The sequence below is a fragment of the Drosophila mauritiana genome, chromosome 3R, assembly GCF_004382145.1.
Source record: "Drosophila mauritiana strain mau12 chromosome 3R, ASM438214v1, whole genome shotgun sequence".
Taxonomy (NCBI): Eukaryota; Metazoa; Arthropoda; class Insecta; order Diptera; family Drosophilidae; genus Drosophila; species Drosophila mauritiana.
Window position 1 is genome coordinate 8,968,666 of NC_046670.1, and position 72,089 is coordinate 9,040,754.

Consider the following 72,089-nt stretch of genomic DNA (forward strand, 5'->3'; position numbering starts at 1 on the left):
TGCACACTCACACACTTATGCGTACTTCCATTGCTTTTGTTGCATACTTTTGGGCTTTGTGGGCCACACTTAGGCGCTAAAAATTAATTTCGAAAATATTTGTTTCGTACTTTAGCATCTATCGATTTTTGTTTCGTTATTTATGCTTATTTGTAGTTGTAAATATTTTTGTTTTCCATCGTCGGGCTTTTTGTTTTTCTTAATTGTTTTTGAAAGGCGCAATTTTATGATATGCATTAGTATATTATGTATAATTAAACATTTTTCCTTGCTTACACGCTAAAACTTTAACTAATTTACTTGTCTTTGTGGTGAGCGTGTGCGTGTGTGTGTGTGTGTTAGGATTACAGACTTATAAGTAGACCTCTGTTCTTAACTCCGAATGATGATGCCTCTCAAACCAACGCGATGCTGGCGAAGAGATGATATTTTTGGGCAAGAGGAAAGCACGAAATGTAATTGGACGGAATATGCATTTTACATTCGACTAAGGTTAGACGGGAAATAATTTAATTAAATATTTAAAGAAAAATTGTATGGAAAATAGGGCTAAAACAGTACCAATTAGTAAATGTTTCTCTTTTTGTTTCAGATTTCCTTTTAACAATTGTGGTTTTTGTTTCAAATATGCCTTTGGTATGTCTAGTCACGTTTACCCTAAACTAAGCTTTAAAAACGTTTAAAATTAGTTGATTTACTCGTGGGTTTCTTCTGTTTTTGTTCAACAAATTGTGTGTGAATTGGTTAACATAACTTGTTTAATTAGTAAGGACAACTTTGGTAAAAATTTAAGATTTTATCCGTATATATATATACTTATATTGGTTTAAAAACAAGGCTGAACGAACTCTTTCGAAAACCATTCGAAAATTATGATGTAAAAAGCTTGCTTACAATTTGTTTTCGTATTTAACTATATATAGTTGTTAGCCTTTAAGCTTTACATTGTTTTTATTAATTAATTATAGTTGGTTTCTGCTGTTCTGCTGCTCTTGCATTTAGTTACAATAGAATTTGTCTTTGTCGCTTTCTTATGCTTTGTTACGTAAGATGATATGCCATTGATTTTATTTACTCGTCCTTGTTTGCTGTTACCTCTTAAACACTCTCCCCACCCTCGCACGGTATCCGATATTCGATCCCTACGCATCCGATCTCGTCCTGCGCCCTCCCCCCACTAAATCGATCGTTGGTTTAGCAAGAAATGTGATTTGATTGTTCTAGCATTTCGAAAGTTGGTTAGGAATAGTTTCTCACTATGTAAATGGAGTCCTGCAGATTTGGGGGCCTCTAGTAAAGTTCAAGTCTTTGTAGGGGAAACGCAGAAAAGTCTCAACCAAAAGTGGCAGAAAGAAAACATAGAGTTCTGGGCGGAAAGTTTGGAGTGTCCTGTGCCAGCAGTTTCAGCATTTCTGGTTTCTTGTTTCTTAAAAATCGTTTTTTTCGAGTCTTTGCTTCACTACAGCGCACGTGCAACGTTCATCCCATGTCGTCGATAGGTCTTATCGGGTAAATTTGAAATTCACATTTAAATTTTGTTATGCTTACGTTTGTAACAAATAAATTTCGAAACCAGCTTTCAGTATTCCTCAATATAAATTTAAATTTATACGATGACGTCTACTACTCGTTGTGGTTTGTTTTGTAGAATTTTCTTGTTGAGTAACATTTTGAAAATTTACCTTACTAGTTATACAATTATTACATTAATGCATACATTTAAATTGTTTTCTTTTGGTTTTTTTTTGTTTCATATTACTTTTCATAATTCTAGAAAGAGAGCTATTTAAAGGGCACATTCGGTTAAGCTATAATTATATACTTTTCTTCCTCCCTACACTTTGTTCATAATTTATTCCCTTACGCTGTTTGATATATCGAAAAATTTGAAATTATGAGATTAATACGAATTTCATGTCTCAATTCCTTGTGTGAAAAGTCGGTTAGGTTTCGGGTGTTTTGAATGAAGGGGAAGAAGTAACAATAAATGAACGCAAACATTTCACAAACAAAAACTTCAAACAAAATCAATTCATCAAGCTACAAAAGAACATTAAATGGATATTGAATAACAAACAAATTCTCGATCAGCTTGCTATATATATGTTTGTATATATAGGTTTATGTATATATGTGTGTATTCGTTTATAGGGGGCATATCGGCTGTATTTGCAACTAACTTAGTTAAGTAGTTCGCTCAGCTTTCGATCTATGGTAAATTGTATATTTTACTACAAGTTTATCCCGTTTTTGGTTTTCACTACAAATCTTTTGTTGCCTGTCGAAAAATTTCACTAAACTGGGGTTATACACGGGTCTGCTGCGACTGCTGCTTCCTCTCCGTCACATATAAATTAATTTCTTTTTGCATTTTTGTTTTTAGTTTTTTTTTTTTGGATTTTTCAACATTTTTTTTCTTTGTATGCCTAGAACTAAAGGTTCTTACTTCTCGCATGAATCCGTTGCATGCGGAGCTTCTTTGCCTCGATTTTCTCAAACTCAAATGTGGCCACTTCAGGCTGCTATGTGACTGACTGCCGGCAGCACGTACGAGTAGATGTGGTGCGGCTGCATCTGCTGCTGCTGTTGGTGGTGCGGCTGGTGGAGCTGATGTGGGTGGTGGTGCGGCGGCGTCGTCGTCGTCGTCGCATAAGGTCAGGTTGCTGTCGGCGTCATCAAGAACTGCTGCTGATGGTGATGATGATGGTGGTGGTGGTGGCTCAGGTGCTGCTGCTGTGCCTGCTGTTGCTGCTGCTGCTGTTGCTGCTGCTGGTGGTGCTGCTGCTGCTGTTGCTGGTGGTGCGCTGTCTGGTGGCTGTGGTGGTAGTGCTGCGCTGCTGTGTGGTGGTGCTGCTGCTGTTGCTGCTGCTGCGTCTGGTGGTGCACTTGCGTCTGCTGTTGCTGCATCTCGCGCTCTAGCTTTTTAGCGAGCAAATCATGCCGTGATTCCATACCCGCTCCTCTGGAAATAATTTGCAAAGTGAGAGGCCCAATTAGTTTTTGTCAGTTTAAGTGGTCCAACTACGGGTTTCGGTGGTGCTGGCTATTTAGGTGGTTATTTGGGAACTACTCGTGCTCAGTATTCTAAATTACTTTTTATGGCTTCTAACTTTCTATTTATTTTAATTAGTTAGGGTAAATAAAAAATAAAAAAATATATAAATTTTATTTAGATATAGACTTTAAAATACCTGAAAAGTTACAATAAAACCTAGTCAAACATTTTAATCTATATATAATATAGTAAAATTTAGGCAGGAAAACCTTCTTTTTAAAGTTTTCTTACTTAAAACTTAAATTTCCATTAGTTAGTGATAAAATTTATGGCAGCTCGTGCATGCTCACCCCTCGATATGCAAATTGATTTTCAAACAACCTACAATAAAGTAAAGTACCGACCATGCCTTGAACAAAAGTGGTTTAAAGCCCGAACGTTTAACGTGGTTGGGTTAAGTTGGTGGGGCAGTCAAGTGGGTTATGTGTATGGCAATATAGGTGTGGCATGCTGCGTTTAATTTTGCATTTTTTATAAAGCTGCTGCCACTGCTGCCGTGGCTTTTTCTTGCAGCAAATTGAAAAACATATTTATGTGGCCGTTTGGCATTTGAAGTACGTGAGTCAAAGCCCGCGCTATGTGGAGATAGAGTGGTTGGCGGGGCAGTCTCCCAGCGGAAGCTGCCATTTAGGAAACGGATGTCTATGAGGAAGTCCCAGCAGCACCTCCTCTGGACTCGCTCCCTTCCCCCACCTCGTTATGGCTGCCAACTTTTTGTGTGCTACAATTTGTGTTTAAATGCGGCTCCAATTGTTATGGCTAAGTGTGTGTGTGTGTGCGAGTGCGCTCCGGAGTTCGGGCCAAACTCATATGGTTTTGGCCATCCCTTAGGTAGGTTCTTACTTGTTGTTGCTGATTGCTGCTGGATTGTTGCTTGCTGCTGATGCTGCTGCTGTTGCTGTTGCTGTTGTTGTGTTGGTGGTGGAGGTAGCATGCAAAGTAAACGGGCAAGCTTAACAATAACAATTTGCAAAATTTTATAAATAGTTAATGGGTTTCCCCTTTTATATTTTGGATTTGGGTTTCAGGTTCTGTGTTTTGGTTGAGGGTCATGCATTCGAGGGACTTTTGGGCCTGTGAAAACCTTTTTGCGGATTGAAAGGCTTATTCTAATATTAATGGGCCAAGGGCTAAGCGTGTGTGCAGTTTAGTGGAGCAACTTAATGATAATGATGGGGGTTAGATTACGCTACACAGACATACATAGAAGAAACTTGGTTCATTTGGTTCACCCAGAATAATACATACGTCTCTAAAGAGATGATTTTGGTGGTGCTGATTTGGATGATGAAGTTGGTGGTGCTGTAGTGAGTTAACAACAACGCTAGTGGTGCTGCTGTGGGTGGTGGTGCTTGCTGCGGTGCATGGTGCTGCCACGGTCAGTTGGAGTTGCTGCTGCTGCTGATGTTGCTGCTGCAGGTGCATCTGCTGCTGCAGTTGCTGCATCTGGAGTTGCTGCTGCTGCTGCTGCTGTGCCGACGGCGGTGGTGCTGGGACCAGCAGGTGCTCGACCCCCCCACCGCCGTTCAGGATGTACATGGGTGCTGGTGGTGGCGGTGGTGCAGCAGTAGCAGCAACAGCAGTGGGTGGTGGTGGTGGCGGTGCCTTGGTGTTCATTATGGTCACCTCGTTGATCATTTTGCTGCGCGCAAACTCGATGCGGATGGAACCGCGATCCGAGCTGAGCAGATATTTACCCTGCAGCTGCTGCATGGCCTGAGACGCGGTCGGTGGGTCCTTGAACTCGATGAATGCCACCGGATGTTGCTGCACCGCAGCGTTGTTGTGGTTGCTGTTGCTGCTGCCACTGCCGTTACTGGTGGAGCAGCTTGAGCCAGTTGCTGTTGCCATGGCTGGTGGTTCAGGAGCAGTCACAGTTGCAGACGCAGTCGCAGATGTGGTTGTTGTGGAGTAGGAAGTTGAAGTTGGTTTGGTTGAGGTCAGAGTTGAAGACAAAGTAATAGGCATAGAATTTGTGATTGGGTGCGTACCTTTTGTGTGCATTCGTAGGCGACAAAAGCCAGGCATACTGTGCATATTATTTATCATAGTTGGGTATATATAATTTGTTGTTAGATATATATGTCGGTTATCATGTATCATACAAGAAGAGTGATCGGGTGGGATGGTGGGCAACAAACGAACCAAGGAAGAGAACGCAAAAGTTTTCGGTTAGTACTCGGTTAAGAAAGTTCACAAAGTGCCATCAAGAGTGGTGGTTGTTATAGTGGTTATGTGTGATCGTGATCGTGATCGGGTGGTTTATACTGTGGTGATGGTTTCCAGTGATCCCAGTGCAGTTTTCATTGTGTCTCAAAAAGATTACAAAGTACGTTTGGCATTATTCGTGTGCAATTTACCTAGAGAACACCTCCTTCAGCTCGTGCTCGGACACGAATTGCCCCAGATTGGCCACAAACAGCGTGGAGCAGGGCGCATTGGCCGCGATCTGTGGATTGCCCGGATGACTGGCGTTGTTCGTGGAGCCAGCCGGGCTGGCCAGCGCCGGACTCGACAGATAGTGATGATGTGAGGCAGCAGCCGCTGCAGCGGCACTTGCAGCAGCCGTCGCAGCAGCACTCTGCGGTGCAGCAGCAGCGGTGGCCGCTCCCCCGCCTCCGCCGGCTGCTGCAGCTGCCGCAGCCATGTGAGCCATCGCAGCTCCGGGATGAATAGCAGTTGTCTGATGATGTGGCGGCATGGTCATTTGAGTCTGCAAAGTGGGTTAAGAAGAATATTAATAATCTTTCTTTGTCAAATGTTTATATTTCTATTGCAAATTTTGACTGATTTATGTGCATTCCACTTACTTGATGCATCGGCTGCTCCATTACTTTGTCTGTATTTAGTCAGAGATAGGAGCGCACTGGCACCTGCGGATGCAGGGCCGGATGCACTAGCGTTGCATGCTGCAGTGCAGCAGCTCCTGGCAATTCGGCGGCGGCGGCTGCCGAATAGGCTAGCGGATGATGCCATAGCTCCGGTCCGCCCGGAAAGAAGGGACCGCCCAGATCTGCGAGTCGAGAAGAGAAATAGTGGGGTAAATCAGATGGCAGCTCACCTAAGTGGGGTACTAATTGAGTATTAAACACTGGTTTTAGTTGACAAAAATCTAAATGGTAAAAACAAGAACGGTTTCCAAACGAAAAAAAAAATATATTAAGAAATGATTTTTATGCTTAAAGTTCGTTGCCTCAGTCTTTTGTTAAAACAGCTTATTTGTCAATGACTCTAAATTTAATCTCTGTAAGTTAATTAATTGTTTTAAACATTTCTTAGGTTGAAGCTATAGAAGCCTATTTATTCAGTACTAACTTTTAGCTCTTTGGCTTATTCTTTTCTTCTATTTTTTGTAGGCGTGTATGGTCTTTTCGTGTGTGAGTTGCACAAAGTGTGGCAAGTGATCAAAGTGCAGTACATTATATATAGATGTTGTAGTTATCGTGGCTGTAACCTAGTTGGGAATATAAACATAACGCAATAGCGACTCGAAGTATGCAGAGATAACAACTTGATATGGTAGATATAGCATACAAAAGTATTTACGATATATATTTGCTGTTATATATATGTATGTATATATATTTAAAGTTGTGTGCACTTGAAGCTAGTTTGGTTTTGTTTTGTTCGTTTCCATATATAACATTTTCAACTGCTCAATTGTTGGATAGATCGGTGTAAGAGTGTGCGAGTGTTCGGTGTGTTCGGTGTGTTTGTGTGTGGTTTTGTCAATAGTTAGGAGGAGGTGCTTGAGTACGCCTTCGGTTCGGATTTCTTGTACCCTTAAACATAGTATCGGTATTTCATAGATATCAACTACATACTCAATAGGAAAACAAAACAAACTCAAAGAAATTAGCAGCTGCCGAGTTCTTTTGCTTTTGATAATTTCTCGTTACTGTTTTTATATTTGTTTTATTTTTTGTTCATTTTTTTTTTTTTACTTACGTCCAGTGAGTGGGTGCATCAATGCAGGATGTGAGGCTGTTGTCGCTGTATTGGGCTGTGGTTTGGGTTTGCTCACTTTCGTGTTACTCTTGGCGAATTCCAAGCGAATTGTTTGGGGCATATCGGGATCGAAGCGTACACCCTGCTGTAAATGATCAGATCAAAATACAGCGGTTTGTATTTTCCATTGTTTTCTTTTTTATTTTGTTCAAGTAATTTATTCTTTCGGCAAAGTTCAAAGGTAACGTGGGAGACTTTTCAAGTAGTTCTTTTGCAACAATTCGCCAAAAATAATTTTGAATGTCGCGTGAAAGTAACGTTAACAACAAAAAACAAAAAAAACTGTGTTCAAACTTGTGTTTCTCATTTTTTGACTTGGAGAGCTATTGCTTGGGGTTTTTTTCGGGGGACGGGAGACATTCAACGCGTAGCATTTGTATTACGTGGTGCCTGCTCGTTAATCTGAGTTTTGGTTTTGGGGGTCGTGACAGCTGGTTTTGGCTAAGTGTTGCTATGGATTGGGGTCTTTTGGGGGAAAATCACTTGAATCGGTAAAAGTCCTAGCCATTTTTCAATATTTTTCAATCACAGTTTTGATAATACTACGAAAATTCTAATACTTTCCTTATGAAAATTAGATTTTAAAACCAGAATTATTTTTCTAAACAATTAAGCAATCCAAACAATTTTTTTTGTTCCTTTAGAAAAATTTTAAAATATTTATATTTAGGTTCATTTCTGAAAAATGTATCTTTGAACTAAATATTCTTTGCTGCTCTTAGTTTTATTTCAAGGCGAACTATTAAATGACTCAAAAATGCTTTTAGCTGAAAGCCAGGACATCAGGATCTCCAAGGATAATTATAAGTTGTTTCGAGGAACTTGAGGGTGCTCTTCCAGGGGCGGTTGGTTTTTGGGGGGGCGTGGCTGGGGGACATGCACCACAGGCTTGAGACGTTGCTTTTCGTTTGTTGGTGCTTTTTGCTTTGCCATTTTGCATATTTTTTGCCAGAGATGGAGGTGTGTGTGTGTGGGTGTGATGAGTGTACCAGTTTACGTGTGTATTTGTGTTCTCTGCGTGTCAAAGAGTTTTCGTAGAATGAGCAAATAATAGGGGGGGATGCAGATACCAAAAACAATAAGACAACTCAATGGCAAGTTAGAGAGAGATATATAGAACGACAGAGAGAGAGAGAAAGAGAGATATAGAGATACATAGAGAGAGAGAGAGCGGGACAGCAAAGGCTAGACAGAGAGGGAAACACTTAATGCGATTTGGTGAATTTTAAGATTCTTTCTTTCAAATGCAAGCACGTGTTCGTGTGGATCGTTGTTTGTTTGTTTGTTCGTATTTTGTTTGCTATCATTTGTTTTTTTGTTTGGTGATTTTTGATTTTTGGGTGATGCAAAAGGAGCTTGCAGCTCGATTTTTGAGCAGCGGCAACGGGGGCCTAAAGGTATTTAAGCCAGGCAATACGAGTATACAAGTATTTTGGTTATTTTCGTAGTTTCAGTACTTTTTCATTGGGTGCTTTACAGTTCTTAAGTTATGTGTGTAGGTTTCATTTGCTCTTGTCGCTGAGAAAATATTTCTGGGATTTTCTGTTTTTGTCGCATTGCTCATACAAATTTGCTAAATAATTTTGGTGTTTCTTCGATTATAAAAGGTACAGCGATATGGGTGTATCTGTTGTGCATATTTACCTGCAGATCCTGTTTAGCTGCCTCAGCTCCAGCTCTTGTATGGAATGTCACAAAGCCAACGGGCTGTAAGTATTTTTGGAAATTATTAAAAGATTGAAAGGTAGTTTAAAAAATTAAAGAAAATTCCAGGATTCAAAAATAAAAAAAATAATGAAGAAAACGTTTACTTACCGATGCAGTTTTGCCATTTTTGCTAGTTACTTTCAAAAGAGATCCTTCATAGCCCTGTTCGTGTGTACATTTTGCATTAATAAATGGTTTTACTTAGTTTATATACAAGAAAAACCCACCTCATAGGCTCTGAATAACAAATAGAGCTCGCGCGGCTTGGCGTCCATGGGCAAACCACTGACGAAAAGTGTGCGAACCTGCAATGATGACAAGATAGATAGAGAATCGTTAGGTGATTGCTAGTTCGCAAAACCAATTTCCCATGATTACATAATTAAGTTGAAACTGTCACGTTGTCGCTGCGAAAACACAAATACAACCTTCAGCCTCAATTTTCAACTTCAAATGTTTGTAATGCGCTTTGTGCGCCACCAAACCCGCTGTGCCCCTCATTTGGCCAAAAAGTTCATGACACCAAACGCACACGACATTGCAAAGGGGTGGGGTGGTGGCAAATGGGTGCGGGTGGGGTTCACATTTACCCACTGATAATGAAACCAAATGGAATAAGCGCCATAAACGCTGAATTCATTATGACAACGCCAGAGACGTGACTCTTGTTCGTCGGACGCAAGGGTGGATGGTTGGGGCAGATAGGCGGGTGTTGGGGGTGTGGCAAGTAGGGGCCAGGGGAATACGTATTACAGGTGAGTCAGGTAAAACCAACACACACACACACATGTGCCGTGCTGCAGGGACTAAATGAGTCCCCAGTTCTGACAGCTTTTTATTTTTAACACCTAGGCGAAAATGTTTGAGTCGAGGTGGCGAGCGTTACTTTTGAGCGATGTGACTGCGAATGTGTGCAACTGGGTTACATTTCCACTCGCTCTGCTTAATTTCGTCCTTTTTTCGGGCTGGCATTTTGTGCTGAGCGGGTGAATTTACTTTGTTGCTGGTCTTTAAAGCTGTAGCGTCATTAGCTTAAAGGTAAAATGTATAATGGCTTCAGTCTAATCAAGAAAAACATGTAGTCTTGCACTCAGCTGGTGTCTTCAGCTAATTTAATAAAATAATAATTGTGCAGCTAATTCAAACATTTTCTTCAAAAATTACTTATTTGAGAACAAACTAGCTTACCTTCTATAAATTTCATGAGGCTTTCTATCTTTCTATTCAAGTTCATTTCTGATTCCGATCATGGTCACGACTGCCTTTTTAAAATGTACAGCTTCCATGACAATGAAGTTTACATTTTTCCAACCAACTGATTTTTCCCAGTTTTTTATCCCCTTGCGGCGCACATGTTGTGTTCAAAATTAAAACGTGTTCTATCATTGCCATCTACCCACTTCTTTTTGTTTTCCCTGCTGTAATCTACTGCAAACTCTGTCCTTGTGTGTTTTAAATTTGTTTTTATAGAAATAGCGATACAGGTTGGCAACATGTCACGCATACTATCTATTAGGAAAATTCGAAGTAGCTGTATGCAGGGGAAAATCCCCCATCGCAGATGAAAATTCAAGTGCAGCCAAAACGGATAAGAAACGCCGACAAGAGCAGCTTGTATTTGTCCACTGTCTAACCGCAGAAATGCTCATAAATTAATTAGGAAAAGTCCTGCCTCAAACTTCAGCGGAAAAACAAAAACCGAATTCTGCTGGGCGGGGAAAAGAAGAAAAGCCTAGCTGGTTTAGGAAAACGCCGAGCATGGTCAGTTAAATAGCAATTTAAATTAATTTTTATGCACTAAGCGGTCGGCTAATTGAAGGCAATAATGAGGCAGCGGGTGCAAAAGGGCAGTCAGCCAAGTTAGCAGGCTAATTAGAAAAGGGCTGCTTGGAATTGGTGGCGCGGCTAAAAGGCTTTCCAGCTAATGGCAATTGAAATGCAATTATCAAAATGCTCCAGAAAGTGTTAATCAACTTGGGGCAAGTGCCGGAAAATATGTTGAAGTTTTTATTCATTCTTATTCGAGTTAAGACTATGAATTTTACGCTTTTACCCCCTCTCAACCCTGTCTATATATGGGTTTATCTTTGCGACTCTGTCTGGGAACGTGGATTTGGATTGTGTGCGCTTGTGGGCATTGCGGATAGACATTTAGTATTTTGGCAACTTCAACTGCAATTGCAGCTCCAACTCCGTCGGCCAACTCTCAACTTTAAATGCAAACTTTGGCTTACACATGCAAGCTGCAGCATATCAAAGCACTGAGAAAAATTGTAAATGCTGTCTAAATTGGTAAATGTTACTACTAACTTACATAGTACAAATATGGAAAATAAATAAACAATATTTAAGGAGGAGAATTATAATATAGTTATTGCTAACTAATACATTATATTTTGTTTTTTATCATAAATTTTAAAGAGCCAACCCTTCTAATTAAACTTCTCAGTGATTCTGTGGCTGATTTCGATGCTGTGGGTGTTTTGTTTTTGGATCCGTATCTGTATCTGCAACTGTTGTTGTTGCACTTTGCGGGTTTGCCCAACTCCAGTTGCCAAAATCCATTTAAATACAGCAAAACTGTTGTTGCTGTTGTCTTTTGGTCAACCTTGCAACTTGGCTCTGATTTTGGCTTGCAAAACATGCACTCCACTCCCCGCATTTGTCTGACTCTCTTACTCTGTGTATGTTTATTTTTGCTATTTGCGGTTTGCTGTTTGTTGCCAAGAAGTTAAAATACCCAGCTTCCCCCACTCCCTTCCCCAGTCTTTTCCGTTTGCCGCAATGCCTGCCACGCCCACCCCCTTTTTGTCAGTCTATATTCCTTGGCCAAACTTTGTTTATAATTATGCTCGATTCCATTTGTTGTTTTGCCCACAATTAATGTTCTAACTCTTGTGATTTAGCTGAATATTCTATACGTTGCGTATACGCAGTGTTGGCCACTGGAAATTTGCGCTTGAACGGTGGAAGGCGACCTTGTCTTTCGACATTGTTGTTGCCAGCATAAACAGTGAAAATAACAACGTTTATAAATCACTCGGTAGTCAAGTGTTGACTTACAATAATTAAGCATGACACACACACTAACACAGGCACATCTACCGGTTCAGGCCGCCACTCACTAACGCCCATGCAGCCCTGACGTGGGCGTGGCAATGGCATATAAATGCAAACAATTTGGCCGGCCAAAGTAGCCACCAATTACTTGAACGTGTTGCAGTCGACGCTAAAACTATTTAGCCTCAACAATTTTGCATACACAGTATTCCCATGTGACGCGGCTTAATGAGCGAGGCTTTTGAGCCACTTTTAAGCTGATTTGTTGCTGATTTTTATCGTGCGGCGGCGTTTTTACAAAGCAAACAGCATGGCTTTCAATAGCTTTTATTTTCTCTATATGTATAGCTGGTAATTAAATTGCAATTGATGCAGGCTACAAATTTATGGCAAATGTCGATTGGAGAAAAATGGGCGCACGAAATGGTGAAATATTCGCATTTGATTGATGTTAATTTATTTGCAAATACATTTGGTTATATAATTGAGCTCATTTAATCAGAAAAATATACCGCCATTTTGGGCGTATTTATTTGAATTCGAATAACATTAGCTTACTGTGTGATTATGTTTACTTATAAATTATTCAGCTTATGCGAATCAAAACGATTTTAATTGTGTAAATATTATTCAACACTTGAAATGGCTGCTAGTATTTGCATAACAGTTTTCATAATTCCTATTGGTTGACTTTAATTAACAAATTGTGCTCAAGTTGTGTTTTCTGTTCTTTTTTTATATACCGTTTTGTTAGTTTTCGATCAATATTTGCACTTGCGACACTTTTTTTTCATATGCATTCAAGTGCCACTCTTTATTATAATTACATTTTTTATTCGCATTGTTTACACGGTATGTACTTTTTATGAATTTCCTTGTTGGTGTGTTTTTTTTTTTAGTAAAATTCTTTCGTAATTTAAGGTGGTTTTTTAACCTGATTTGTTATATTTTCATGTCAAATCGGGTCAGGCCAAAGTCTTTTCAATAGTCTGTATCTAGTTTTCAATGCCTCTGATTTTTCCTTTTGTACTGCATTCTGTTCTACCCTCGACTGTTAGCCAATTAAGTCGAGCATTTAGTCAACTTAAATGCCAGCGGCTAAAAGTTTATGTTACAATTTGTTATTGTTGTGCTGTTGCTGCTGCTGTTGTTGTTGTTATTGTTGCCAGCTACTTGTGTTTGTTTAGCCTTTCTTTGCTTTCTTCGCTCCTTTCTCATTTCTTTGCTAACGGCAGCGGAACAACAATAATAACAATAAGATTGCTTTGGTGGCAACAAAAGCAGCATCCGTGGAAAATCTTCAAGTGTGCTGCAACAGCGAATGTTGCCAGTAAGCCGGAAAAAGTAGTGTTAATAAAGTATGTTTTATGTCATAAGTGTTGTAACTTATCATTTAAATGTTGCATAAATTAAATTTACTATCTATAACTACACAAACTTTATATCAGCGATTTTCGTGATAAATTAAATTTGAATTAAGTGAAATTAAATAATTTCGCACAGTGTAATCTGCAATTGTCGTTGGCAAGTGGAAAATGCTGCAATGGTAGAAAAGAACTGCAACTAAATGAGTAAACCAAATGAATGAATGCATGTGGCTTGACTTTGGTAGTCCGCATTGTTGTTGCCTTCCATTGTAGTTTTACCCTTTTCCCCACCATTCATGTTGTTGTAGTTGCTTTGGCGCATTTTGCATACAAAATGTGAACTGAAGTCGCTCTCGGTGAAAGGGATAAATAAGAATACCAAATGGCAGCGATTGCCTGTCTCTTTCTGCATCTCTATTGCCGTCCCTGTCAATGGGCGCATTTCTTTGCGTTGCACTGCACTGCTGCTGCATCACAATGCCGCAAACGTTTTGTATTTTCCTCGATTTTCCATCCTTTCGGCGTTTGGCATTTAGCTCACGCGTCTGGCAAACATCGCGTATACGCGATGTGGATTGCTACCCCCCTAACCATTCGCCGCTCCTCCTTCGCTCAATTAAGCCTGGTCGCGGTTTTAATCTCTTCACAATCTTAGTTGTTGCTTTAGCCTTGGTTTGTTTTGTTTTTGTTTTGCTTTTGGCTTTGGCTCAGCTTCCAGCCATTGTTTAAGCTTGTTTCCCAGCCATGTCTTCTCCTTTCTTCTCATTTCTTTTCCCTTCAGTTGTTCTCACTTGTTCCCATTCTTAGTCTTTTCATCCTGGCTTATTTATTTTCTTCTGGCGCATTTCTTTTCTTAAGCAAGTGAATCGCGGCGAGTTGCGCATAATTAGCGCCTGTCGCATTTACGCATTTACCTAATTAAAGTTTATTTGGGTTGGCCAAATCTTAGCATAAGTCGCTTTTAAAACTAATATTTTAATTGTGATCCGCGACGAAGTATGCACAGAATAAATGTTTTGCTTGTGCTGCAGCTTATTTTATAAATTAGCCTACAATCTGGATGGGAAAATTTGGAAACTCCTGGCTGTGTGAGATACAGATAGTGGGTGAGATAAACAGCTGGAGGCAAAGCCACGCCCCGCACACTCACACAAACACACTCACTCACTGGGAATTTTCGTAGCCGGCAACTTTTGATTGCAAATTATTTGCAACACACACTCACACAAACGCCGAATTTTATACACTGGCTGACAAAAGTTAGTTGCCAGCAGCGCAGTGTGCTTGTAGTTGCTGCTTGTGTTGCTTGGCAGTTTGAAAACAACAAAAATTTATAACAAGATAAACCCACGAACACCAGTTTGCGACTGGGAATTGCTGCAGTTAAGCAAAAGTCGCAAAGTGGGCGGCGGTGCCTGTGTATAACCCATGAAATATATAATATCTATAAATAAAGCCCAGCTGTCCTTAAAATTGCAACAGCAGCCGTCGTGGCAGTAACTTCAAAATTTTAATAATTAAAACTCATTAACACTTTCGCCTGCCAGCGGACGGTGGGCGTTAAGGGTTAAGCAGGACAACAGCAGCAGCAGCAGCAGCCGCCCCTTGGCCGAAAAAGGATTACATAACAAATGAGCGATGACTTTTGCAGGGCCATATTCGTTGCATACTTTTTGGAGCAAAGTCAAGTGGAGAGCTTAAGTTAAGTTGTGTCAGCCACGCTGGCTTATTAATTATGAACTGAGCTGGAGCGAAATCTTCCCCAACAGCAGCAGATGCTTCTAATTTATGGGATATCCTGTAATTGCAATGAATAAACTACAAAATTTATCAGGCTGAGTACGTAGGTGAGTAATATCCTAGCTACTCGAAAAACCAGGACAAGGCCTTCGGCTCGGCGGTCTAAGCAAACAATTCAGCGTTTAGGCCAAGGTAAGTAAAACAAAACGAATTGTTTCCGCCAGCGGAGCAGAAAGAAATGAAAGAGCGAGGGAAAAACTCAAACAAAAAATGAAAGCCAACAGCGACAAATGACAAAACAATAGAGAAGTCGGAAGAAAAGGATTGCTGTGCCACAAATAAATTGCCAGACAATTTGACAGGAAGCATTATTCAAAGTAAATGATTTTTATGTGCGAGCGGATTAGGATAAATGACACAGGCTAAAGCAAAAGTTTGCAGCAACATAATAATCATTAAGACAGTAATTAACTGGCTGCTCTCTAATTAAATTGATATAACATTTTGACCAAAAGTTATCTTCATTTATATAAAACAAACTTCGGTCATTAATTACTACTACATTATTTGATATTTTGATAATATCTTATATATAGATAGATTCTGCTAGTTGCTAATTGCAATTTAAGTGCCATCTAATAAAATGCATATGCGGCGTATACGTGATATGTGGCCACATATACAGGACACATCTACCATGGCCGTAACGCTGGATAACTGTAAACTGCGTCGACATCAGTTAATTAAGATTGAAGTTGCCGCAGTGCCAAAAGGAAGGGCGGTGGCAAAAGCAGTAGCTTCAGCAACCCGAGCAGCTAATTTATTATGCCAAAAGTATGTTGTGGCAGGCCACAGGGGCAAAGAGGGAGATAGAGATAGAGTGTGCGAGGGAGAGAGTGAAGCATAGGGGAAATGGGAAAATTGTGTAGGTACCATGTGTATGTGTGTAAGGTGTTGAAATGCAGGTGTTAAATGGCAGGTTTAGGGCTGATTCTAGCTAGTGATCAACAGCGTTTGGCTTCTGCAGCTAATTATGGCCAAACTTTTACACTAAGTCAATTGAGAGTAATCAAATCAGAAAAGGCAGCTCCAAAAACCTTGTAAACTGAACAAACTAATGTGATTCGATGTGCAATTTTCCCATCTATTGTTCGTCCTGCAAAATGTTGCTCATTGAATTTTTTGGAAGGCCAATTGAAAAGTTCGCCCCGAGCCATATTTTTGTTTTCAATTTGATGGGGAGTCGAGCAAAAAAAAAAGAGAAGAAAAACTGGTTTAAGCAGGAGTGGATGCGCAAAACAGAGTGAAAAATCAAAACGAATCATCGCATTTTTGGGTCAATCACTGAGACAGCAAAGTGAGGAGCCTGGAAGGAGCGCAAAGGAGGACATGGATTACGTGCCTAGGATATGTCCTCTTCCCACCTTCACCCCTGGCCATCTACTCGTGCCAGATTTGAGCCATCTTTTTGGTTAGCCCCGGGCTAACGAGCGCCCATCCTGCGCCACTACTTTCGTTACTTTTCCATGTCCTGGCATGTCCTGTTCAGTTCTGCTCCGATTGACCAAACAACAGGCTACGCATATTAAACACGCCCCTCTTAAATAAATAATGTTGACCTAAGCAGCGCTGCGGCTTTTCAATCAAAGCCGGTCTGAAAAGGCCTTGCTTCAAGTGCAGCAAAGAAAAAAAAAGAGAAAATTAAAAATAAAAAATCGGGAAAAATATACAACTTGGGCATTCGCTTTTCAGGACTTTCATTCAATGCGGCTGTTTAATGATTCGCTGCAAAGCTGTTCATTGTGCCAGAATTTGCATTCCCTTTTGCAAAATGACTTAGTTCTTGGTAATTAGTTTTGTCGCTCGGAAACAACATTTTTATGGCACAAACAATTAAGTTTTGATCAATTTTTCAGTGAGTCACAGAGGACCCAAAACGATATGAACATTTTGTATCCTTGTAGGAGTTCATTTGCCATTTACCGCAAAACAACAATGAAATACCAACTGAATTATTTAAAACCTGACAATTATCCAAAGCTCATCTGCGAATGTGGTAGTGAGTGAGTGTGTTTGTGTGTGTCACAGTGACAATTAAACATTGGCCATGTGAGTTGTTGTCAAGTTGTTTGGCAAAATGTTGCTCCACAAATATGTAATTAAATATTTATAATTGTTATTTACACATTCGGTCAGGTTAAGTGCATTGGGCTCGGGCTGGGATTTAATGTGGTGCTGACTTTGTGGCCATATCTATCCATAACTATTTGAATTGCTGATTTGCCATTACACAATATAAATATCAAAAATAAACACAATTTTATTCGGCAAACAACGAAAGAAAGAAGTCTTCAGTGGTCCAAGACAAAGAAGTTATCTTTGCATTTGCATAATTCAGTGGCTGAGCCAAAGGAAAATTGAATAATTTTGGGAAGTATGTATATTTGTCATTATTGATTTGGTCAAAAGTTGACTTATTGTTTTCCTAATTGCTATTTGCATATTATATTGTATTATTTCCTCTCTCTAACTATTATTCAGTTATTTGCAATTTAAATCGTACTTTATATTCTATGTTGCTTTCGTTATTTCTATCTTTAGTGTTTTAATTTAAATATTTTGTAAAGTCTTTACTTAAATTTCTTTCCTTCTTAAATTTTCTGTGCTCGCTGCCGAGCTGCTTTTCCTATTTTTTCTTATTTTCTCGCCACCAAATTTCAGCTGCTTTTCGTGGCACTTGCTTTTATTGCCGCAAATTAGGCAAAACTTTTCTTCCGACCAGTTTTTCCGAATTGCTGTCCCTCTTTTTTTGGGTTCTTCTTTTTTTTTTTAGACCATTGTGGAGGAAGTTTATTAGCTACTTGGCAGGTGGCCAGTCGGAAACAGAAGGAATCTTAAACTTGCAGTTGGGTAAATGTTCGTTGCAGCCTAGTTTTCTTTTCATTTTTGGTGCGGCTTAAATGTGTGTCTCTGTTGCAAGGCTCGTTTTCCGGGCGCTTATTTATAGACAGAGAGAGGGACACCAATGTGAGGCCCTCGAAATGCTGGGGGTGCAGCAATTTTCACACTCACTTGAGCTGCCATCGATGTGCACACGCATCTGAAATCCTGTGTCTCTCACTGGTCCGCTTGTCAGTCACAATTAGCCGCTTGGCTAAAAATAAGGATGTGCGATGCCAGGATGTAAGGATGTGAGATGGGATGGTATCGTATGCTGCTGTGCTTCAAACTGACTTGGGGCTAAAACGGGTTTGACAGCGTGTGACAATACAGAGAACACACACACACTGGCAAACACTTCAGCTGGCACTTGTTGGAAGAGCACAGCGATAGCCAGCGCTTAGCTTATATTTTCCTCTTTTTTTTTTGAAGCTGAAGAGAGGGACAGACACACTTGGACACAAGGATTCAAGTGTCCTTCAGTCTATTTGGATACTTTGCATTTTCTAACGCTTTTTTTTCCATTTTTCCGCTGCTGTTGTTGGCTAAATGTGCTCTACTTTTGAGCCAGAGAGTGGGATGGCTAACACACACACAGACAATGCCACTTTGGCTAATGAAATGCAAACGCCAAGGCAAAGCCGTGTATCTGTTTCTCAGTGTGTGTGTGAGTTTTTGTGTGGGAGTATGAATATTTATATAAACAAGAGTGTGCGAGTGTGGGTTGCAAATAGCTGGAAAACATGGCTTACACTAACTAGAGAATCTTCAGCTGCCACATTAATATTTATGCTCTGCAGCCGTTTTGTAGCTGAAACACATAACCGATTCATAACCGCTAGCTAAGCGATGCCTTCTTGAAAACTTAAAATCCCAGAATATATTCCATTAATAAATCGGAAGAGTTTTCACATTAAAGTCTTAATTAAAGCAGGCACTAAAATTCCCGGTAAAATTCCATTCAAAGGATTACCGATGTGATTATATGTCGATGATACAATATATTCATAAGCGGATTGCAAATATTTTCTGAAATAATGGTTAAACTCTTAACCGATTCTAAACCGATTGAAATTGCAAACTGAAGGACAGGAAATTGGTCAGTGCCTTTAAGCAATGGAGAACTTTAATTTCTGCACACAAAAATGGGGTGTTCGAAAAACTTGTCGTCAAAGTTGAAAGGTGAAATTTTCCGCCCCTTGGCCAACTGGCAATTTGATTTGCAAATTGAAAACGGAAATCTGGTTTGGAAATCAGTGGGGGTAAGAAGTCAGGACCCCCAGATTCTGAGATCTCAACTTTCGGATGGGGAGTCATGATTTTAATTAGCGGTTTGCTTGAGGAGCGGGAAACGGGTGGGGGTGGGCAAGTCGACAAGTGATTTATGCGCTGATTTATTCATAAACTGCAACTTGAGGCAAATATACGCAGAGTCTGGGGAATATACTTGATTGAGTGCAAATAAAAATGTTGCAATTGCATTTGAAACGCTGCGAGTATTTATTTATTTTACTTGCTTTTTCTGCTTGGCCATGCAAATTAATTGAAATTAATTACTTCATTTGTTACGGCATTTCTGATATGGCCAACAGCAATGGCATGTGTTTTTATGTAATTTTTCATTCCGCTCCGCGCTGGCTGGCAATTGAATTAAATTAAAATCGTTACCCCAAACTACAATTTTCGCACAATTTAATTTGCATTATTTCGGTTATTTGTTGTAATTAACGAATGTGGTCAACCGTTCAAGTGAAAGCTGTCAGCGCCAGAGTTTGTTAAGATTACTTAAACTTTTGGTTGCAAATACCGTGTGCTGGAATTTAAAAGAACTGGCGCAGTGGATTCAAAGCCAAATGGTCATCCAATTGAGTTCTTATAGCGCAAATATCGACACAAACAAGCGCGTAATTGAGTCTGCACTGCAGTCCTTGCCCTTTTGCCGGATTTTTGAAAAGTTCAAATGGCATGAAAATGCAGCAGAATAAACAAGAATTAAGCCGGAAAAAAAGGGAAATAGTGTTTTTGGCTTGCCATAACAAAACTATCTAAATATAATAAAACTCGTCAGGGCAATAAAAGCATAAATTTAGACTTGCTGAAATATTCAGCAGTTTTATTCTAAGTTTCAAGCCTTTCAGCGCAGCATTAAATTTACATGGAATTTAATACGAACAAAAATTGTACTTTGTTATGATTCTGTTTTCAAGCGATAGATATGTATCCCATGGATTGGTTTTACAATTAGATAGTTTAGATACTGCACTAGTCATTGACTTTAGTTTATAAATTGAAGCCGACCTCTTCATTTGGTGAGTGTATGAAGTAGCTTTTTTTACTGGCTGGTCGACAATCGCGATGACAGCTAGTATCCTCTGCACATCCTGTTCCTACCTCCCCTACCCATCATATCGCTCTGTCAATAGACATCAAAAATGAAAATTGTAATGCGAATAGTTCGGCAAACGCAGTCCGGAGTCCTCGAACCCGGAATCTGTCCGGTTCGCCAGGCAGTGTGGATATAACATGGTGGTGGCAATGGGCATCCCGCTTGGAGCAGGAGCAGGAGGACTCTCTGGTCCCGCCCGTTTGTTGTTTTTATGCAGTCCTGCTACTACTGCTCCTGCGTCCTTCTGCCATTTCTCTCCTTTGGTAGTTGGCCATATTGACAGCGGCAAATTCATTAATGTCGGAGCAAAGTGGTGGGTGAGGGAGCCGGGACGAGCAGGTATTGCTGCAGTTTCGACGAGGTCCTGCGACAAGGACCTCCCACTCGCTCATCCACCGCCTTCGGTAATCCAAGTTTATACTTCTGGACGCCATTGTTAAATGGTTTGCATGCACAGCAGGCGAGCGGGTGTGGGTGGGTGAGGTAAATTCCCCCAAAAAAGGATAGTGGGTGCGATACATATAGAGTGAGTTATTGAAGCACCACACAGAATGCCGGTTGCAGGACGCAGTACAATGCGCGTAATGAAGTGACAGCTTTATTGACAAATAAATTCTGTTTGACAACACTCAACGTGGAGCGGTAAAAGTCCAGAAAAATGCCGAAAAAAGCGTTGAAAACACTAGAGAATGCACTCAAACCGACTGCTGGTGGCCAATTGTGCAATTTGCTTTGATCTTTGGCTCTAAAATAAATTGCGTAAATATAACAAATGGCCAAAGGGAATCCAGTGCGAGGCGAGGAAAGTTTCATTTAAAATTCAAATCATCACAGAAATGATGGGCCATGGAGTTTTGTGGAGCCACGAGGCCATAGTGGGGATAGTGCCACAAACATTGCATCATGAACACAAAAACAAACTACAATTGCTGCAGTTTCAGTTGCAATTTCTGTTTCAGTTTGCGACGTGGCGCCATGAATTATGCAACAAATGTGCAGATTAAACACAAAATGCCAGAGCACTTAAAATGCCCCGAATAACTAATGCTGCCGCCAGGCTGGGTACTGGGTGGTAGGAAAAATCCTATCCCGGATTGCCATTCAACATTCGACTCAATGACAATGAAATGCCAGCAGGGTTAGCCGAAAACTCCCCACCGGAATTTCCATCTGTCTATTGTCATTAGCCGGCTCGAAGCGTCGAAAGACGATGCATTCACACAGACCATTATAATTGTTTGAATTATTTAGCCAAATAATAAAATGCAAACGAAAGAGGAATGTGAGAGTGAGCAGGATGCATTGAGGTAAATCCCCGACTATAAAACCCCGAAGTGAACATGAATGCCAGAACGACAAGAGCTCAAGAACGAGGAGAAATCCTCCAGAGTAAGCTGATGACTTAGAGATACAATCAGCCGAGTATCGCTTCTAATCGCATAAGTTACATTTTAATCAAGTTTTCATTAGACGGCAGACAGGAAGTCACAATAATGCAATGAACTTAATGGGCTCGCTGGCTTATAAATAAATGGGAACAATGTGACTGCTTTGGTATTTAAAACAGCAGTTTAATGCGCTGTGAAGCGAAGTTTGCTACAGGTCTTAATTAATTTCAACGTGTGATTTAGTATTGATAAGGAAAACATAACATAACTGAAAGTTCCTCTGAAGCTTATTCTCTTGATTCTAAAACGAGTTTAAACTCAAATATATCTATTTCGAAAACTAATAGGAATGCTTACCAATATGGAAACTTATATAATATAAAAGTGGATATTTTAGAGTTTTAGGCTCTTTAGGAGATTATTCAATTGGTCACAACTGATGTGTATTAGTTTAGTTAATCCCTATCCATATTTATCTTATCAAACGTACTTTTTCACAGATCTTGAGCTGAGTTTCGCTTTCTTTTTCCACCGAAGCATTCCTACAAGCCCCACAACTTTGTGGGTTACTATCAAGTGAAAATCCTCTTGAAGCCAAGCAACTAAAACCAAGATTTCTTTCCGACAATTGCAAAACTCAATCTCGAACCCTGAGATGAAGACATTTTTCATCCATGTGGTTGTGCGTGTGTGTTTGTGTAGCGGAGTGTTTAGCACTGCATGTGTGTGCGTTTGGCCCCAAGGATAAGGATTCTTGTCGCCCGGCGTGTTTGCGTTTGTTTGTTTGTTTGTTTGACTCAATGTCTGTCTGCCTGCCTGTCGCATTTTATCTTTTGCCTTTTTATGGGCAGCCATTTTTTTTATCGCCTAACGTGGCTGAGTTGATAGACCACCAGCCGTACCGCCCTATCCATCTACTGGCTTATCTTCCCAGCGACGTTTTGTAACCATTTTTATTGTTTTTGTGCCGCCATCGCCTGGAGTTTGTGGCTTTTGAGCAGATTTATCTTGGCAGTGGCAAGAGTAACTGAAAACTGGTAAACGGGCTTAGTGCAGCTGCGATAAGAGTGCCAAAGAGCTTCGGGCTGGCCAAAACGTTGAACGATTTATTTTCTATTTGTTGCCTGTGAAATGAACTCAAAATTAAATCAAGCGCACTGGCTGGGGAAAGAGTTCCAGATCGATTCGATTCGTTTGATTTTCGGGCAAGCAAAATACGACCCATATTTTCAGGCTCAGCACGTTCGCTTAAAGTAGGCACAACTACACACTCATTGTCCTGGCAAACATCCTGCAGCGCAGCATGAAATCCCCGGGAGCCCTGGCAGCTGCAACAGCAGCTCCTGATTTTATGCGATTTCTGGCTTATTTCACAAATTTACCGCGCGCGGCAAGGAGCAGAAAAAAAAGGAAAAAAAATGTCAACGGGGAAATCGGCGGAATCAGGTTGAGCACCCAGTCACGTTTTCCAAACTCAAACCGCCTCATCAATATTATGGCTTTCCATGACTTGTCCTCTCAGTGGGGGGATATGGAATTATGATGCAGTAAATTTAATGCCAGCGTAGGAGGGGGTCAAAATCACATACATACATATGATATGTATGGTGTTTACATATAATGCAAAATCAAATGGCAACTGGCGACATTGAGTGACAATGAAAATGCAACCAGCAGTGTCTGCCAGTTGCATGTCAAAATGAAACTGAGCCAGAGGAACAAAAACGGGAAAGTGCCAGTGGATTTTCTCGACATCTGACAGCAGGCGACAAAAGGCAAATGAAGCAAACTCTTGAAAGCCACGATAAACAGGAAAAAAGTGCCACTCCCCCAAGTGCAGTCACAAAAAATTATGTACAACCAACATTTATCACACTTTCTTCCCTTTTTTTCCTGGTGTTGGTGGAAAATGTTTTCTTGGCTAGAAAAGCCAAAGTGTGCGACATGTGCAAACTTCTGGAGTTTTTCCTGGATCCAAACTTTATTGGTTTTCAGCAGGAAAAGTGGCAAAAGAAATTTCGAAACGTAATCTGCCAACTTAACATTACTTCACGCTTGAAGTTCCCATCTAAGTGGAATATATATATATATCTCATAACGTATCTGAAGCGTTCACACTCTCGCGTAATCATTCGAAATCAATCAAAGGACATAACTATGCTCAGGTAGCTAATAGCAACGAAATAAATGAGCGATGTGCGTGTTCCACTTGGAATCACCTCCATAGACGAGGTGGGCGAAATTTAATCAAGTTTCCATGCTACGCGATTGATGTGCATATATAAATCAGCCTATATTAAGGCTTGAAAAGTGGCAGTCATAAGCGTCAAGCAGCGTGTCAAACGTGGCGTATGCGTGATATCAAGGAGACTCTCCAATGGAGAATAAGGACATTTTTGCTTAACTGCTTGATAAGCTTATCTTTATACATTTCTTGGAATGTATATATAATAATTTTCTTTAAAGAAAACTGTACTGTAAAGTGATTTGAAGGCCCGCAACTTTGTGGATTTCCTGTAGCTAATTTCCCCACATTACGTATACGCAGTGGGTTCACAGGAGCCGCAAAATTGGCATTGCCTGCCCGTCGACTAGTCTGCCCTGCCGATCTGATGGCATTTCCCAATCAACGCCAATCAAATCAATGCCGTCTAATGGCATTAACCCATCAACTTCAGTGTCAGACTCCAGCGGCCGTGTTCTCATATTCGTATTTACCCATATGCATCCCCGATTTCCAATCGATTCCCGCCGCCCGTCTGTCGTACTGAAGCTTTCCACTTTTGCGTTTTCGCCTCGATTCGCGCAACTCTTTTGCAAACTTTGCTTTGATTCGATCAGAAAATGTTTTTCGTTGTGCTTCTCTACCTTTTCTTTTTTTATTCAAAACCCCCGACTTTTTGCCGCATGCTCGTCCATGGAGTTCTGTAATTTCACCAGTGACCAGTGGGCGTGGCGGCCAGGAATTGAAAATGGTATTTGCCCAAAACGTCAGCGACATCGGCGGCCAACGACATTTGCAATATTCAAAGGTACAGCGGCTTGCTCGTTTTGAAATTTTGTCAGCTTAAAATTGAACTTGATTTTAAAGGCATATTTCGGCTTTTGCTTTTGTCCAATTGTATTTATCATCCTCGAAAGGATAAAAGCACTGATGGAACGTGTCGAAATGCCAAATCACGCAACACCTCATTGAGCTCATTAAATGGCCACGCTGGGGTTAATCTCAGTTTACTTTCGCCATACCGAACTTAAAATTTTTCACAAATATTAAAGCGGCTCGAAGTCGTAAAAGCTTAACGACTGCCGTTTTCTTAACCCACCAAAAAGGCGTCGATCGGGAATTGTGAAACATTAAACAGAAAACAAGTTGAGGGGTATGGGCTGTTTGGTTGTTTGGTTGTTTGTCCGTCATATTATTGATGAAATGTTGTCAGGCGAATTTTTCTTGCTCGCCTTTATTGTATTTGGTATCATGATGAGCGGCAAACTATGGCAACGGCAAACAAAAGGCAGAGGCGTCAGGCGCCAAAGAACACATCAAATTTTAAGGAGGGGCAAATGGTTGGGGATGGTTGGTTGCCTAGCAATTCGGCAGACACGAAAATTTAATAGCCTCCGCAACAACAGCAAACTTGATGGGCCAAAAAAGTTGGCAGGGGCGGCGGGCGTGTGGCAAGGCTGGCTGCCCCTTAATACCAAGGAGGGCAGCGAGCGGAGGGACACTGTGCAACAAAATTTTCAACACTTGCCGGAACATGTCATGAATGCGAACATGAGGGGCGACGTGGCCAAAAAAGACGAGGGCGTTCGGAAAAGGGTGGCCATTTTTGGGGGGGTGTTGTTGGATTTACCCCCAAATGGGCACAAAGTAGAGCAGCCAGACACGTGACAGGAACCAGCTTTGTGGGCTCCAAGTAGTTTGTCATGAGTCAAGTCAAAAATATCGCTGGAAGCCCAGAGAGAAAGAGGTTCCAAGGGCGTTAAGCAGAGGGAATATTAAAATTACATAATATCGCAAACATATTGTTTTACAACATTTCTGGCCGTCAGTCAAACGTTCGAGCCGAGAGTTCAACGAACTCTAAGTACTCTGAAATAAAGCATGATATTTTGGCAGCCCCTTGCCACAAGTTGTATTTCTGTCCAACTTGACTTTTTGTTGGCAAACGCGAAGAATGCAAATTTAATGCCAAATGCTGTGTGCAATTTTAGCATCAAATTGCAATTAATCAGCGACCTAGTCAAATCTCCTTTCGAACTTGTTTCCCTCGATTTTTTGTGTGGCTTTTGTGCCACTTGCCTTGCCTCGCATATGTGCAACACTTGCACTTGTCGACGTGGCAAGCTGCTGAACTGCTGACAGCGATAAATGTCCTCGCATTTATAATAATTTGCGACTAATTTATTGCCCCAACACATTCCCTTTTCGCAGAGTTCGTTTCGGCTGATCGGCGGCGAATTATGTGCTTATATGCTCAAAATCCATGATGTATTTCGGCGGACTTACAGATGGTCGAAATAATCGAGATTTATGCTGTACATACCTGCAACGAGAATCGGAGAAAAGTGTATAATTAGCATTTTGTTTCGATTTTATGTGGCAAGAGATCTAACGCTAAGTAGGTTAATTGATTGCAAATTTAGTGGAAAATGTGATATACAGTAAGTGAAATAATTATTTGGTTGCAGTTTACATTCATATTTATTCATCTTCTTTCAATCATCATGAATTTTAAGAGTTTTATGCAGCTTGAATTGCTGCTAAACTTAAAGGCGTTTAAATTCCTCGGATCAAGTTTCCCCTGAGTTCTTAGTATTTATGCACATTGTCGCATAAATCTTTTGCATATGCATTGAAATGCGTCTAATGGGAGTTAAAGTTGCCATAAATAAGAGGGGTTCTGGCTTAAAGGGTGGCACGCTGTGGCAGGATGCGCCAGGATGTGGGAGCAGAGCCGAGTAACAAGGACTTGTTGTGGCACGCACGTTCTCTCCTGGACACATGTACAACAACCGCTGGGTAATAACTGTCCTCGCACGAGGACGATGCTGTTGCTTGTTGTCCTGTTCGAGAGGATATCCTACCCAGTCCTTAGCAACACCCCGCACCCACCGCTACTCAGTTTCAGTTCGCAACTTGGGTCCTGTCCGTCGTCTGGCTGGCAAAACATATTTCGTATTTTATGCAATGCGGCGCATAAAACTTTGCGCTTAAGCCTTCCTGGCGAAAACACACACACACACACTGCCAAAGGGAAGAACTGGGAAAAATTCTATCAAAAACATACAAAGTTAGCTGTTAATCTTTGCTTGAGTAAGGCTTAATAGTTTTAGCCAACAATTATCGTCAGTTTGAAATGGTGCTAATCAAAGGGGATTGCAAATTTCTATTAGAGTATGTGCATACCACTTAGAAGCTATTTATTTTTTTTTATAATTAAAGCAACAGTCCTAATTAATATTCTTGCATTTCTTGATTTTAAATACAACATATATTGTATATATTCAAATTTTAATTGTTTTATATATTTAAAGAGTAAAATAAACGTTTTGTTTATCAATATATTTTATCAAAAATGAACTCAATGATTTGGCTGTCAGTTGTTATTTCTAGAAGTCATGTGGTTTTTTGTCCAGTGCAGTGGCGCCGTAACTGACCAACGTCCCCGCATCCTGGCGCGTATTATCCTGGACCCACCCTCTTGTTGGTGGGGAGGCAGTTCGTCAGGCGAGTCTCTCAACACATTTGGCACGGTTCGTTGGGGGCGCGTGACATGTATATGAGAAATTATTCCGTCGACTGCCCCCTTGGAGTTGCCAGCTCCAAGGATGGATGTGCATGGGGCGCGCGCTGCTGTTTTCATGCTCGACTGCCAGTTTCGTCCGCATTTTATTCGATTTTCCTTCGCCGGCTACGTTTTTGCACCTTTTTCGGCTGGGGAATAATTTATTATTGCCATAGCCATTGGATGGCCGAATGGCCACTCCTTTCTCCGCTTTCGCTGCTCTTTTTTCCTCGGCGAATGCATAATTCTTTTTTTTTTTTTTGCTTGGCCACAGGATTTACTCCACACTCCTTTGACCTTTGGGCTCTTCATTCCGGATGGACATGTCATTGTAATGAAATTATTTGTCAGCTTAAATGATTTTTTCAGCTCTTTAAGTAGCACTTTCAGCTATTTTGCTTTTTTTGTACTCCACATATGACTTTGCCTTGTGAATATTTTATTATTTTTGTGCCAGTTGCTGGAATTTCAGTGAAATATTTGACTGGCGTTTGGGAAATCTCTGTGGAAAATCCCACCTAGCCACTCTCACTCGCAATCACTTTAGGCATTAAAATATTAATAACAATTTTGTGATGCATATTTTCAGGCTGATGGGCAGCGAGTCAATATCGAAAAAAACCGAGTGCAAAATAAATTGACAAAATGCAAATCAGCAGAGTAAAATGTTTTTCTATACCCAAACTTTCTTTGGGGCATTTGTGCGCAATGAAAGGCTTTGACATCGAATCAATGTGATTTCAGTTTTCAGATTCAGTGAAATTAAAGCCAGCTATTTTTCGAATTCCAAACATAATCTTTAATCTAAGATTATAAACTAAGACCATGGTAATTAGTTGGTTTTGTCATCAAATATTTAATACTTCTTTAAAAATAACTATAATTTTATTTAATGAAACTACAGTGCCTTTCCTATTCGGCGATTGAAATTATTTATAGTTTTCGCTTCATTGATGTTCATATTTGTATGTGACTTTTGAGCCGCATCGATTTAAATTTTTTCCAATGTATTTGGAAATGAGTTTTGCGTTTGGATGTTTAACATAAATGACTTTATGGCAAGCCAATTGAGTCCCCAGAGCGAATGTTCTCAGAGGAGGAGGAGGCGCTCGATTAATTGCCACCGATAGCAAATGGTAATGAGGCACGCCCCTTCCTTTCCCGATTCCAACCGCCGCACTGCCCCCCTCGTCTGGCATGCATTGTGAGCAGCTAATCACTGTGAAATCTGCCCAGGCAATGATCATTGGACCAAAACGTGACATAATTTGGCCTCCAAAATGGGTGGGGATATCTAATTGATGTTGCAACTGCTGCTGCTTCTGCTGCAGCTGCACCCTTTGTAATTAAAGCCTGCACCCATTTCCGCGATGAGAACGCATTTAGGCCATTAAACAGTGCGCTTTTTTACCCCCTTCACAAAATTCTATTTCGATTAATCCACATTTAGTTGCCACGGCGACGAAATTTATTGCAAATCCAATTAGATGATAATACTTTTGTTGCATCACACGTATTTGCTCTGCCATCAATTAGTATTTGCTTTTAGTGCAAGCTTTCATTTCGCATGGAAAGTTACATAAATGGGAATTGTGACACAATTTAGTTGCGTTAAATAACTGGCAGCAGCTTATGGTGTCAGAAAGTTGAAGGCAAAAGCAGCAGCTCAATTCACTTTTAACTTTACTTTGGCGAGCTTCTTCAGCATTCATTAGCCTTTGAACTGAAGAGCCTTATTGCATTCAGGACATCGTTTGCTGCACTTCCTGTTGGACTCGACGTTGTTTTGTCCCTGCCTGCACGATAAGCATTTGATTGGTTTCCCAGGAAACTGGGCCAAAAGGATGCCTTTATTAAAAATTCCATTACTTCGCCACAGAATGCGACCCAAACTGACAAATCAAAATTAAAGTGAACTGTTGTAACTAGCGACAATGTTAATTGCAATTGTAATTGCACTCGCACACACACACAGACACTCTCTTGCAGCAGTGAAAATCACGGCAAGGAAATCAGCTTTTTGCTTTTTGCCTTTCGCCATTTGCCATTTGCTCTTCGGCCTCCCTTGCCCTCTCTTTGCAGGTGAAATATGCGCTAATTAGTGTGCGCTCCGCAAAAGGGTGCAAAATGGGTTTTCGGGCAATACGGTGGGTGGATGAGGGGTGAGCTGGCGAAAAACTGGCGCAGCAAGGAATGCCATTCACTTGCGAAATACGCGAAAGCAAGAGGCAACAAATGTCTAACAGAGACGACAACTGTAGCAGCAGCAGCAGCAATATCAGGCTACCATTGCAGCAGCAACAATAGAACAACTGCAGCAACACGAGCAACAGCAGCAGCAGCAACATGCAGCAACTACATGCAGCAGCAGCAGCAACAACTATCATCAGCTCGAGCAGCAAAACAAAAACCAATTACAATTATATCTGCGCTTGGTTAATCATGTGAGTCCGCCGGAGAAGCGGGTATTAACTGCTGCTGCTGCAGTTGATGTTGCTGCTGTTGCTGCTGCTAATGTTGCTGCTGTTGCTGCTGCCGCACTTTGCACGTTGTTGCTTGTGTTCCGCTTGGTGGCCATTGTTATCTGGAAATCCAGACTGGGCGTAGGCCAGTTTGCGGCAGAATCGTTCTTAAAAGGGCGACTCCCAATCGAGCTGTGTTGCTGTTGCAGCTGTAGTTGCAACAACTGCTTCTTTTTTGCAGCTCACTTCCGCTCAATTGTGAGCTGATGATTTGGCTTGTTTGTCTTTCACTTCCTGTTGGCACTTGGAAACTTTCAGCAAGTACTCGCCATTATGCTGCCAAATTTAATACGCTACTTCTGTATCCAACTAAAATAATAACTATCATTTTCATTGAATAAGAATATATATTTATTAAAATGACTTTGGTTCTTTCTAGCCTATGCATATATATATTCCTTTTAATTTCAAATCCTTTCTTTTCTTTTAATAACTAGTTCTAGGAATAACATTAGCTGCATTGCATTGGAAACTGAAAGTAATTACATTAAAGTATCGTTTTCTTGCGTGTCATTTAAATTTAGATTTTTATTTAAAAATTTATAGTTTGAATTTAATATAGCTCTAAAGCTTTATCCCAACACATGTCTTTTCTTGTATACTCCTTCTTTTTTACGATTTTCCCATATTTTTATTCTGAGTCAACATCAACAATGACCACGCAACTGTGGCAGCGTAAATCCCGCCTTTTTTTTCGTCCCGTTTCCGTGCAGCATTTGCTGCACATAGCGGCTGTGGCACGTAAGATAAGCGATAATCGGCATGGCAACATTTTGGGCAAATATGACGCGGTTGGAAAAAGCTTCTGTTGCAGAACCAATTTGCATTCATTTCGGACCGCCATTGATAGGGTGGCAAATTCCGCACATTACGCATACGCAACGTGTTGCGTCTGCTCGTGGAGAGCGGGCGCCACATCAGAAACACCGATCACGTTGGCTAATCAGGTTGCCAAATCATTTAATGATGCGTCATACTGAGTCGTTGAGTATTTCAGTTGGTGAGTTCATGTGTGTGTGTGTGTGTAGTTTCGTCCTCGGCCAGGACATTTTAAATATTCGTCCATGACTGGGGCAAAAACTGTTTGCAGGCCTCCGACTGAATGTCATGTGGGGGTGCCCGGGTAAATAGCGTGTTAAGGTTTGGAGGGCGGGAGGTCAACCTTGTCTGGCCGCTTGGCCGTTCCATTGGCAAATTGACGTTGACAGGCGGACGCTAGAGTGAAAACAGGATGAGGCGCATCGATCCAGCAGCAGCTGACAACACATGTTCCATTGATTTGTGAGTAGGTTTTGCTGTTGTCGGTTTGAGCTAAATTAGTTTATGGCCCCAAAATGTCAGATGTCCAAATTGGCGTACCGTTTTACTGCTGCGATTTTTGCAAACAATAACAAGCACGTATTTTTTTTGAAAATGATCTCTGGCTTTATGTTTTCTGAAATTGATTTCATTTCAATTTGCATTCGGTTTGACTTTAAGGGCCATGCTTTTTTAACCAACATAAATAATGTGCACACTTTTTCAATGCCACTAGATATAGACTTTAATGTTTTATGCTTTGTTCCTATTTCATTTGAATTTAATGAGCTTTTATTGGTAAATATTAATGACCAGCAGGTTGGCCTTTTTGGTTTCAACTTTAACCATTTGTTATCCTTAAAGCCCACACGTGTATTTATTTATGGCCATTAGCCGTTCTTTCCGCTCTAAACTGAATCTGCGGTCTAACCACAATCCACGATGCAACAACAACAAAACTGGCGCCCACGGCAACCAGATTTTTGCAATTAATTTAATTAGCTTTAGGACACCGACACGCAAAAAAACTGCATTTAAAAATGCTCCAAATGCATGGCAGCAAAATGGAAACATTTTAATAATTAAACCGCAAAAAATGCTTACATTTCTGTTTTTATTTGTACTTATTTGCGTATTTTCCTCTTGGCAAGAAAAAACACAAAACAGCAAATGAGCAATGCAAAAAATGCGAAAAATGCCGGCAAATAAAATATTTTCAAGCGCGTAATTTGTCAGCCTGGCAGGTAAAAAAAAAACAGAAGGCGGTTTGAGCCAGAAGTGGGCACAACAAAAGCCCGTGGCAGGTCAGCCAGGCATTCTGGGCTTCCAAGGGATCAGCTCCTGCCATAATTAGCATCCCAGTGTAGCGAAGTGCAGAGAGTAGTTCTGCAGCAGCAGAAATATCTGGCGAAAACGTCCAAAAAGCTCATTAACATAATGTGCGGTTACCTGGCCCGAAAACCTCCATTTCCCTAACCTTTTAGCCCGACTTCTCTGGCAATTGCAGCAGCTCGGAGATTTTTATTTGCCTGCTTAGACACGGACTTTATGAGCAAATCTGCGGTCCACTTAATGGGCCACAAAAAACCAGCATAAATAGTTTTTAGCTTGGCTGCGGCTGCTGGCTACTTTTCACTGAATATTTAAGTGGTAAACGCTGGTATATTGTTTTTACAATAAATTTGCAGCTTAGTTAGGCGCATTTGAAATTAATTACGCTTTCAATGAAGTTTAGGCGATTCATGCTGGCAAAGAATATATAGAAAATATATAAGAGAAATCATTTTAGACTTCTTGACTATCTTAAATGGCTTAAGCCATTAACAAGGTGCTACTTATATATCTTCTTCGCCGTAAATAGCACTTCTTTATGTGGCTGGTTTTAATGCAAGACATCCTCTTTTTACACATTTAACTTTTGCATATTATTGAACCCGGCTTAGTCCTGGAACAACGTGCCTGGCATGCTGAGCACTTCCTCCGCCATGCAAAAATTCCCTCGACACCCGCATATCGCACTGCTGTATATCGCACATTTCACTTTGGTTTATGAAAAATTCATAACAAAACATTTTTCCCTGTCACGGGCCACGACACAACAAATTTGAAATGGAATTCGCTGCCACTCCATCATACACACACGTTTCTATTTAAATGTTAATGCAATTGAAGTACGTACTATATATATGCATCACATGCCCTTTCTTAGTGGAGAATCCTTGAAGTGTTTTCCCCCCGGGTTTGTGCCACCACTTTAATAAGCCACATAGTTACATCGGTGGCAAGAATCAAATGGCTGTAATTAAATGAAATGACGTCGACAAGTCTGCGGGCGGAGCTAAGAAGTCCAAGCCAAGAAGAACGCATTAAAGTAACTTATTTCAATCTCAAAAACATTCAACTCTGAGCTGCTTACTGCTTCTATTTCCTTTCTATTCCCTTTCTTTTTTTTTATTTTTGCTCCTGGCAATTGGCGCATTTGTATTGCTGAACCAACAGCAATTCACAACGCCAAGCTGGCTTAAACGATTCTACATAAATATGACAAGTTGTCGCCGGCGAAGGGGGAAAGCCGAAGCCAAGGATGATTCCCACTTTTCCGCAGTTTTCCGCAGCCCTGAGACATCTCAGGAAAAGCGACTCCTGCAGCGCGGGGGGAAATTCAGCTCAAGTGTCGGGCGACGCTTATGAAAAGTCATGTGATGTATTTGCGGCCATTAAAGTGGCAAAATGGCTGCCACACACACACACACAAATACAGTTAAGCAGTTTGAGGAGTGCGTGTGGCAAAATGAATATTTATGTTGGCCATGTGGCATACACATAATATTTTCATGGCATTTATTAGTTTGTTTGCGCAACGGATGAGGGGAAATGGCGGCCAGATAAGCATGGGAAAACCTTTTAGTTAAATGTCAAGAGCTGCGGACAGTTTTCATCTCCGCAAATCATTAATCAATTTGCCGCAAATGTCATCGCCACCTGGTCAGAAAAGATGCAAAAACGCAAGCGAAGTAAAGTTATGAGGTAGATTCATATGTATATGCGGCTGATGATGATATTTCCCAGGCGTTAATTAACAGTAAAAACCAGACAGAGTCGACTCCGCCTGGCAGGCGTGACCCGGCAAATAAACTTTAACCCCATCAGGCGGGATGTCTTACACTGGGAGAAACTATCTGCTGATTCGTATCAACGCTATAAGTGATTGTTACTCCCATTTTCACGCAAATTAAATATTGAATATATTAATGGCATCAGTGCCAGATTTAATTAAAAATGTCATCTCATAATAAATTCCCCAATTTGACCATCCATTAGCAAAGAGTTTTTCTTTCTGTGGACTGGCGTGCCCTGTCAACCAGTTAACCTTTTTCCGCCAACTGCACTTTTGCATATATGCAAAATGAATGTGGCAAATGCTATATTTTTTCAGTTTTATTCGCTGGCACACATATGTGTGTGTACATTTTTATGGTCTGCTGACAAATTACGCGAACTTTCCATTAGTACGAGGTTATGACGCGGAGGAGGGTGGGACTCGATTGCTGTTAGAAGGAGGAGGAGTACATGGTGGTTTGTCCATGACTTGTCACTTAATGTTTAAACTCCAAAGTGGCAATGCCGAACGAATAAAATTATTCCCAGACTCAGACGCCATGTCAGTGCCTTAAATTGCTTTTTAATTGTCTAAGACAGGGTGTTTCTTGCGCTGAAATTTCAAAGCTAACCAGGCAAATACCCCCCTGTAGCCCGTATGTAGCGCACCTGTCGCCGACAAAGATTAATCTGTTGGAGCTCATTAAAATGTCAGTTTTAATATACATATATAGCAAACACGGTCCTGCCGGCGGAAGATTCATTCCAAAGGGCCCTCTAAATAATATGTCTGCACGCCAAGTTCGAGGAACTCCAGTCGTTGGGAGGATGTGCGGAAACTTGGGCTTTGTTTCAGGCTTCGGGGGTAGTAGTATGTTACTACACATAAAAACATATAAAAAAAGGCCACAGCTCTTGGAGCCCTTGATATATGGTCCAGTATATCTGCCATGCATCATTTGCTGAGGCAGCAAGCAGGCGGTGGAGTGGGTTGGGATACTAATAAATTTATTACATCCACACGCATGCTGGCGGAGTTTGAGAATGGTGGTGTGATTCCAGGGGTAGACACACGCTAATGATGTAACCACATTTGGTTAGAAAATTATCTGCAACATCAAAAGGTGGAGGTGTGTGTGTGCGGTGATTTCGGGCGGCAAAATGGTGGAACGACATGTTTTTAATGAGCACTTTCAGTGGTTTTTCATCAGAGACTTAAAGTTTGACTTTAAGCCACCTTCGCCGACATCGTTGGTGGCTTCAAAGTTTCACCATCTCATCTCGCTTCATCTGCGCGCATAAAGCAACCAACTAATACTTCCTGTTGACAAATGGGCTTAGTCGCATTTGCTTAAGCAAAAGTTGGGCTTTAATTTCGGCTTAGTCTGCCATTAGGCAACAGCTGGCCATCTTTTGTGGATTCTTTGTACCGAGCGTGCTATTAACGGACCATTTACCGAATTGGTTTTCTGATTAGATGCCAAAGCGGCCGGGCAAAATCTCTTATCAGGGAAAAACTACGCCTCTGGTTTATAGTTGCAACTGCCACTCAACTTCTGCTCCCAGACGCTAGTCACAGTCCTGAGATGAAATTGCCGCGATAAACGTGATGGAAGTGTCTGCTCCGTCTGCTAGAAAAATGGCAGTGAAAAGCGGCGGGTCGGGCGGGAAAACTCGCAGTGGAGCCGTGGAGCAGAGATTTATCAAAACTGGGCAATCTGCCGGAATCTGTTTCTGTTTCTGTCTTCTGCCTGCTGCCGAGTGTGTAAAGTAATTTGTTTACCAAATGACAGGCTGGCGATTCTTTCTGTTTCGCAGAGGTGGTGGCAAGTCGGATTTCAAATGAAATATTTAATTATGCGCCAACGGAAAACACACTCGCACTTTTCCTCATTTTATTCGTCGGACGGATAGACAGTCAGACTGGCTGCTGAAATGTCCATGCAAATCCACTTTACACCATCTTGCAAATGCGTTCAGCATTTTTGAGCAGCTTGCTCCGGCAATTTGGGTAGTGCGAAGTGGGGCTATTTTTAAACAATTTCAAGGTGGGCCATAAATGTACATATAAGGCGAACTGAAGTATTTATTTAGGAACTTCGGGCGAAGTAGCAAAATCTAATCACTTTTTATTGCGATTTAATTGAGGACTGCTCTTTGTGTGCGCATAAATGCATTCAATCGAGCTGCAAAACAATTGAACCTATTTGATTTGCGGTTTTTCTTATTTGATTTTAAAATGCAAACCATTTGGCCATTTGACCGGTAAAAATGGGTTTAATTTAGGAGCTGGAATTTATTTATTTCGGTTTTTATTCAATGATTTTCCTTCAACTAACTTGGTTTAGCTGCAATTTTAATTTGAATTGTGTATGTAAATTGTGAATGCATTTCCTAATGTCTAAATGGCATTTACTTTTAGTTGAATTGTTAGACGAGGTGATTGATGGCACGATCTTTGGCTGTCATAAGTAAACGCGATTCAAACACTTAATTGGTTTAATTAGGGCTTTGCAAAACATTGTTTCACTTGAGATGATGATTGAAGTGAGTGCTCATAGTCACAGTCAGATTCGAAATCACATTCAAGGCAATCAACTTTCGAGCGAAGGCGCCTGATTAATATTTATTATTTCATTAGCTCATTACACCGCATGCAATTGTGGGTGCTTTTCGGATGGTATTGGATACGAATGGATTGAATTGTGGTTGCTGGTAATTTGAGCGGGAGGCCTAAGGCTTTGGGCGCGGCCAAAAAAAAGTGAATAAAATGAATCATTTGTTGTGAGTGTGTGCCGAGGTAACTGGATAAGTTGGGCAATTCCTCGGTGGGGTAAGGCTACTTTTTTTGTATACACTCGTATTTGGTTAGCAACTCGACTTGCATAAGTCGCTTTTGTAATTCGAGTCAACACCTCGAAGGCCCCCAGCTTTACCGCACTCGAATGTAAACATTATTCCGCTACTACCCTCTATGCATAAATGTTATTATTTTCCATTTTCATTTCTGTACAACTTTTTGCCATTTTCCATTGTTTGTTTTCATCTGGCAGCGAAATGCCATTAGCTTCCTGTACTTGCCACTCTTAATTGCTGCTGTTGCTGTTTTTGTCTCTAATTTGTCAAACATTAAACAGGGGGTCGTAAATAAAACAATCAACTCGAGACATTTGGACATTTTGCAATGAAATTCGTAGCTTATTTTCGGTTTGTTTATCTTTTTTGGAATCGACGATCCGTGAAGGTTGAGCGACGATAGAGCAAACACCAATCCACTTGGAGGTTGGTGTACTAATCCATGGGAAATTTGTGGGGCTTAGAACGCAATAAAAGGCGCAGTATCTCGTTTTTGAGATGGTCTTATTGCGTTTAAACAGTCTTTTAAGACGTATCTTTCATCAAAAATCATTAGACCTTCTGCAAACCCAATGCTCAGATGTATTTTTCAATAAGTGTCATCATTGTTTATATCTTACAGTGGAGAATAAGTCAGTGAATTGACTTTTTTAGGGGCTGAGTCCACATTTCAATTGCGACAAACATCATCAACTATAATAAGGGGGCAATCTTGGCTGCCATTGTTGCCCCCGCACTCACGACAATCGTACGAGACACAAATTAGCATTAGTATGAGTAATTAACTTAAATACAATAGAACAATTTAGTTTCCCGAATTGCGCGCAGCGAGATGCCAACAACAAGGCATCATTAGTAGGGGGCGACATTGTGCGACTTTGGTTTCCGCACACAATTGAAAATTTTGCAAGCTAAATAAGGCTTTGTGGGTGGGTGGAAAATCAGCAAGGGGTGGGGGTTCGTTTTCCGGCGGACTGTCGACATTTTGGACTGTAATTACGCGAAAGCACGTCAACTGACCGCTCCAACGAATATCGAAGCCATCGCACTCCCATTTTTCAACCCCTCTATATGCTGGGCATTATGTTCGGTGCATATTTGATTTTCAGCTGGGATTACAAATGCTCGCTGGCCATTGAAAAACTTGATATCGTGCACTTAAAGAGGATGTTTTTAGGGGGGAGTAGCACCGTCGAATCGGATCTGTATAATTTGTGTGCGATTTTTTCTTTTTTTTTGCATAGCCAAATGGACATTTCATGACCCAAATTTCTGTGCCGGCTAATGAGCTTTTGATTGAGTCTATACACTCTGGTTTTTTGTTTTTTCATGATATTCCTGTCAGCCGAGCGTAACGAAAGTTGTTTTGTATACTTGCATGTGGTTTGAGATAAATTTCAATAGATACACGATATTTGATAATTCGTTTAATGTGCACATACCTGCAAAGATATCAAAAAACACAAAAATCGTATTAGTTACCTTGCACATCATACTAATTTTATTTTAGTTGGGCAAGAAAAAATACATGGCTTATAAAAAGTATCCCTCGAATGCTGAATCAACCGTTATGCAGGATTCAGAACACTTAACCCATGCTGACCAGCGATAATTTTTCTCGCTGCTTGCCAATGTCCCTCTAAATGGGTTTTCCCCATTCATTGACAACAATGCCCATTCAGATTATGTTTTCTATAACCAAGTGTTTCTACTCCTTACTCCTTTTCTCAACACTTGATTTTTTCCTTTGAGACAGCAACATTTTGGAATTAAGCGTCGATTCCTTTCTTATTTGCCGCCTTTCTGGAAACTCCTTCCTGGTTCGCCTTTTGTGACGTAAATAGGCGGAAAAGAAAATTATGTTTACGCAGAGGGAGCGGGATTTCAGTGGCAGGGGAGTTTCCGCCGGTTTCAGGTTTCAAACGGATACCCTTTCTGAAAGGTGAAGGCTTACAGTGGGCTAAAAAGCTTTTCGAAAGTGGCATAAACTTTCTAAGAAAGTCTTATTGGTTTTTAAGGAATTATACATTACTTTTAGGTATCTAATTCCGCTTTCATTACATAATATAGCTTCTTCATTTAAACGCAGTTTGATTTAAATACATGTTGCGTTTCAAATTAAATATATATACATATTATTTTTCGACTTTTCCACTTTGCCAGAAATGTAGTTAATTCTCCTGCTTGCCTGGAAACAACTTCCATTGAATCCCTTCGACGTCCCACAAGGACGACCACAGTGCATCCTGGCCGGCCGTAAACTTGCACCCTTACGTGGCACGCAAATTAAATGAATTGCTTACCCAGCTACATGGATACCCATGCCCACACCCCTGGACAAGCCCCATTCTACGACTCTTTTGCGCTGCCATTAAAATCATGCTTCAATGGTTTTTGACCATTTTTACCCGCTCCGCTGTGCTGTTGTTGTTGGTGGCCCCAGGATTGAATGAAGTTTTTTTTTTCCAGCTTTGTGCAGCGCACAAAAAAGTTCCGAGCCAAGTGGCAAAGTGGAACGTGTAGCGTGGAGCCTGCCCCGCCCACCAATCGTGTTCTAGGTAAATGAACCTGCTGAACACTTGCCTGCTAAATGATTTACGCACTTTGGGAAATTTAATGGAGCAATTTTCCCCACAGTCAGTTAGTTGGGGGGGAAATCTTGAGAAATCACCATGGACTGGGAAATAGCAAGGTGCTGTAATTTGTTGAATCAGCAGGGCGTGTCCTCAAACATTAAAGTTGTTTTATAAGGTAGCGCTCTCGAAAAAAATGTTAAATTTGTGCAACTCTATGGTATCCAATCAATTTTCAGAGAAATGCCAAAGCTCTCTCCTAAGTTTCTCCTAACCCTATTTGATACCCCAATTACCATATTATTCTATTTAACTATGGGTAACCTCAGTTTCGTTTTCCAATCCTTCGGTGTTATTCTTTGGACTTTTTTGGTTTGTTTGCTTATTGATGTCTGTCCCCTTGTTGGGGAATCTGCCAGACAGCCATTCTTTCTCTTTCGGCTTGCATAAAACATCAAAAGCTGTGTGAAAACACAATCCTTGTGCCAGGCTTTGCCCATCGAACATGCTAAACAAATAAGGACCATGAAGCTGCGAAATATGAGCTAAAAAATGTTGTGGGTGGAAAAGCGAACTGATGGCGGCCCCTAAAGCTGTGCTATGATTTTTTCCGAGTGCCGCACGTTGTTCTTCTGCAGTTCGTGTTGTGGTTGTTGTTGTTGTCCATGTTTTGTTTTCTGTGTTCGAGTGCAGAGCGCAAAAAATCGCATAAACAAAAGGCGTCCTAAAGTTGATTTCCGGTTTCCGCTCAAATGGCTGCCTCAGCCGCGACACCCTCTATCCGTGTGAGAAGTCCGTGCGAGATTGAGTGCAGCTGCAGGGTAATTGCATTGGTATGTGTGCGTGGAGGCGTGCGGGCTGGTGGGCGTGTCCATTGGGGTGTGTAAATTTCATATTTTATGATTGACTCCACCCACACGGTTCGGAGAACAGAAAAACAAACAAAAACACCGCTGCCTGCCACCGAATATCACAAAAACTAACTTAAGTCCTGCCAGTTGAGTGAGTTCGCTACAATTTATATAGTATTCACTAAATTGTATATTGCAAAATGTTGAATAAGTATATCAAATATGAACATATATTCATTTTAACACCCTTTCACATTTCAATGCATAATGTTGGCTTTTTGAAGAAACATCACATTTGTGAATCCACTAAGTTCTTTGCGAACTGATTGGATGAACTGGCCTTTGGAAATCAGGCTGAAATCTTGAAGTGAAACAGCGAAACAAGCAGAATTTTTACTTGAGTGAAGATGCGGTCTTGTTCGTAGGGGGCACAAAACACATGTTCTGGACTGCGGCCTAATTATGATGGACGGCAAACACTTTTGGTGTTCGGGGGCCCACTAATGAAGCCCTCCCAAGTGCGACAGATCAAACAAACAGCACGCGCCGTCCAAGAATTATTTCGACTCTCCAAGGAACCGAAGCGGAAACAAAGCAAATAGTCAAAGAAGCGGCGGGAGGAGCAGGAGCAGGTGGAAGTGGAGACCCAGGGTAACACGAATGCCACACTCACACATAGACAAATCGTGTGGCATGTGGCACTGTCATTTGTCTCTGGCCTGTAGAGGATGTTGATACGCTCCCCGACCGATCTCACTCCCCCAAAAAGGGAGCTTCCTGATTGCGTGTTGTCAGCACATTACCGCCAGCATGTTCAACACATTAACGTTTTTCCAAGGGGGGTGGTGTTCCTTAGGGGGGGCAAAAGGGAATCTGGTGCATGTAGGGTCCTCTATTCACTTAGTGCCACATCACTTACCCTACACTTTCTGGCTTATTTTGAGAAGATATTGACAATATAAATAAAAGCAGTAAAGAATCGTAAAAATATTACAGAATATTACAAGCAATTTAGGGTAATTGGTATAAGAATCCTTTTGTGTTGTGTGGTTTTTCTTTTTTAGAATTCTAACAAAAGTTAGAGGCTGTCATAAATTATTAATCTAGCAATCTGAAAACTTAGAATATTTCTGTATTTACTTAAAAGGCATTTAGCCTAGAACGCTTTTTCAATTGTGCTCCTTCTTGGAAATGTCTTTGTGGGAAATGCACAATGGAAAAACCTTTTCCTTACGTACAATCCTTATTTATAGAGCCAACCCGGATTCAACCGCAGTGTGTAAATTAAATTTTCCGCAAGGCAGAACGGTCAGCAAGCTTATAAATTTTCAATTGATGGAAATTCACTTTCCCCCATCCCCTTGCCATCTCCATCAATATTTAATTGAGCTTAACCCTTTTTTTCACTCACTCGCCGTTGACCGCAGGAGTTTCGACTCCAACTTGGCAACAGTTTGTCCACCTCCATCTCCTCGACATAAAAAAAAGAACAACAAAGGAGGACAACTCAAATGAAACTTCAATTATTCCACGTAAAAAATAAGCAGCCGAAAGTGAGGTGTTTTTCTTTGGAGGGTGGGAATGGCGGAGTTTTGGCAAGACCATAAACAGTAACTAAAATAAGGCAACAGAAAAGGTAGCGAATTCTTATTCACTTTGTTGTTTCTGGCCTTGTCACGATTTTGTGTTTACAAAGAGCATTTTGTGGGTTGAATCTTTCCATTTGGCGTTACCTTTGTGCCTGGCCGGCCATTCCCAAAATGCCCGTTTGCACTTATTTGTTTGGTGATTTGTTTGACTTGCGTGTCGATGATGACACAACACAAAACATCAGCACACAGCACCCACGACGAAAAAAAGAAAAAAGGAGCAGCAAAAGCGGTAAGTGAAAATTTCGCCAAGAAGGGGACAAAAACCACCACAACACCACCCACAACAGCAACAACAAACAAAAGAGGGGAAAAAAACCGGGGGCCAAACTTATAATAATCATAAAAAAGGCAGCGGACAGCAGATGTCGCATTGCATACAAAAAGGCGCTGGGACATGGAAAATGAGTGGAAAAACGTGCGAAGAGAGGAAACAGCCAACTGACCGGAACCGGAAATTGTTGCAAGTGTCAGCAGCATTTTTGTATATGCGTGTTTACAGACAGCCTTATTTATTAGTTGGCCAGAAATCGCTGGGTGGAAAAAAGGATGCAAACTGTATAGGAATTTTCACGAAAAATAATGGGAGTCAGATGGATAGTTACACATTTTAAAATATTAAAAAGAAGGTATTTCCAAATGAATCATCTTCAATCGCAATCTTACCTGAAGACCAAGTCTACGTCTTGAACACCCACAATGATAATTCCACCTATCCAACAAATCCATTTTATGGCGCTTTAATTACTTGGCCTTCCACTCATTTGCTTTTCCCAATTGCTTTTTTCTGGCGTGTTGATGGGAATTCTCGTTTATGAGGCTTTTGCATGTTGCGTCGGTTTGATGGCAACGCATAAACAAGAACACGAGAAAAAGCACTGTATTTGGAGCAAAGACAAAGCGACTAATGAGTTTTAAGGGGCCAGAGATGGGGCTCCCGGGTGCGATTTTGCGAACATAATGAGCACAGGAAACAAAAGGCGAAAAAGCAGCCACAATATGGCCAAATCCGAAAAAGGAGTACCGCCTGCGATTCCACAAACAGCTAAAAGGAATATTAATGATGGCCGGCGACTGGGCGAAGAAATGGAGTTTGGAGCTGCCAGCTCCCTGTGGGTCAGCTCGACAAACATGGCCAAGAAAAGTGTGCAGACTGCACTGCGTTCTTCTCCAACATCTTCATCAGCTATCTGCTTTCTTTCTCTCTCACCTGTCGCCGCACACTTTCTCTACCCTTTCGCCCACGCAGGTATCCTTATGTAGCTGAAGGTAATTAAGAGTTATGGGCCTGGGAGTCGAGGCCGAACAGAACTTATTAATTTCTGCATTATTTAAGCGTGTAATTTATGTGTTCAGCTGGCATTTTTAATTGCATTACACGGCGTTGGGTTAATGCATGTAAAATGCATAATGAGCACCGCAAGCCGATAGGAGGAGCAAAATGCCATTGGAGAGATGTGTCACACACGCGAGGTGACGTTGCATGGCGTTTGTTTTATTAATTGAAGTTTAATCAGCGACAGCTGCCACAAGTCACGTTCACATTTCCCATTTTCCCATCACCCCATTTCCCAGCCGTCTGGAAAAGGTCAAATTTGATAGTAAACCCACTTTAAATGACTCCGCTGCGTCTCATAACAATTTCGAACTAACTTGAACTATCTTAGATCTTTTGTAAAACGACTTGCACTTGCAGCCTTAGTTCTACTATTTTTATGTTGGCACCTTTGGTTTTTACACAAATTATTTCCGATAACATCTTAAGAGCCTTTTCTTTCCTCCCCGTTCTTGGCCTCAACCTTTTAATAATTTCATTTGGCGCGAAATTGTCTTTGGCCAAATTGAATTAGCCACCAACCATTCCTTGGAAGCCATGAAGGCATCTTCAGGGGTTTTTCTTTTCACACAGTTTAATAGAGTACTTAGATGCACTCGAAAAAATCATATTAAATTATTCGCACCGAAAAATGTAGGATTTAGTTAAGGAATTAGTTTTTAAAAGGGTAAATTTTGATTTAATATCCAAGTTAGTAACAATTAAAGAACTTTATTTCTAGTGTATTCTGGTCATCTTAACCCAAACTTAAGAGTTGACACTTAACTTGGCCTAATGGCGATCAAGATGCTTCAAGAACTTGGCCGCAAAGTGGACATTGTTAGGAGGAATGGCAAAAGATGGGAAATGGAATTTAGAAGTGGCTTAGGCGGTGACCAAACATTCGACCACGTAAAGCAATTTGCCAACTGCATCGATGTTAGCTTAAAAGCCCTGTCAAAAAAAAAGAAACTGAAAAATCGCAAAATTTCGGCAGAGAGAGAGAGCGGGGAAGAGCAGGGACAAATAAAATGCAAATGTAAATAGGTAAATAAAATACATACAGTTGGCATTTTGATTTCAGAGGCGGGAACACAAGTGTGAAGAGACCATCAAAGGGGCGTGAATTGTTTTAGCCAAATTCATTGGGCCAAAAAGCATCTGCGTTCCCTATTCCTGCACACACATTTTACCCTCATTTTATTCGGCTCTCTTTTTATTTTTAGCCCTAGCCATATGGTATACATATATACACACTACTGTAGGTGAGCAACAGTTGAAAACTTTTCTTTCTAATTTGTTTAGACAACCTGACAGTGTGACGCGCGCCACCTAGTGGCCAAAACTCTCAACTTTGATATACTTTCGGCCATTATTCTATTTGCAATTTCGCTCACAAACAACGGCAAATAAATAAGCAAATTGAAAAAATGTGAAACGAAATAAGGCAAACAAACTGCTAAACTGGAAAACTGCAAACTGTCAGGGGAGTGAAAATGGAAAGCGGTCGCCAGGAGGAGGAGGAGTTGGAGGCCAAGAGCTGAGTTGGAGGCAGCTACCGTTTTGGCACATGGCAATTTCCGTTGAGTGCACATGACAAAAATGTGGAATGTGCATAAAAAGTGCCACAAGATGTGGGCTCCTGCGAGGGGATGCAGGGGTAGAATTCCTTTCGCAAACTGGCAAAAAGTTAAAAGTTTAATTGTGCGCAACTTTGGGCAGGATGTGATGTCAACCCAGGCAACCGGCAGGGGCCAAAGGACATCTGTGACAAGTTCTATTAAGTTTATTTTATATATTCTCACATTTTGCATTTAAACAAAGCAGAACGTGCCAGTCGGTGCAGTCAGGGGAGTATAAATTAACTAGCTCGTATTAAAGTTTAAAACTGCATTAATATAACTTTGAAAAGGGTTTGAGTTCGTGCTTTAAATTTCAAATTTAATCTCTGAGGCAATGCCAACATGTTATTCTTAATCAAACTCCGAATTTTGGCGCAGTGGAGCCAAGGGAATTGGCCTGCTCGACTCATAAAACGTTTAAATGAAAGAAAAGCAATATGTTGTCGCCTGCAGATGACAAGCAAACATCGTGGCCAGGATGCACCGGGCTTCGGAGTGCCTAGTCCTTCGGCTTGAGGTCTCTGTAAAATATTTACCAACCATCAGCCGCTGTCATACTTTTTTAATTGACTTATCAATAATTCATGCAGCTCACACAGAGTGAGAGAGAGAGAGAGAGAGAGAGAGTGAGGAGAGGGACACATGTGAAGGGACTTCGCAGGACGAAGTGAGTGGGTGGATTGCTGGATGGGGCTGAGAATGAATACTCATAAATACAAATGAAGTCAGATTGCAGTGTGAATGAATAGGACAGCAGAGAGAGAGAGAGAGTGAGAGAAATGGAGATTCAGACAAAAGGTGAATTGCATTTACAACTCTTTTCCCACGTTCAGGTCAACGACTCTCAATCTCCCCATGTCATCCTTCCAGTTTTTCTTGTATTTTTCCAACCTTTCGCACTGCCAGAAGATTGCCTTCGTTTACTTTTCGGCTTGATATTTATTTTGATTAATTTAAGTCTCCTAGTCAGTAATATTTTTCATTTTCATGTGCAACTTTATCTTACACCGCCCTGGATTTTCCTTGCCTTTCATTTTGGCCAGAAACTGCAGGGGATAGTGAAAAGCAAGTGGAGCCAAGTGATTGATGCATTTTTAATGCGAATTTCCGTGGACTAAATCCAGCAGCAAGGCGGCAAAAGGTTCTCTGTGCATCTGTGCCTTGCAAACACATCCCAGTTGGATTAGGCTACGATTTAAAAATCTTAAAATATATCTGCTGCAATATTCTTTTGGCCGCTTTAAACTAAATCTTTAGCTTTTTGCGTTGGCCAACTTTTCCCATGCCATTAAGCTCTTGCCAACTATTCAGAGCAACCTGTGCGCTAGGACTTCAATAAATTTCCCAAAATCACGCGCGCATAAAAATCCATAAGCGTAGTTGGAATGGGTGGAGTAAAACAAAAGTAAGAGCATTTCTTTATCAAGGATAAAATCAAATTTAACGCATCGCTCGGTAGTAGGGGTAGACCCCCCCCTTTTTAACCAACCCCCTCCCAAGCGGCGGCCTTTGTGTGCGTGTAAGGCCACGTACCCACTTGACATGAAGGCAGTGCAGCGAGGCAAACGATGGGTGGTCGGTGGTTTGGTGGTTGGGTGGTTCAGTGGGTGGCTGGTGGGTTGGGTGGCTGGGCACGTGCCGCGTGGATTACGCGTGGCACGCTGCTGCGAAGAAATATGAAAGGGAAGCAGCGTGAAATATGTGCAGCATAAGACAAGGCGCATAATCAAAATGTAAGCAACAACACAGCGCATTGCAACAGCAGTAGCAACACCAATGGTTGCACATGCCACTTACACAAGTGCAAAGCATCGCCCCACATCTCCCCTGCCTCCCCCTCGTTTCCGGCTTTAGAAAGCAGCAGGCTGTCCCCCCTTTTTTTGGCCAAAAACAAAGGGCGCCGCACAAAAATCTTACGCCCGAGCTGCCATTTGATGTAGCGCACCATTATTTCAGGGGATTTTCCGAGGGGGTGTTGCTTGTATTGGGCCAGAAGCACTCGACATATCGATCATACTTTCTATTGCAGGCGAAATCGGGCGAAAGTCTTTAAATGATTCAGTCGAAAGCGAATGATTGAAAAGGATACTTTCAGCACATGTGATTGAATTTATAAACTTTTAATTTGAGCTCTATAAATCAAAGTCGTGAAGGAAGAGCAAAGGGTAGAGATACCTTCTGAATAAAAAGATTCAATCGAAATAATTTAATATTGTTGCTGCCGCAAATTTCCAAGATGAAAACTGTTCGAAAAGCTTTAAATTTAAGATGCTAGCTGCCAAATTTAGGTACTAGCTCTCTTTTGAAATCCAAGCCCCCCAAAGATAATCCCCAGCACAATTTGCATGGACCTTGCTTATGTACTCAAATGCAAATTCTAGCCCAAATTCTACTACTCCACTTAGAGTTTTCAGCTGCCAGGAGAAGTTTGCGCGACTTTCCACCGATTTATGCAATATTTCAGTATGCAGGACTCAGTATTCCCCAAGCTGTCACTTTTGTCGCATTTCGCTGCTGGGCCAGCTTCTTTTCGTTTTGGCCCGCCCAACGCTATCTTTATCTGCAGCTTTTTATTTCGTGCATCTTTTGGGATGGCGGAATGGAAGCTGTCACTCACCTCTTCCTCATTGCTGGCCGTATTCACGGAGTCCATGCTCTGCGAGAGTCCCAACGGGGCCAGAGCCATCTGATTCTCCATTATGGCGTTGCTGTTGCTGCTGCTGCTGCTGTTCAGGTTGTTGTTGCTGTCGCTAACGGCCGATGTTGCTGTTGTGCCAGTTGCTGCTGCTGCTGCTGTTGCTGCAGCGCTTCCTGCTGCTGCGGCTGTTGCTGCTGCTGTGGGGGCGGCGCTAGTGACGCTGCCTGCCGGCGAGGGCGTGGTCGGCGCGGAGGCGGTCGCGGAGTTGGACTCGTGCGAGTGCGATTCGTGGGCGGGACTGTCCGGCAAGCTGCCGCCGCTGGTCGGCACAGCAGCAACGGATGCTGCTATGGGCACAGCCGCAGATGCTGCTCCTGCACTGGTGTTGCTGTTGGTGTTGCTGTTGTGCTTGCTGCTGCTGCCGCTGCTCAGAAGGATGTGTTGCTGCTGCTGCTGTTGCGGTGCGTATCTGTGCAGCTGATAGCCGCCGTAGTGGGCCAGAGATTGCTGCTGGGCCTGGTGTTGCTGCTGCTGCGCCTGGTGTTGCTGATGCAAGTGCTGGTTCAGGAGAGCTGCTGCTGCCGCCTGGTTGAACTGGGCCAGTCGCTGTTGCTGCTGCTGCTGCTGTTGCTGCAACTGTGGTGAGGCGGCAACTGCGTAGGCAACTTGTTGCTGCTGCACGGCCTGCTGCTGTTGCTGCTGCACGGCCTGCTGCTGCTGCTGCGCCTGCTGTTGCTGCTGCTGCTGGTGGTGGGCGGCGACGGCGGCCGCGAACTGCGTGGGATGGGCGAAGCTCAGCTGGTGGTGGTGCGGATGCGAGATCGGATGCGAGTGCGAGATCTGGTGTGTGTGGGCGATCTGGTGTGTGTGCGAGATCGGGTGACCTTTGACCGAGACGGGCACGGGCACGGAAACGGGCAGCGGTACGGACACCGGAACGGGCACGGGAACGGTCACCGGCAGCACGGAGACGGCGGCGGCACACTGGCGCTTGGGCGACGGCGACAACACCTGTGGGGCACTTGCTGGCGTCTGCGGCAGCGTCGGCCTGCGTTTTATCGCAATCGACGAAATGGTGATGGCTTTTTCGAACACCGCCTGCTGGTTGTTGTTGCTCGGATGGCTGCTGCTGCTGATCTGATTGATCGGGCCAATCGAATTGATAGGATTGCTGATGGCTGCTGGTGTCGTCGGCGCTGCTGGCAACAGATGTTGCAGTTGCAGTTGCGGTTCGGCGGCTGCTGCAGCGGCTGCGGCGGCGGTGGCGGCTATGAGCAGTTGATGATGGCTGCCCAACAGGTCCTGGTAGTTGGCTATTTTGACGAGTCAGTTGAACTGCGAAGAAGCAGAACAGAGAGGAAATTAATATTTTAAACTAAACTATAATATTTATTTCACCAAATATTAATTTTCGCAAGTAATCAGAATATGTAGCCCTCCCTTCGCTTAGACCCGCTGAACTTCTGACGTTAAACAGAAGTCAAATATTTGGCCATCGTGTGAGCTATTGTTTTTTCGTAGATGTATGCAAATAGTACTTCGATATGTCGATATACTTTCGGGTTTATTTAGCATAATGCAAATGTTTACATGAGAGGCAACGGGAGCACGAAGGTCTTGAACAACACTGCATAAATCAAAAGCAAATATGGTGACAAATGTGTTCAATGGAAGGGGATGAGATGAAAAAGCAACTGGCAAGCATTGAGATTCAAAATGTACTGGAAATATGCAGAGCTTATCGGTGTCGCAGATAAATTAAACTTATGGAGTGCCACTTGATTAACTGATAGTCAACGCCATACAAACTATGAATGTTAAATGTATCTCAACTTCGAACCCAAAACATTTCAATTCAGCAGATGTTTGTCCAAACCATCTGCCTTTAAGATTGCCTACACATATGCAAGTATGCAAGGAATGCACATAAACATAGTGGGCCAGTGCGAGCAAACACAGAGGGCTCTTGTTCTTTCTTTCAGTGTATGGTATTTCTTCAGTGTAGTGAGACATCAGCAGCAACAACAAGACCAGCTGGCTGGCAACTCCATTGCGTAGTTGGGTACGAAAAAATTTTAATACACAGAGGCAAGCAGCGGCAAAATGGGAATAACAGCAACCGCAAGGCAAACAGAACAAACAAACAAACAAAACCCCCAGATACTCAGGGCAGACTATCCAGAACTCACAGGAGGGTGATGGAGTGAGGGGGGTGCTGAGCGGGAAACCAACTTGAAAATTGAGCTGACAACAAACCGAAATTGTATTACAAACGCTCGCTTGAGCTGGCAAAAATATGCACATAACTAAAGTTCAGATCTCGAAGATATGTTTCGGGATCTCCATATGCATATGGATGTGAGTTGATGTGTAAATATATGCGGGTTGCTACACAAACAGGGCTTTGAATGCGGATTATAATGGAGCAAGGACAGAATCGAACCAACACCCCCTCCCCACATCGCTCCACTTCGACGCCTGTGAATTGTATCTGTATCTGTATCTGAATCAGTATCTAGCGAATGATTCTATGCAGCGCGCTTGGATAATTCCGCATACTTTGCATATGACAAAATATGCAGGCGATAAAACAAACTTTCGGGCTGCTAAGACCTCATCAGATTCGAAGAGGAAGTCGATTCAAGACCTAATGCGAGTTTAATACGACCCCGCCAATCAACGATGATTTGAGGATGGCAGCCGCACTAATCCTGTATGATTAATAATTGATCAAGAAACAACAGGGGCAACCGCACAATGAATTTAAAGTAGACAATGGAGCGCCCAGTTATGTGTGGGCTTATATAAATAAGTGGGTATATTTAAAAGTGTGTTCGGTATCGAGTGGCATGAGATTTATGGCCGAAACTTGCGGACACTTTGCGATTAATGAACGGGCGGTCCACCGGGCGTATGCGCAATGGCCGAAATATAACAAAATCTTATGGCATACGCATTAATATTTTCCAATTATAGCATTGATCATTAAGTTGAGCCATAGATATAAATGAAATTGATTTCCATAGGAACAATTAATTAAATACGAGAGCGAATAACAACTTGTTGCCGCAATTTGTGAGAGCAGATAGTGCGATACGGTGTGTATAATAGAATTGAATTTCTCCCAAAAGGCTGCCTGGGCTTTGAAATCGGAATTCTCAATGCACTTTTGCAGCAATAAATAAGTGACTAACCCTCGCCAGGCATTGTTTGCATAAGCAGCAGCAAATTCTAACAAAATACAATGGGAAAAGTCGGGGAAAATCGGGTTTTGGGAGGGAAGGGGCTGCAATGGAACCCGGAGAGTAACAATACTGGTTGGTTGTAGCCCGTCTATGCCATGGCCCTGGAAATTAGACGGTAGAAATGTGAAAAAGTGTACGGAAAAGGTCGGAGGGAAAAAAAACGCATACACAAAACAGCGAGTCATAAATATTGCTAATGAATTTCCCGCACGCTTTGCTAAATAACAACAATAACAAACCGAACCGAATCGAGTCGAGTCGCTCCCGCAACTATGCTGAAACGGAAGTTGGGAGCGGGAGCGTTTGTTGTTTTGTTTTTGGCTCGAAATAAATATAATTAAATGTAATTTTTATAATGACAAATGCCTTTGTTGTCTGTGGCGCGCCCTCACCAGTATAAAAAAAAAGGGGAAGTTGAGCAATTATAGCTGAGCACATCCACGAAACCGAAACGAACTCAGAAATTGTGTATCCCAACTTTGCTAGCGCAAAATCTAGAGCAGAGCTTCGCAGCTTTATGGCTTGGCTTACAGATCAATTTTTGTTGGCTGTATAAAACGCGAGTTTGCCCTCTGGCAAAGTCGATTTGCCTGCTGTTCGCTCGATTAGCTGGCTAAAGGCCCTATCCCTTCGCCGCCCCCTCGCAATCAATCGAGATCCATTGTAAAATTGTAGAAAACAGAGACACACACACACGGCGGCTAATAGATGCACGCCCACGATCCTCAGGGGCATTATGATGATGATGATCGGATCGCAAACGAGTTTTGCCATAAAAATAAAGATGATTTTGGCCAGATCACTTGTCAGCAACTGAGATCGCAATTAGCATTGCTAATGCGTGCGGATAGACAAAGCCCAAAGTACTTGTATCTGTAAGTACGCTGCAAGTATCTGCAGCTCCCACGTGATATTTTTTGTGTGCTGCGCATTCCGCGCGTCGTTGAAAGCACTTGAGATAACTACGATGTGTTATAGATACACTCGTCCGTCGCTCGTCTTGGATGCAAATGTATCGTGTTTCGTGTCAAATGTCCAAATTTGTCAACAGTTCGTCATTATGATGATGATGATTGCTAGATAGCAGAGCCCCAGAATTGGATGAGCTGACACGCCTAGTGGCACTAGAATAATAAACTCGTCTCCATGGGCCAAGTGGTTCTGGCCATAAAATGGGCAAATATCTGCTGTCATTGTTATTGCTCTACACTCGCGCAGTTGCATAATTAATATTTAATAAGACTAAGGCATTGCCAAAAGTTTTCTCGAGTGAAATATTCTGTTTCTCGGCTCTTTCCTGCCCAATTTTATTTTAACTCCTCTTCGTACACCTGTCTTCATTCCCAAATTTGATGAGAACTATAGTTTTGGGCTGCTTAGCTACCTTTTAAAAATAATAAATATTTTATTTATGCTGTTTAAAATTTTTACTCAAAAGGAAACTGCGCACATCTTGACCCACTTTCCTTTATTTGCAATTCTTAATGCAAAGGCATTGCATTAGCTGCAAACTATTAAAATTATATCAATATTGAAGCATATATTATCAAATATCATCTTTAAGCTGAACAAGATACATAGCTCTTCGCTTTTTTTTTGACTTTTGGCGCACTAACTCACATTAGGATTGTTCCAAGGTTAAAGCCGCAGGGCATTGAAAGTTCGGCTTGTTCCTCAAGTTCTACCGCCCGAATGTTTGTTTTCGTTTTCAACTTTTCCCTGGCCAAAAGCACAGGGACGTGGGGGGGAGGGGAGAGGAAGTCTCGGTTTTGGCTCGTTGCGATGCTTATGTGCCGCATATATTATGATGCTCGAGCAACATTTTTTATAAGTTGGCATGCTCCAATTCTTTGGTGCAAGAGCTCGACTCTTGCCTCACGGCAGCCCGTCTCCATTTGCCATCGGCTGGGGGATTGGCGGTGGAAAAGTTGAGGATGAACCATGCCGAATGTGTGTGCGAAAGTATCTACGAGTTAGTTGGTTCTCGGCAACTTATTTCTCCTTTGGCTTCGACTCTTCGCCATACATTGAGATGAATACAAAAAACGAAGAAGAAGGGTGTACTACTTCCTTCGTTTTTCACAAAATTACAAAATCCATTAAGTTGCTTGCACGCAACTTAAACATAAATCCATCATACGCCATGTGGCACACACAGATACACAGACAGACAGAAAGAGAGGCAAGGACAAGTTGCAAGTGGTGGGGTGTGGGTGGTGTGTGTGTGTTTTAGGTTAGTGTAGCATAAGTATAGGTAGCATATCCACGCTATATGGCATGCACCAGCCACGCCCCCCGCTGCGACGCCCCCTGCTCTGCTGATTCGGCTGCTTTTATTATCCACGCCATATTTAATGCACAAACATTCAGACACTCGAGTAGGTAAGTGGGTTGGGCGCAGTCGACATCCACATCACATCTCTATGTAGTCTGTGTAACTTTGGGTCTGTTATGTAGCCTCTTGCCTTTTCTTTAGCCTGCAAGGCTTTCAATTTAATTTCCTTGCCCGACTTGACTGCCTGACTGACGAACTTTGAGCTCACACTTTTCGCCAGCTCGTCGATACTTTCCAATTTGCTTTCAATAGACGGAGACTCCCTTTCCGAGGCGCTGTGTATCTTTTAGCTGATAGCTTGAGATACCATAAATCATAGAACCGATTACGCCAAATTGCAAACGTTAATGTAATAAAACCTCGGACCCAAAATTGCCAGTGAACTTAAGTAGACGCGAAGACGAAAGAGCGATGTGGGAAAAGTAAAACTCACGTCTTGGGAGAATTGAGCGGGAAGAAAGAGCAGACAGCAAGACAATAGACTCTGCGTGTGAGAGTGAGCTTCAGTCTGCAGAATCTAGTTCAAAAGTTCAAGCGAAAAGCGGAGATTGAAAGACACCAGAAGACACGACGATCGCAGAGAAAGGGAGTCGCAAGATGAGATTGCTCGTTTTCGGGGGCTTCTGTTTTGGGCCAAAACCTGGCTGGGTGTTTACACCAGGGTCCGGCAATAAGCTAGCTGCTAGCTGCTAGCTGCTTGCTGGTTGTGGTTTTCGAGAATGCTTTTCGCCAGTTGCTACAGTTGCCACAATCAAAGTGTAATGCCAACTTGGCCAGATGACCGCAAATCAATGTGCATCAGTGATTTGCGTGTCGGTGACAAGTACGTTCCATGTGCATGCATATTGCAAAATGTGTGGATGGATCGAAACAATACGAAACGATTAAGGTGAGGAACTCTAGCCTGCTCGAAGGCAATTTTGTAACCGCACCAAACGAACGAAACTAGAACCGATGACAAATGCCCTGACGCCTGACAAATGCCATTGTCGTCATCTCCATCATCATCAATGTCGAGATGAACACCCAACGCCACCCACCTCCCACTTGCTGCCCTTTGTTGCCGCAATCTCGGGCGCTTCCATTAGCATTCGCAATTAATTTCCATCTGCGCTGAATTTTTACAAATTTCTAAGCCAGCCCGGGGAATCAAAATGCTACGAAATGTGAAAAAAATCCTACACAAATCGCTGGGGAAGAATCTCTAAGCTCTCGCATATACATCTCTACTCTATATACTTTTTTTTATTATTGCACGAGGCTAATTAACATTAATATTGCATAATTAAAGCGGAACGAGCAACGGAAGCCGAAAAAACAATAGAAAAAGAGACCGAAAGTAGTGGCGGTGGGGCCGGAAAATCTCCATGAGTAGGCAATCCCCAGATGGTCTGTCAGTGGGTCAGTGTCAAGGGTTTTTCCCGCAGAAGCGGACAAGGAAAAGCTTTTCGGCCAACCCAATTTATATTAATTTCGACTGCTAGAGATGAAGAGCTAAACCCTCATTTGATTACTCAATTATTGTGCGTAAATTAGGAGTATTGTCTCTTGGCTGCCCAAGTGTTGGCCTTTTCGCAAATCCCTGGCAAACCGCAAAAATCTTTGAGAAATCAAGACCATTTGTGGTTGATGTTTGACAATATGGGTAGAGAAGTCTCTATTGTATTGAAATGTATCTTCTTCTGCAAGGCAAAAATCAATGAACCAGGCCTGAAAGTGCTCCCACTTTTTTGGCCACGACTGTATGCCTATGACTATCCACTTCCGCTTGGCCATTCAGCAAAGTAAGTAGTCCTCTCTGTGCATTTGTGAAATTGCCTCGAATTAAGCGCAAAGTGCGTGTGCGTCTTCAACTGTTTGCTGCTCTTTCTTTTTCATAAATTGCGCTTTGTTTATTATGCCGCCCCCTCAATCACCCCCTCCGATGCCACCATTCATTGCTGACCCGGCTTGGGAATGATGTCATTAATTAATGTGAATGAGTTCAGTATGATGTCAATTAGCTGCGGAAAGCGCACTTGGAGGCAGAAGCTGAAGAGGCGGCTCAGCAGGCAAAGTGCATCGGGTAATTTGTTATTGGAGAGAGAACCACCCACACACGCACACACTCACAGATGCAATTGGCAGACAGACACACTGGCGGCTTAAAAAAAAAAAGCCGGAAACTGGGAAGATTCTGTTCATTTATCCTCGATTATCATAAGCAGCTGCTCGGTGCTTAGGAAACAGAATAAAAAACGCTGAAAGCTTTATCTTCGGCAGGCAGAAAACTTGGCCAAAAGTACTTAACAATAGTTAAGACCCGCTCGCAGTGGGCACTAAAAAAAAAAGTAGAAGGCTGGCATAATCATTAAAACGCGACGCGCAATGGAGGAGGCCAAGAGCAGAAATATAATAACACTAAGTAAATGCAATAAAATGAAAATCCAACTGGGAAAATTTCGCCATGATTTATTGTTGTTCCCGAACAAAAAGGAGAGCAGCAGCAAAAAGAAAAGGAGCTCGGAAAAGTGAAGTAAAAGGCATTATGCAGATCAAACTCGATGGAAAACTTTTGTTGGCTCTGCGCTTACTTACGAAAACATTTTCGTATGCCTTTTTTTTTGGGGCACAAAGAACTTGGGATTTAGCTCACCTGCAAAGATAAAAGAGAAGCACTCATTAGTTATTTGCTTATTAAAATATTGGATTTCATAAGCTAATACTTAAAGCATTAAATTATGGACTTTGTGGCTACTTAAATATGTTATTTCCAAAGCGAACAATATATGGAATTTTGATTTATGGCTCACAACAAGCGTAAATCAATATTTTCAACTCAAAGAAAATCAATTAAATTTCACTAAGAAGAGAGAGACATACAGCGAACCGTAAAATGTAAATGGTTTTTTAACTAACACAGAAGCCTCATAAATTTTAAGACGCCAAAATTTGAAAGTTTTCAAAGCTCAACTTAGATTTGTTCCCTTTGCAAACGCAAATTGCATGTTTCAGACAACCGATTTGTTTGCGGAGTGCGGTCATTGATTTTGTGCCTCTGGTTTTGCTACTCCGGCCAATTGTTGCCACAATTTGTTAATGCAAAAAAGCGAAAGGCAAAATATCGAACCGACTTCAGAGCTCCAATTCGAGTTTAGTCTGTGATTTTGCGGCATGTGTTTGTGCAGCGAAGGCGAAACAATTTTTGTGGTCAAGAGCCTTTCACCAAACGAGAGGAATAAAGAGCCAAAGAATGGAGTACAGTCCGAGTTCATAGCTCATGAACTCCCTCCATTTCCAAGAGATACCCACTTTGGGGCTGGTCATGTTTTCGCCCCCTTTTTGGCCCGGCTAACACTGTAAGCTATGCTCGCTTTTTTTCCCCCCCTTCCCAGGAAAATTAGTTTAGCCCTTGGCTCGCCTCTTATTCACGTTTAAAGAATGCCTTCCATGGTTTTGTTTTACGTTCCTTTGCTTTTGTTTATTCCCTCTGCTCCTGGCTCTGACTTTTTGGGGTTTCCCTTCTGGTCGGAAATGGGAAATAAATGGTTACCGAGACCTGCAATCAGTGTGCATTCCTATCTGTCAATGGGAAATCAGTCAAAGCTACGAAACAGGGTCCATCAAGAGGAATTACCCAGCCAGATACAAAAGTATCTCGAAGTGTTTGGCAGCAATTGCTAATGATGTGCAAACACAAGGCTAGCAAATAGCTAAAAAGAAGCAACGATTGAGAAGCAGAAATCTTTCGAGAGGTGACAGATGGGAAAATACTGATAAAACCGGACAATTTTTGCCAGGAGCTGCTTCCCCAATTAGCTTATTGCAAAATAAATGAAAATATAAATTATATAGTGAGTGGGGCAGCCCACACACACAATAAAGCAAGTGACAGCCCTTAAAGACAAAAACTCTGGCGATATTTACTTATGAGCAGCTCAAACTTGGTATCCAAATGCTTTCATATCCTGAACTTCTGGTTTCTGGCAAATTTGCATGTTTAGTGCAGTGAGAAAAATAAGTTATTATTATTAAATTATTTGAGTTAATAATGTAATACCTCCATATTTAGATAAGTCGCATTATGTGACTAGATTTTATGACTTTTCCGATAATTATCTTGAATGTTTTTGCAAGGATATTGGTTTTTCTTTCTCTGTGACTACCTGTTCCGAGTTCTGAAGGGGTGGCAGTTTTGTCTGATTGGGGGTGTCTGGGCTTCCACACACACACACACCGACTGTCGGAGTCTCGGATTACATGCTGGCAGCCCTTTTTGATGGATGGATGGATGGATGGGTGGGCGCATTCCGTGCCTTTTCCCTTTTGCTTACTTACTTAAACAAGAGCAGCGAACACACAGAACACAAAACTGGTTGTCGCCGGGCGAAGTGAAGAATCGTGTGAGCAAACCTGGAGATCAGTGGAAAGAGTGGTGCGGAGTGCTGAGGAGTGGAGTGGAGGTGGACTGCCAAAAGGGGTCGGGGAACGAGTGACAGTTGGCACGGAAGTGGTTTTGATTTAATGCCGCTTGGCGCTGAATGACGCAAGATAAACAGATGCTACCCGGCGAAGAACAGGTGTCGACAGGTGGGAGAAGCAGCGCGGGAAAGGTAAATGAAGGAAAGAGAGAAAGAAGTGGGGCGAAACCAAAGTCGATTAGGATACACCTTAAATGGGCATCGGAAAAGGAGCACCTTTTATGATTCATTTGGCGACTGCCCAAATCGGCAGCTTATTATAAATGCAAGTTAATCTGCAGTCAAAGTGGATATAGAATGGACAGAAATTAAAAAGGTCATGGCACAATTTTTTAAAAAATCTGTTCGTTAATAGGGCTTAAGTTTGCTGAAAAATGTAAGAGCCAGCTTAAAAATGTCACTGTATGTTGGAAATCTTGATTCTTGATTTAGCCGCTTCAGTTTCTCCCCTGCAAACATTTCACGCACTTTTGATTGTTCTTGTGCGGTTTATCTAATTTGTAATTGCTGCTGAAAATGAAATTCCGAAACAGAGGAGGGCCAAACCACAGAATACAATCACAGTAAACGAATGGCTGGTACTCAAGGACTAAGGGCTGATGCGGAATTTTCGAAGGGAGCATCAGGAAATGGAGGCAGACAAAATAAATCCCCCCACTGGGCATACTTGTGGCTTATTGGCAATCAAATTTGGCACAGAGCTCGTGTCTAAGCCAAGGCAAATGGAGGCAGTGCCACAATGGAGCAGGCTGGAAATGCAGGGTGGGAATGTGAGTCTTGGCTGATTAGCATAATTGACTTTGTGTTAAATTTAGCATTTAATTAATGCGAAGGCAGAGCTAGCGAGCAATTGGCCAATATGTAACGCCAATCGGTTTGCAAACTGGCGATTTGTAAACGCAGATTTAGGGGAAACACCAACCAACTAACCTACCAACCTTCCAACCAACCAGGCAGCCCAATTTTCCAGGCGATTGTTGGTCCTCCTTTACGTTGCTCAGTCTGGCAAACACATGTGCTCCAATTTCGAGCCCAAAACTCTCTCCCAGCTCGCCGGCACTTGAACAAAGCCCGGCCATAATTGACTTTTCCAGCAGCAGACGCCGGCGGGCAAGCCACAACCACTTAACACCTCCCAGCCACCCACAAACAAAGCGACTGGAAGAAGGAAAGGCGTTCTAGAAAACTTTGGGCCAACCCCTCGGCAAAGCACTTAACATGTTCATCAATTGCGCCCGTCTTCTCCGCTTCCCCCACAATTTTCCGGCCCAGAGTCGCACATACAGCAGACACCCGACAAAGTGTCCCGGCTTACAGTGAAGCCTGGAAATGGAAAATAGAGCAGGTAGGAATTCCGCTGGGGTCGCCGCCAGTGATGGTGGTGGTGCAAATCTGGCCAAGCCAAAACAATGCAGTGCTCCCCAGCAAGGGAAAGAATCCAAAGACCATCAGAGAGCGCCGTGAAATTGTTTGGCGACAGGAAAAGCAGTCAAGAAAAGTGGAGCACATTTCAGCACTGCAATAAATCGGATAGAAGTCAACATAATATTACAAATTTTACTCTCACATAAAACTAATAATGTTTGTTAGGTATACTTTAAGTAGTTAAAGCTTGTTATAAGCTTTTAAATTAAATGCGTTACTATGCATAGTTTAACCCAAGAACTTCTCTTGCGATTTTTGTACACATTTTCTCTCAGTGCAGCGCAGAGGGAGTTGGCTGACAGCGAACGCCTACGCAGAGACGCTGTAATTTGTTAGATGCGCCACACCAAATGACAAAGCCAAAGCCAAGTCAAGGCCCCAAGATGTTGGGGCTGTAACTCAAATGGAGCTTGAAGAAGAGCTGTCTGCGATGTAGGCGATCAAAAATGTGGCAAACTAAGTTTGGTCAAAAGTCTAGACAAGAATCTTAGCTAATGAATGTCATCGCAAAGAACTAGTTAAACCAGTTTAAGGAGCACTCGCGTCTCGGCAAGTCTTTCAAACGGATGAGTTTTGGGCCTTTGAGGAATCTCCCAGGGGCACTTTATTTTAATGCCATACCAGAAAGGTGTTACGCGCTTTTCCCCAGGGCATATTTTTCCCGAGTGATGATGGCAAAACCAGTTTGGTTTATTCCATTAAAATTTCTGGGACCCGCTTGTAATTTTTCGAATATCAGAATGGGTAAGGGTTTATTACCTTAAAGCGTAACTAAGCTTTTACATATAATTTCTTCTCTCAAAAATAACAAAATATCAGGTATATTTAAGTTGCTTTTGGCCACTTTTGTGAGCATGACATCTCTATGCGATCTTTGCGAACCAAAGCCATGATTAATTTGCCTTTTTGGCCGCACACGCCGAACGCTCGAATGACTGAGAGCTGGAAGGTTTCCTCACTCAACGCGGTGTCAAATGCGAATGGTACCCCGCTCAAGTTGATGAACACTTTGTGGAAGTTTATGCAAATGACCAGTTGTTGGAGTAGCTGCATAAGTATCCGCATAATTACCCATAATGAGTAGAAAATGGAAAGTATCCGACGAGTGGGTTAAGCAAACTCTGGTTGAACGACCAAGGGGTCGGTCATCGATTGGCGGCGGCGTTTCCAGTGAAGCATATGACTACGTTTATCTGTAGTTATTACCAACTCGAGGTGTAAACGGATACAGAACTTTGGCTGAAAAGCGGTAACACGTTGCGCAAATTTGCATGGCGTCAACAGGTGGCTCGCTGGCAAACCGAAGCGCGAAATCTATTTATTTAGTTACACATTTCGCTTTGTTTTCGTCTTGCTTTCAACTTGAGCCAACTTGAAGCACTTGGGCCACAGTTTTGTGGACTCTTACTTCTTGGCTCGCTCCGGGCAATGTCAGCTCACTCGGCTTTTAGCTGCACTTCACATCTTCGACTGGAAACCAACTGCTGCTGCTGCTGCTGCAGCCAAAATGCAAATCTAAGTGATGCAACAAAACAGTCAAGCTCAGCTGAAAAGCACCAGAGTCAACGTTTTCTTCTCGTTCGATCTTCGATGGCTGCTTCGAGGTCTCCATCTGAACTCAACTCGGCTTGGCATGACTTGGCTCTCCAGTTGGAGTTGAAGTTGGAGCTGGAGCTTCAGCTCGGAGCAAACAAAAAGACGGGGCCCCGGGCATCGGAGACTTTGTAATAATCCCCACTAACAGTTGGAAACACTCGCCATACACAACGCATAAATATATCTACATGATGTGGCTTCGGGGGAACGAATGGCTTTCTGATGATGATGGTGACGATGACGGGGTTGAAGGCAGTCTATCAATGCAGTTTTCCCATTAGAGATGGCTTCGTGACCGGCAAGAGTTTAAAAAACAAACCAAACCAACTTCTTTGCTACTTTATTTAATTTTTCCTTGATTATTAGGCTATCTTCGGATTATAATAATGAAAATAGTTTATTTGGTTAGATTGATAGTATTCTTTTTTCGTTGAATTTCCCTTTGCCCATCACTACTCGCACATTACTCGCTCATTGCCATTTGCAATTTCCCGCTGATTTCTGTTGCTTTTCACCAAAGCCATTGTCTTCATCGCCTCGCTTGAAGTTGTGAGCCACTTCCACTGGGATTCGTATTCGGATTAGTATTCAGATTCGGTTTTGTTTTATTTTTCCAACTCTTTCTGCTGAGCGGCGCGTCAGAAACTCGAGCATGGGTATCAATCTCTCCATTGGAGTCGTCATCGCAGTTCGAGACCCTCTGCATCTCGACTGCCAGTCGGTTATTGCATTGTAAAGACAGAAGGCGACAGCCACAAAGGCAACGTAATGATGTTTGCGTCATGAGCGGCATTTCTAGCTCAAGAGTGTGGAGTATCGCCATATCTACATATATCTAAGTTTATCTGTATCTTTGTATCTGCTGTCGTGCACTTGTAGAGCTCCGCTGCTCGTCGCCCGTCGCTCGTCGCTCAAACATCTCACATTTCGCAGTTGCGGGTACTGCGAATATTGTGTAATATATGTAGGACGGCATTGTTGCTGGCTTGCCGGGAATTGGGTAATCCATATGGCCAATATCAAATATGTACCACCAGCACCTCAAACTCAAAACTCACTGAAAGCGAAACGCTCGACATGGCAAATATATGAAACTCATCTCCGCACATTGAGATGGATTGGCGCGTTACATTTGCATCTTTTGCATAGTTTATCAATTTAATGTGCCATCGAGGCTAAAGCCTTTTGATAAATTGCTCGAAACGAAAGCAACGTTTTCTGTATCTGTATCTCTCAGATATCTCTGTGATGTGTACATAAATATGAAACGAGGCAAATTCAACAATCAATCAGCGGAAGACGACACTCAATGCAAATGGCCAATTTGTTTATAAATAAATGTTTGACAATTTTTGAGAGACTAAGAGGTGGGAGAGGAATAAGAGTTTTATGGGCAACACAAACCAGTAGCAAAACAATATTGGTTCTGGAGATACAAACATATTGATTCGAAATTGAATTTTCCATTCGAAATGAAAATAAACCTGTATTTATGTATATTTTGTTAAGATACATATTCTAAAACCTTTTTTCCCTTTGTTATTGAACATTTAGTAAATGAATTATAATTTTTGCTGGACCGTAGAGTACAGTTTATAATTTGTTCGAGTGCAGCTAAGCACGTGCGCCTACAATAAAATTTCGAAATTTATTGCCTGGTTACTGTAAAAATACAGGATACCTTTTTGGCCACTTCCACCCCTCGGGTCCTTGCCAACCCCCGCCCCAAGCAACCGGCTCCTTGACCCCGCTGCATGTGTGTGTGAGTGTAACCATGTATTAATGTTGCATGTTCATTTGGTTTGCGTGCAGGTCTTTCGACGCTTTTGCTTCGACTCATGCTGGTAGTAAATTACGGTGGCCGAGCCACCGAACGAAAACGAACCCCTAACCTTGGTTGCAACCCCTGGTCGGTGCTGGCGTATCCAGAGTTTCGGGCTGGTTTCCAGGACTGCTTGCCACTATTTCCAGATCCTGCCATGCCTTGTTGTCCTGCCCCTAAAAACGAACCGCGCGACAGCTGATGGCGATGGTTTCCTCTTTCTGGCCCGCTTCGCAATTGGTTTTATGACCACCCAAAGGCCACTGAACCGCACCTTAAAAAAGGCGCTAAAGCAAAACGTGGCCAAGTCGCAGTTTGATTAAAACTATACACGGCGCACACGGAGACAAATACACATGGACTACAGTAATAAATGGCCATACATGGACACATGGGAGCAGCCGCCTTTGGTCTTCAAACTCGCTGATGTCGCTTTTTTCTTTTTTTTGGTTCTGTTTTTGGTTGGTATACCCTTACATAGGGTTCCATTATAATTCCCAGAAGGTCGACGTTATCGGAGGGAAGAAAGCGTATCCACACCTTTGTTGAATATTTGCGTATTTTGTATAATTCTCAAAAATGCATTATAACATTTCTTTACTTTTTTTGTAATTTTTTGTTTGGTGTGAATACCTAATAGAAATGACTGAATTATTCACTTATCTGGAATTATTTGTAAGTTATGTAGCAGAAACGATCAGTTGCAATCAATCTTTCCTTTCTAGCTTTAAAAACTCTATATGACAGGGTATCCTACGTTCGACCCTCACAGTAGTCCAACTCTTCTCGTATTTTGTAATGCTTTTTTGTTTTAATAGTCTTGGTTTGACCTCGTCACCGGTTCGCGTTTTGGCCCAGCGGCGCTCCCTTCCTGACCCTTTGGCTTCCTCTTCCTGTCGACCATCTGTTCGCTGTTCGCCCTCTCGCTGTCTCTGTCGCACACCGGCACACACAAAGTATCCATCTCTTTCAGACCGCGTATGTTTGCCGGGCGGCTGGTTTGTCATGTTTCATGTCGGAAGTGGAAATTATCCGCAATGCACTTTGCCATTGCCATTGCCCTGGTGACTGACTGGTTACCCACTGCCACTCCACCAATCCACCACTCCAGCTCTGTCCTCTCCGCCCCTCTGCATCCGTATCTGTCTCCCTCTGGGCCTCCCTTTTGGCCTTAGCATTTTGGTTTCGTTTCGTTTTCATTACCCGCTATCGCAATCCCCTGGCAAGTCATTGACACACCTGTGGTGAGCATTATCAGGGGCGGAATGGACTGGCAAGGAAGGTAGGGAGAGGTTGGGTTAGGTCCCTAACAACCAGGTAATACAACTCCCCAAACCCTTCATTCCGCGCCCGGAGACTCGCATTCTCTGGAGAATTTGAGCATTTGCAGGCGGTTTTACCTCAGTGAATTGCATTGTTGATGGCGGAATGGATAGATACGCGTATGAAATGTATAGCATTAGGTGCATGCGACGAGATCGTTAGGCGTTTGCCCAAAGGTGGTCATTAAAAGTCTCTGTATTTATATAATGTATACATATTCATTAATAATCAATAATTATAAGTGAAATTATATTTATACTTGGCAAAAACTTTTCTCAATCAAAAGCTCGCTAAAATGTCAGCTACCAGAGCTCTAGGTGATTATCTAACTTTCTACTATCCCACCGAACAGAAAACAATTTTGGAAACAGTAGTTTCCCAGAACAGAACTTTCCCCCTGGCACAGAAAGCGAACACACACACAAAAGTTCGAATAACACTTCCGAAAACCATTTGCGATGTTGGCGATAATTGTTTGTAACTAGTTACAAACCAGACCCGCACACCGAGCCCCCTTCTCCATAAAGCAAATGACCCTTATGTGGCGAACCTCATTACGACACTTTGGTCATTCGCCACGCATTCAGAAACGATTCTTTTCAGAATCGAAGAACCTAATGATCATTCGATTCATTTCTGGTTTTCATGGCGGTCTATAGGATGAAAAAAGAGAGAGAGAGAGAGAGAAAGAGAGAGAGGGGGACAGAAGTCTCGGCATAAATTCAATTAGATTTTATTGATGATTGATTTCTGTTCGTGGGGAGGGGGCAGAAAAGCAGTGCGGGGTCAGAGTTTCCCGCGAGATCTTCGAAGATAATTCTCTCTTTTTCTCTTGCAGAAAACATGCGCTAATTGTCTTTAATTCAATTAGGACACAGTCACACACACACACATACAAACAGACCATTCCACACTTAACTTCAATTGCTGTGACCCAACGAGCCACCTCCCCCTGCCCCCCATCCGACCCTGACTGTCTTTACTCTTAGCTGAATTCATCGGAAACTCGAATTTATCTGGCGTATCGCCTGTTTCCCATATGCATATATTTTATGGATTCGTGATTATATTTCCGCTCCCAAACGCAAATAAACACGCATACCGATAGGCAAACAGTCCAAGTTTATTGATATAGTTTCCTATAGCCCTCTCTTTCGCCCTCTGATTTGCTGTCTCATTGCCCGCCTGTTGAACAAATGCGAGAAAAGTATTCATGCAATTGCCGGCTCTTGTTATCAGCGTTATACCTAGATATGTATGATATTTATATTTATATTTGTATACGATTCGGTCCTCACTTGGGTCGATATTGTACGCAAACAGCATTTGGCCATCAGCAATCGATAGATAAGTTGGAATTGGCTTTGGTTTCGACTCCAATCTCGCCGAAGACAGCTGACACTCCCCATGCCGCCGGAGCCAGGCCCCCCTCTCCCACCCAACATAATCACCCCTCCAACCATCGATCAGTTGGACTTATTGCGGGGCTCGTTAGGCGACCCATGACGGATATTATTGGGAGGTCTGGGTCGCTGGTCTGGCATTCCGGGCGAGAAAGAGAGGAAACACCGCATGCAAGTCGTGTGCACTGACAGAAATTAGTAGGCATTCCAAATTCTCATATAATATCTGCTATCACACTTCCAAAGTAATGAAAACCCTGATACATTGCTTACAATTATACTGCACAGGTGCGCTTCGTCACTACGTGATCTGCCGCCTGAGAGAAGTAATTGCTAAATTATACGTATTTAAATTTATTTATTTATTTATTATTTATTTATTTATTATTTATTTATTTTATTTTTTTAGAGGTGCAATTGATGCTCCACTCAAACCACAACTTTCTTCGGCTGCCACCAATAAACTCCTTAAAAAACGATCTGATTTCTCGCTGTGCATGGGCATGACTTGCCCAAAGTTCGCTTTTCTCCCCCAAGTGAACGCTATGTACAGAGGTGGTCAAAAGTATTTACACAACGAGCTTTTTTTTCAATTAGTTGACAATTGAAAAAAAAGCTCGTTGTGTAAATACTTTTGACCACCTCTGTACATATCTTACTCTCTCGTTTGGGCTTATTGTTTTAGTTGCCTTGCTCCGCTTCGCTTTGAGCAGCTGCTATATAGACTTACATATATATATATACATATATACATATAGAGTCAACAGCGACTGGACAAACAACAACTACAATCTACATACAGTTCATTTTAATTGACATCGATAATTAAAAAACTATTTTGAGTTTGACTTTTTGTATCGCCAAGTTTCCTCCACGAGCTGAGCTAAGCAGTTTTCAGTTTTTCAGCAACGCTCTCTTTTAATTCCGTGAGCTTGCATGTTGGCTTTATGATCTATAACCCCAAAAGCCTTTGTCTCACAGATACTTGCTCTACTTTCCCGCGTTTTCATTGTTTCTCAGCTGCAACCACTGAAAGGTCGAGGTGCTGGCCACTCGCCACTCGAGAGGCAAACCAAGTCAAGGGCCAAGCTGCAAGTTTTGCCCCAAACAGCACCACCTCCCCCTTTGCTATCTTCTATATCTGCTGCTGTCGTAATTACCCAACAATTAATAAAGTTAACCACTTTCGTTGTTTGATATCTACCTCATTGCGCCGTCAAGTGCGAGGTTCTGATTACGAATCACGGAAAATATCTCGAGCTCATAAAAGTAAGTAACGCTATGAAAACCCAAAAGCCGTTCGCCTCTGACACACATAGTGTAATCGGTTATTGGTATATTGATAAAAAAAAGAAAGAAAAAACTAGGAAAATAAATAAGTACTATATAAGGCGCTGTGTTATGATTCGGAAGGCGACGACACCACAAAGTTGGCTTTAGATAAGATTCTCTACCTATACAGTAGCAGCGGTTTAATTGAACTTAATTGAAGGTGGTTGATTGCAGTTCTAGATTGAAAAGAGCGCTACTGAATTCGGTTGAAAGTCATTGTAATTGACAGCTAAAGTTATTAAAAACATATATAGCGCTTATATCCAGAAGTTCTCATTCAGATTCTTCTAATCATAACGTATTGCATAAGATATTTTCATTGTGTTTCCTATGAGTCAGTTAAAAATATATTGATCTAGAGCAAACTGAGTTCCTGTTCCCAGAAGTTCCCAGTTCGTTCACAAACTCTTCCACTCATATTTCAAAACTATCACCTAAAAAGTCTATACCCATGTGTAATTCGTGGAAATAGTCGTTAGATATGTATATATAGATATTTGTACATATATACTTTTTATCGGCGCAACTAAGAGGCATTAAGTAAAGTCCCAGCTTTGGTTCCCACTGCGAGGTTTCCTCCACGGCAACTCGGGCGATAAGAGTTGTGTTCCCTAGGCATAATTTGTGGGTCAAGTACAAAACCACTGCGTGGCTGCAGTGGAGCAGTGGGGCAGCTCTGGTAATATTCAGCAGATCGCAATTTCAATTTTCACTTTTTGATTTCGAATTCCGCTAAATCGGTTTACAATTTCTTTTTCTATGGATTTTCTATGGACTTTTATGCGGTGTTAATAAAGCCTTTGCAGACTTTTATAAATTTTGTTTGGCATAGGCGAGAGCTCAGCTTGATTTTGCGGACCTTTGTAATTTCTTTGGCCGCTCTATGGTTATTGAAATATTTTACCTTTTTGTAGTTATTATTACTGCTGCTGCTGTTGCCAGTCACTTTTAACTGGTTTTTGTGCCGTGCCGTTGGTGTGTGGCTATCGTAGTTGTTGGATTGCTGGAGTTTTACTTTTCAGCTGCACTGTAATTGAAATTTTTGTAGCCGTTGTTGCTGTAGAGCATTTCAAATTGTTTTGCACCGCCCACTTTGAATTATTTTATTCGCGTTTGATATATATACTCTGGGGATTTCCACATATATATACGTATATATCTATAGCGGTATTTTTATGTACGGATTTATGGGTTTTTCGCCTGTTCAGTTGGGTTTCGCAAATCAAATAATTTGTATCACAATTTTCTTTTTGGGTTGTTTTTCTTTGTATCGGTTTTTTTTCTCGGGATATATCCTCACTTTGATGCTACTGCGAGAATGAATAAATGGTAGTTAAATCATGGGTTGCGTAAACTTTGGTCATTAGCACTTCGTTTTGTCTTTTATGCAACATTAAAAACAAACACACAAATACACACATATGCATAATCCGAGAGTTGAAAGTTCTTGCAATGCGGCAAGAGTTGGCCATAATCAAATAAACCTGTTGGCTAAGACAAGAACGCAGCAGCAAAAGCAGCAGCAGCAGCTGATTTATGTTGCCGAGCTGGGAGATATATGTACATTGTACACATATAGAAATATGTATATTTATAGAGCTAGCGTTTTGTTAACCGGTTCTCAGCGCCTGGGTCTCGGATTCTTGGCCCGACAGCCAAAAGTCTTGGACTCGGCCAACAATTGATACAATTTGCGGGATAATTTTCTGCTGGCGTTGCCGACTTCTCTGATTTTCATGGCCGTTAGCGGGCGTGTGTGTGGGAAATTCCTCCCAGCTGCCGCCAGCAACCGGACTTTGGGGCCTGGGGCCACTTGCATAATGAGTGCAACCAGCGCAAGAACAGTGCAAGTCAACGACTTTCACACGCCCAAAAACAAAACAAAAAAACCAAAACCCAAACCAATGCCACAACCAAAAACCAAAGCCAAAGACTGCGAGCCTAATGAGGGGAAAGGCAGCAGTGCGAGAGTTGAAAAGGTCAGCGGCACCAGTGGTTGGAATGGGGGAAGAACGGCACAGAATTTACACTGAGAAAAAAGTAGGAAGTATTCCAAATAAAATAGTAAAGTTCTCTGCTTTTAACACTAAAGATGTTTATGCTAATATTACTAAAAGTTTGGGAGCGTACTTGCTGTATGATAATAATGAGGCGAAGGGAAGGATTTCTATATTTTGTTTACAACTATTTTGCCCAGTGCATCCGCTGACCAAGTCCAACTCCAGTGCGATCCCATGTCCGCATTGCCTCAGCGGAAATAATCGTAAAGTAAGGTACCACCGAGGGCACCAACAGACACATAAAGACAAAAGCCAGGTTCAGCTGGCCAAGAAGAGGAGCGAGAAGAAGCTGAAGCGGCGGCTGGCGGTGCTACCAAGAATATGGTGGAGAAAAGAAGAGTATAAGCAGAGGCAGAAGCAGGACAGAAGTATCGGGCAATGGGCATGAAATAAAAGTTTAGCGCAAAGCGGAATTGAAATGGATGGCTGGCCAAGAACTAGACGCTCTCGCCTCGACTGTTGACTGTTGTCGACTGCTGTTTGAACTTGGCTAAAATAAATAAAGCCATACAACAGACCAACTGGGGACCAAAACTCCAGCTCCCATCCCCCCCTCACTTCCCCAGATGTTCCCTTAGTTTTGGGTGTCAGAAAAGTTTTGTCGCTGGCAAAGTTAACATTTCGCACCCCAAATGAAAATGAAATAGTTTTCTTTTCGCTCGCAACTTTGCAGATATAGCAGTTACTTTTTTTCGCCTGACGTATTGGATTCATAATTAAATTTGCTGCTAATTGTGCGGCGCTCTTAATGAAGACACACAAAAATGATAGCTGCCCCAAAGTTGTAAGGCTCCAGCTAAACGGACTTTCGACTTTTCCTTGGGAACTTGGAAATGGAAAGAAATTCCTCTACTCGTAAAATTGGCACTTTGCAATTGCAGCACGCAATTGCAGTGCGAAATCCATCTGGTTGGGTCAGAAAACGGGGGGAAATGGAGAGCCGGGAAAGTCTAGCCCGTTGCCAAGGGCTTTGGATTTCAATTTGCGGTTGCAGCTGCTTTTCCCCTTTCCCCCCGCTACCCCCACCGCTAAATGAGGAAAATATTTTGCGGTTCACTCGCAAGATTATGGCCCAAGATTGCAATCCCTTAACTAACCAGCTAACTAACAATCGCTGCGAAGAACTTAGAGCAGCAGACCTGCAGCTGGAAAATTTCCATAACTGAAAACGGATCTGCAACTGCAACGTTCGAGCTCGAGGTAAGAAAAATCGAGCTATGGAAAATATTTTGAATTTGGAGATTCGATAATAAACTTTCGTCACTCAGGTAATTCTACATTACAATTCTTCCTAAGTGAATTACTCAAGAGAAGATCAATTGGAACTTGATTTTTGGGTATTTGAATAACATTAGTCCAGATATTATGTAGATTTTTAGTTATACGCCCATTAAAAATTAGGTAAAGTGTCCAATTGGTTTTTATGAGCCCACTTAATAAGCATATAAATGGAATATCCATTAAAATGTTCTGCAGTTCCATTCAATTTCTCTGATCTTCGCGCAAAATGTTCACTTCTTCATCATCAGATGTTCGCCTCTGAATTTGCATAGCTAAATATGTATTTAAATGTTTATTTTTCAATTTTTTTTGGTCCCTAATGAATTTGCTGGCTGTGCCTCTCTTATTGTCTTTTATTTATTATCTGCTTTGCATTTAACCCAAATAAATGGGCGAGCAAAAAGTTCTGAGTTTCGGAATCGGATTCGAATCGCGACTCGAGTTTCACATCGTTTTTTGTGGGTTTTAGAACGTGACTCATTTGTGTCTAGTGGCCGGGTGAAAACTGCACACCATGCACACCTTAATTTGTTAATAAACAATTACGCCGCTCGTTGTTGGGTCTTTAGTGTGGCAATTAAAATGTTGAATTGAAGCCCGGCTTGCGAAATGGAGCCGAAATGTATCGAAATGCACGAATTATACACATTCGCGAGTGTAATTGCCCAGTGTTTCCGCTTTTTGAGTTTGCGATATAGTTTTTTGATTTATGCGAATAGTTTCTGGTTGCGAGATAGGCCAACATTTCAGTTGCATATGTGTGTGTTTGCGTGTTTGATATTCGGTATTGCAGCTTTATCGCTCGACTGCCGTTCGATTGTTCGTCTAGTTTTTGATTTACAATATTTCGAGTTACGGCCGATTGTTAAGTTGCTGTACTAGTTGGTTACTGCTACCGGTTGTAGTTACAGTTTGTTTATTATTCGGCTAGATTATTAGTTATATTAAACGGCCAGTTCTGAGAGTTCCGCACGAGACGAGCAGCTAACTGCGTTCCTGACATTAGACTGAAAACTGAATCTGAAGCCCGATCCGAACCCAAATCGCCTGAACTTAAAACGCTGCCTTCGGCTCTCGCTCGGCACTCGCTCGGCTGGGACGTCGACTGCGACGCCGGCAGCGACAACAACGATTGGCCTCTCTCATTCGCTTACCTCCTCTCTCTCTCGCACTCTCTCTTAGCGGTAAAATTTCCGGAGCGCCATTCGGTGTTTTCCTTACATTTGTTTTGCTTTTGCGGTTCGCCAATGGCCCCCCAAAAACGAAAAGAGCGCGCGAGAGCTAGCTCCCACAGTGGATCCTAAGAGAACGGCCCCTGTGGACTCCATCTAGCTAAGAGAAACGCGCTTAGTTAGTTTCTATTTCGGTTGTTTTAGTACTGCTAGCTGTTAGTTGAGTGTCCGTCCAAAAACGGGGGTGGAAATGGGGGTGACCACTTCAAACATGAAAGCGAAATGTCCTGAGACCCTACAAAAACTAGAAATACGCGGGTGCACTGAGAGAAATGTTTTATTTCAAATAAATTGGCAGAGACTACACTTTGAGTGTTCACAATATAAAACTGCTGGGGAAGTGAGTTTTCAACGCTGACGATTCTACAAAATTAAATTGATTCGCTCTTTCCCTTTTTGATATTCTTAAGTTACAACAACCACTTGGCCATAATTTATTTATTTTTTTTTTCATTTTATTTTTAGCCACATGGTATAGACTCTTTACTAGTCTTGCCATTTTTTTTATCAGTGCATCGCAATGCTTATAGAAAAATCGGCACACTGACAATAAATCACGTGCGGCTCTGCTTCCCTCAGGTGAATGACGGTGTGTGTGTCAGCTACTTTTCCAATCAAAAAGCAAAAGTCTCGTTAGGGTTGCTGCTCGGGGAGTTTGCAGTGTGTCATAGGAATGGTTAACAAATCATTTGCCATTTTTAGAAATCTACTTGACTCGCACACCAAGCTCACACAGCTCGGCAAAGCCAGGAGGGGAAGGCAGGAGGAGGGTTGGGGATTATGTAAGAGGCAAGAAAACTCACTCGCTCGCTAACTAACCTCCCATCTCATACACCTCCTCCTTTTCCCCTCGAGGAATGTGCCACGAATGTGTGGCAAACTGGATCGCCACAGACTGCAGCGAAAAAATTCGGGATGGAGGAGGCTGGCTGCTGGTTGGGTGGTTGGGCGGAAAAGTCTGGGAGTGTCGCCTAGACAGGCTTGCGGTTCAAATTGCCCGACCAGAGCCATGAACAACACTTAAAACTTTATTCGCTATATCCCCGCACCCCTGCTTCTACCACTACCACTAGTTTTTTCCCGCTCCCACTTTTTCCCAGAGAGTTTCGGTTTTATCTCTTTTCTCCTGCTATAGTTTCTTTTCCTGGCGCTCTGGAACTTGGAAACTTGCACTTTTTTGGCCTGAATGGCAGGGGAGATGGCATGGCAGCC

General features: G+C 42.0%; 1 protein-coding gene across 1 annotated transcript; it reads right to left on the minus strand.

Moving 5' to 3' along the window:
* Positions 1 to 2,872: 2,872 nt before the first annotated feature.
* On the minus strand, positions 2,873 to 47,987 carry LOC117142233 (AF4/FMR2 family member 4). The gene is given in 12 exon segments (XM_033306085.1): positions 2,873 to 2,962; positions 3,899 to 3,959; positions 4,304 to 4,908; positions 5,047 to 5,084; positions 5,416 to 5,768; positions 5,866 to 6,068; positions 7,004 to 7,148; positions 8,708 to 8,770; positions 8,879 to 8,932; positions 8,998 to 9,075; positions 47,343 to 47,454; positions 47,976 to 47,987. Coding segments are annotated over 11 exon segments (1,728 nt in total). The 5' UTR covers positions 47,424 to 47,454; positions 47,976 to 47,987; the 3' UTR covers positions 2,873 to 2,915.
* Between the last annotated feature and the right edge of the window lie 24,102 nt (positions 47,988 to 72,089).